We start from the raw sequence: 72,089 nt of genomic DNA on the forward strand, positions 1-72,089 counted from the left end.
ATTGAAGAAATCTAAAAATAATTTAATAAATAGAAGAAAAAAATGAAATATACTAATTTTTTTGTCTATAGTGAATTAAAAAAAAATGAAATTTTTTTTACTTTTTAAGTGTTTCTATTAAAATATAAAAAAATCACTAAAAATAAAAAAAAAATATTAATTGAAAAGTCAAAAAATATTTTCTTAAACTAAACAGAGTAAACGAGTCTTGAAAAACAGAGTAAATGAGGTTTGAAAAGTCGTTATGGTATCCAAAATATTGATTGCCTTTATGCATGAAAATGCAAAGCATTAATTTTTAAAATATCATATACAAATTCAAAGGCTAAAAGAGTTTTAATAATAAATGTGTCTAACTTAATAAATATGTTAAAATAATAAATTTATTAAAATTGAGACAAAATGATACAAATTTAAATACATTTTAACACACTTGTTAACACCGGTCGTTTATCAATGAAAGTGTCAAAGTACTCGTACCATTCTATTTAAAATAAAAATAATAATAAAAAAAGTACTCAGTAGCATTTGTAGGACGAGATTTTTTATTTAAAATCAAGATAAATTATAAATTTATTTCTAAAAGTTTTTTATGTATTGGTTGTTATGATTTTAGAAATTACAAATACTTTTTTATCATAATTTTTTATTTACTAAAATTTATAAAGAAATTCCTAACTACTCATTTATACAATAATAAAATTACTTGAATTGTTAATTAAAATATGTTTTTGATATTATTAAAAATTAGTAATTGACTTGATAATTTATTAATAAAATGAATAATTTGTTATGCAATTATAAATTTAAAGGAGTAAGATGTAATTTTCAAAAATATAAGAGATAATTTCTATTTTAAATAAATCTTGAGAAAATATATTTGTAATTTACGCTTAAAATGATTATTGTAAGTATCTAATACATTTCTAGTCACCCGATTCTACTCAGACTTTAACACATTTCTAGTCACCCGATTCTACTCAGACTTTTTTTTTTGGGGGGGGGGGGGGGGGGGGGGGGGGGTTGTGATTTCCAGCATTATAACCAACTTAAATTTTATAGTTGAATCAAGCTAGTGTTTCATGTTTAATATTATCAGTTACTTCAACAGATCAAACTAAGGATTTTTGTCTCCTTCTATGAAGTATGGGTATTTCGAAAAACATGTCGTATCCATACCGGGTACTTACCGGCATATGGTAATTCTGCATACGTACCAGATACACAAAACACGTACCCAAATTTTTTCTTCTTAATTTTTGGCGTATCCAGATATACCTACTATATACCCTAGTCGAACCGTACCTCAGTTGAAACAATATTTTCTTCTACTATAGAGATAAAACTCCTTTAACTAGACTTCTTTTTTATTTTTGGTTTTATACATAGCATGTTTTTAAAAATTAAACTATGGTTTGTTAAATATATTGACATTTAATTTTGATTTATACTTTTACTTTTGACATTAAATGTTAATTACAGCTTAAATCTTAACAAATTAAACCATTTAATTAATTTACATTATTATAAATTAAAAATAATTTTTTTTACAAGCGTACCAAGCCGCATCCGTACTTTACTTTTTTTAAATTTTACCGTATCAACGTACCGGTATCATATCAGTACCAGCATTCATATCCGTACCCATACTCTCCTTCAACCTGAGATCGAAAATACAAGGAAAGCAGATGCATCATGTGAAATGAAAATAACACCCTACAAACAGTCAAAGATAACGAATTGATGTAACACACTCTAATATAATCTCAACTAAATACTATTTCAACTTGCCACAATCTTTGAGTTGATGTTTAATTCACATTGGTAGTTTATTTGAAAAAAGTAAACACACTACTATTTTTTAGGAAATATATTTTAATTGCTCTTTGAATTTTTAAAAATTATACCACAAAAATGAAATTGATATTTTTGTATTTGAAAATTTTAAAAATAAAATAAAATAAAGAAAACAATACAATTGATTATTTGTGTTATGCTAACTTTGTGAACGGATCCATGTAAATCTTAATCGAACATAATTATTGTAAAAAATTAAATTACGATTGCTACTAACCAAAAAAAAAAAAAAAAAAAAAGGTGATTAATATCATTATTAACTATATATTTTTTTGTCAACATAGTTGAATATAAAAATATGATAGAACATATATATATATATATATATATTCTATGTTAACTTAACAAAAATAATATGAAAAAAAATATGAAAATGTTGTGATCGTCAATTTTCATAATATATATAAAAAAATGTATGATAGACTTGACATTAAAACCTCACCTAATATCTTTATCAATAATTACGATGAAGTAATTTGTTACAAAATCTTCTTTTATTCTTACTGTAGTGTCCTGGGTCTTAAACCCGACTAGTTTATGTTAAGTGATAACCGTTATCTTGTACTTACAATTTTTTTTTTTTTTTTTTTTTTTTGGGACTTCTGAAAAGTTGTGGGTTGCATTTGATCATTTAGTTATTATACTTGGGACTTTCTCTTCATTGTTTAGAGCCTTGATTGATGAGTTAACATGTTGGTTGGGCAAGATTAGGCTCAAAAAAAATCTCAAATTTGAATATTTGTTTTGAGTAGTGTTTACTCTTTTGCCTTTTTCTTTCTCCACATTTTGAATCTTGATGTGAGGTTAGAACCGTTGGAAAGCTTATTTCTGAGGCTTTCATTTAAATACAAAATTGACCATATTTCGTTTCCAAACAAGGGACATATGCTTGTTTGAAGTCACTCAACAAAGGTTGTCTAGGTCAAATCCTCACGAGCGGAATCTCAATTCCGTACGAGCGGATTTCGTGAGAAAGCCATTCTCCACTGAGTTGATCCGCACGAGTGTTTTTAAAATCCGCATGAGCAGATTTTGCTTGTCCAAACATCGATTTCTATACTCTTTTCACTCAAATCAAATCCATCTATCTCTTTTTGACCATTTCTCATCTCTCTCTCTTTCTTTCTAGCTTCTATTTCCTCTCCCTTCGCTCTAAACTCTCACCAAATTTGACATTCTTTTCGATCTACAAAGATCAAGCGATATTTTAATACTAGTTCCTTATACAAAAATGATGAGTGTCTCGAGGGTTACGTTTTGACCCGTGGAGATCAAATTCTAGTGAAGTTGAATTTTAGAGTTTTCTCCACTTCTCTTTTTGGGGTATGAATTTCTATACTCTTTTCAACACCTCGTTATAAATAGACATGTGGTAGTTTTTATTGCATTAAAAACTTGATTTGTTGGGTATTTTTCAAAAATATGTGATGAGGGTTAGGATTTTATGATCTAGAGTTAAATCTTGTGTTTTGTTGTGAATATATGAGATTGTAATGTTTGAGGAACATGTTTAAAAGGATTAGAGTAAAAAGGCCTAATTAATTGTTTGAGTTATGAGAAAGAGGGAAAAATTGGTGAATGTTATGAGAAAGTCACCATGAATTTAATTTGTATTAATTGTTATTTATGGTTTTATAATTGTTAAGTTGTAACAATTGTCGAAAAATCAGAATTTCAAAGAAATAAAAAAGGTGTTGGTAAATGTTATGTGTATTGAAGGAATTTTGGATTGGTTAATCTCGTTTATGAGGGTTATGATGAAAAGTCTCAAATCCTTTGGTTATTTATTTGTTTCAGAGATAGGATTAATTTTTGTTACATATGTGTTGCATTATGAAAATAAATTTACTAGTTGAGTTTTGATAATTAATGAGAAAGATGTGACAATTTGTTGTGGGTATTGGGAGTTTGGACATAAGGAAAAATAAATTTTGGAAATCAATAAAACATTTATATACTTTTGTTAAATGAGAAGTAAGAGGAGTTGACTTTTTTTTATAAAAAAAAAAAAAAAAAAAAAAAGCGAATAATTTTATTCGTGACGAATTGCCACTTGTTAAACCAAATTTGAATATTTTGAATTAAATCGTAAAGATAGGATAATAGTAATGGAATGGACATTAATTATGAGTTTTGAAAATAGTGTAACTTGGAAGTAGAATTAATTGGAGTTGAAAGATGAAAGTTATGTAATGTATAAATGTTGATAAAATATAAATCAAGATGATGAAATTGAATTCAAGGACTTGGTACTTGTTGTTTATGAGGCTGTGCCATTGGCCATCGGTAAAGGATGATATTGACGTTGAATAATTTGTGAAATTTGGAATAATATGCCAATTGTTGAGTTGAATGAAAGTGTGCATTGATACATATGGGTTCCTCTCCCATTCGAATTTGCGCCCAGTAAAGTTTGGCACTTTGACATGGGTTCATCTTCCCTCCGGTACGCGCCTAGTAAAGTGTGAACGGGTTCCTCTCCTCTTCGGCTCGAGGACAAGTAAAGTTTGGAGCTTTGAAATGGGTTCATCTCCCCTCCGTCTCGTGCCCGGTAAAGTGGGTTGTGGTGGTTATGGCTTAATGAAACCGAGGTCTGTTATGTGTTAATTACTCGTAGTTTATCTTCATACTTGTGTTGTGATGAGAAGTGATGCATTATTGGCTTTCCGTACTTGTGACCGATAAAATATGATAATGCATGTTAACGTGTCTATTGTTGCATATATATACATGTATTTGTGAACGTTCATTTTATTCTTGTTCTTAAGGTCATACTATATAGTAATTGTCCTTATAGCCGTAATGAGTTGGAATGTAGGACGCGTATATCATTTAGATCGATCTTAGGAGATTGTGATAATGTGATGAATGGTTGAAATTTCTTTAAATGCAAATGAAAAGTTTTGAAAGGTAAGTACTGGTCTTTGTTTGTTATTACATCAAAGATCTTTTGGAAAATTGTACTTATAAAGGTATATTTTCAAGTATGAAATGTCACATTACCTATATGTATATATGTGGAGCATTCATGATCATAACTATCTATATGTTGCTATTATTTAGGATTATTGATATTCTTACTGGATCTTTGTGTTTATCTCACGTTACTAATCATTTGTCAGGTATGAAGTGAAGAGTTGCTCGAGACTTGAAGTCTATTAACTATTGGCCATGAGGCCTTAATGTAGGCGGAATGCCAATGTGTTGTAAAAAGGATTAATCCCTTTTATATGTTTCGTTACTTTGTAATTGATGACGTAACGCCTACGGGCATGTATTGTATTTCATTACATATACATGAGAGAGGATATTGTAATTTATTCCTTCCTAAATGCCTTTGATGTTTATTATTATTGAAATGGACTGATTTAAAGGAAAAATGTAACTGTATCCGAGTAATAAAAGTCAGGGCATTACACTTACGCAATTTAATTTTGACAAATTTAAGTTTAAATAAAATAAGAAATTAGAAAGCATGATTACTCAACAAATTATTAAAAAAAAGAAAAAGAAAAGAAAAGAAAAAAAAAAAAGACATCTTGATTGATCACACTTTCAAGTAATTTAGGAAGCAAATTCAAAAAATGCTATTTTTAAAATAAATTTTTAATGAAATGGTATCAAGGCCAATTATTTCTTAGGACACTATAGCCCCTCTTTTTTATTTTTATTTTTAGTTTTATTTGTCTTTAGTAATTTTTATTTTTTTTTTCATTTTTTATCCATTTTTCCCTTTTTATTTAAAGGGCTTCTAGACTACAATCCTATTAAAAATTATATTGGGAAAATTAAGAAAAAATTGGCATGATAGATAAGGTCCCTAGAATTTGAAATTTTCAAAGGATAAGGACAACTTTCACATACATTGTCCGAAATAACTTTTTTAACTTTTAATGCTCGAGGATATGTTAGAGGACAGTTGAGGATTTCGACGATTCCTTTGAAAATTCCATAGCGATTGCTGGTTTGCAGTTGGATTTCTGGCAATCTCACCCTGACAATGGTGATCTTGATTAGCGCAGCAAAGTTAACTCGAACTTCAATGGATGAACCAAAGAGCAGAGACACAAGGTATGCGATTCACTCCGAATTTGAAGATACGAATGCGTACCCCAATTTGGAAAGCAGCAACATTGAGAGAATCGTGAGTGACTCGTCCATCAACTCACACGAATCAGAATCTGTATTGGAGAAGATGATAGATAAGAGGACTTTGCACGCGTTTTGCGCAGAGATCACGGACTAGTTCTTCCCAAGTCACGGGCGAGCCATCTGAGACTTTGAAGCGCAGATAGTCGCAAAGGCTTCGAAATCGACACCGATGAAGCTTGACTAAGAAGAGTCCGAAACATGGCTAGATCGGTGGGTTGTTTTGGAGTCAAAATGCATTCAAAATCTCTTTGGGTGAAATTTAAAGAAATTCCATCGTGACATAATAACGAAAATTTCATGAACTTTTTTCTTTAAAATGTTATATTACTCATGATTTTACTGAAAATATCTTGTAAATAGAATTTTAAAAATATAAATTTTTATAAAAAATGAATGTAACACTCCAAAATAATAAAACTCAATGCTTCTAAATTGATTCACATTTATTGATCAATTCCCATTATTGTCACAATTAATATGCAGAAGTGATAAGTAATCGTAGTGCCTCAATACCTAACTATGATACCCAAATTCTATATTTCATTCACGAAACACATATGAGGTTTACAAAATATGAATCACATGCAATTACACATTCATATTCCCCAAGAATTGAATCCATAGCATGTGATTTATAGAATTGAAAGTTAAATAGATACAAGTTCTGTAGGAATAATCTCTTATGTGTATAGTGTGAAACACGTAATCATTGCATCAAATCTATTACCAACTTATATAATAAAAAAAATACAAGTTGAACATAACATAAATTATTTGGGTAAAATCAAACCAAACCATATGTAGAGAATCAAAAATACTTACAGAGATGTAGAAAATTTACAAACATATTATAAAATTTGGAAACAAAACCAAATGTGACCGATGCTTATGTTAGACACAATTTCCTTAAGACAAATCCGTCCCTTGCTACGGTGCTCACGAGTTTTTATTGGACGTTCGTCTCCCAGGATACAATGATCGAACCTTGCAGAAGCAGCACTACCACGGCAAGTCTGGCGAACCTTATTGTGCAGAATTCTCTTACAGAAATGACAGAGTGAAGAAAAAAAGAAACACAAGATGAATTCTATGCAAAATGAATGCAATGGGGTTCTATTTATATAGGTGAATTGGTGGCTTTTCGAAATGTCATTGTGACTTTTCAATGAAAAGACATCTTTTTTCTATGAAAAGACACAACTCTTCCATAGAATAGGTACAAAGAACATATATGACTGTTCTTTCAAACATATTCAAATTTTGAATCGAATCTGATTCAATTTTGACACAAATGAATAGCAAATAAATTTAATTTGAAATTAAATAAATTTCATCTTAAAACCATACTCAAATGGTGCACTTTGGAGTCAATTTCTCATTCACCTATTAATGGTTTCCAAACCGTTTCTCCAACAATCCCCACATGAATGAAATGACGGAAAAGTATGCAAGACTTAATGCAGAGTCAAAGAGAATTCAATTGGAAATATCCTAAATGGGGATAGGTAGCTTTTGGCTTTGAACCTTTCTTAGTGAAAGGCTATCAGACTTACTAGCTAATCAGTGGACGTGATACCTGGAACTGTTCAACCGTTTGTGTAAATCAAGACAATAAAATTCACACAGAATATCTCCAAACACAGCTTAGTTCTCATGATTATGCCTGTTTTGGCCTTGGGCATGTCCTGGTGTTTCATGAGTGCTTTACAGATTTTAACCTCATTAATTCTCATAGAAGCGGCCCATTCACACTCATATAGGTAATCCTTATTTCTAGTCTCTTAAATACTCCTCTTGAAAGATAACCTTCTAGGTTTTTCAAGATATAAGTGATCATTAAAAGTATAGCTTACCCTAAGTCCCCTACATGTAACACATGTTGTAGATATCATTCATCATAAGAATGGATAGGGGATAGACTCCGTTAGTGATTTCTGGTGAGTCATCCATAATTCGGTTGTTCCTTTGAACCTATATCTTGGGATCTTCAGTCCACTAGGTTGGGTTGCCATTATGGCGATTCGAAATTAATATGCTCTAATCATATTCCCCTCGATGAACTTTCCCTCATTTGCTCTCTGGTCAAACCTTTTGTTTAGCGGCCGCTATTTTTCGTTTAACCTTCTCAGTTATATATCATTGAGTAGTTAGTGGATCCACTATATTATCCTTACACAATATTCACAACTGAAAGCAAATGTCATATGGTATTAAGTTTTTTATTATATCGAGACTTACCGTTACTCTATGTCACTTTCATTTTCAAATCAAATGATAAACATAGAGGTGTTCATTAGGAGTTAATAAAACCATTTTTGTTTTTACTCCAACTTTGTCCTATAGAAAAATTTGAGATTCTTTGTGGACCTATTATTACAACTGTTATTTTGGTAAAATCCTCCAAACACCCCCACATTTTAAGTGCTCTTAGAAAAATTAATTTTCTTATTAAGATATTACCACATGAAAATGTTAATACACCCCCACAATTCTGATATAAATTAGTATATAACATTCATCATTTATTGACTATGATGTGCTTGAATCCTAAAATTCCAAATCAAATTTATGAAATAGAAAATTTAGAATAATTATGACTACACAAGTCACAATCATATCATTCCATATCACAAAATAAGAATAAAAATGATGATATTATTAAAAACCAATAACTCAAGTACAAAACTATATGTAGTGCTTTACTATTCATTGTTACAAAATCAAAAAATAGACTACAATTATTTTTGCTTAACAACATAGAGTTAATTCGGAGACTTCATCAGAAGAGTCTCCATCTAAGTTACATAGGCCTGAAAAAACCTTTTACTAGAGTTGTCATTGCCCTTACGCGGTTGGCCACAATCCTTAGCATGGTGCCCTTGTATACCATAATTGTAGCATTTTCCATTGAACCTCTTATTGTCACCACCATTAGGTCCATTTTCAGTAAACCTTCTTTTCTTGGTTTTGTGTGATTGCTCCACTACATTAGCCCTAGCATCCATAGGATAATCTCCTACTTTCTACTCAAAAGCCTGATTGTCTTCTTCTATCCTTAAACTTACAATCAAGTCTTCAAGCGACATTTCTTTGCGTTTATGCTTTAGATGATTTTTGAAATCCTTCCATAACGGTGGTAGCTTCTCAATGATAGCAGCCACTTGGAAAGACTCACTTAGAATTATTTTTTCGGCATGAATGTCATGTAATATCACTTGAAGTTCTTGTACTTGACTGATGACGGTTTTAGAATCTACCATTAGATATTCAAGAAATTTACTATCATGATCCAAACCCGCCCCTATGGGTTTAGCATCGTAATCGGCCATTATTCATGGGATTCCCGAAGGCCTCTGAAACAAATTAACAAAATTAAAAGGGCTAGCGGAAGCAAATATCAAAATACAATGTCCATAGAGCTGTGTAGATATACATGGGATAGAAAATTTCAAACTTATATTTACATATATGACGTCAACTTATATATAGATAAACCAAAATGGGTCTTATCCCAATACGTAGACAGTACAGAAACTTATTTAGACAAAACAAAAGAAAATAAAAATCTTGAACATGGCTCACCAAACTTGACCACTTCTTGATTTAGGAACCTCCTCAGGACGCACGGTGGTTGGCTGACCAAAATAAAACTCCAGGGAGCAGCTTAGGCCTAGTCATGCGCCTAATCACCTACATACATAAATAATACAGTGAGCTGGAGTTTAGTGAATAACAACAAAGTAAAGGGTTTATGAATAATGCCCATCACAGATTCAGAAATTAGAGATCATATCAGAAACATATTCAAATTCATATACTTATACAGAATTCATAAGCAGTTATATATGGTACATCCATTAGCTAACAGATCAGATTGGTTATAAGACCCACATGCATAGTCGGTACCGGTGACCATAAGGTCAACATCTTTGTGCACATATAGGTATGGTATTATATTCCCTAAGCAAGGGCCATGTGAACATACGCCTCGATATTGTTATCCCGAGCAAGGGCCACATGAACATAGGCCACTATTGTTTCCCTCGGGCGAGGGCCACATTAACATAAGCCACGATATTGTTTCCCCAGAGCAAGGGCTATATGGACTAAGAATGTCACAAATACATTTTAGAAATAGGACAATTATTCAGCTATACAGAAAATACCATTTTAGAAAATAGAGCTTATCATATCATTTCATTTAGAAAATACATATAATCAAACATAGCTTTACAGAGTTGTTACTCACAGATAACTCCAGTAGTAGTAAGACAGATCAATTGAACAGAGCAAACTGATCAGGCAGCGATAACACGTGACTTACACAAACACGTGGCAGATATACACTGGACACAGGTCTCAAAGGTGTTTAACTTATCATTCTTTTTCCTTAGCGTGTGTTTCTAACTCTTATCCTCATTATTGTAGCTTAAACATGGCCTATGAATGCCTTAGATGTAATGAGGATGAAAAAATGCACTTTGAAACACTTAGCCAAATTTCTAAAAACAAGGCGATTCGCTCGAGCAAAGCTTTAGTCGCTCGAGCTATTTACAAAAGTATTGGGAGCTTTCATTTTACGCTCGAGCTAACTTTTGGTCATTTGAACCAAGGTTCAAAACAAACGGTGGTCGCTCGAGCGCAACTTTGGTCGCTCAAGCCAACCCCCAAACTCTACAAAACTTCTGAAATCTCGAATTTTAGGCTCGAGCGAAGCTTTGGTCGCTTGAGCGGTGCGACCAAATTCTGGAATTTCCAGATTTCATCTTCAAGTTCAAAACACAATCTTAAGGCATCAAAATTTATCCTTTTGGGCCAAAAGTGTTGAAAACATGTAGAAACTTAAGGGAACACATGGAATAAAGCTCGATTCACAAAATCAAGCCCCAAAAGCATGCCAATTCTTCAAAATTAAGTTGCAACTTTATATATTATATATATATATATATATATATCATGTGTATATTGATTCAAGCTCTCAACTTCTAAAACATGATCTCTTGAAGTAAAATAGTATGAAACTTGATAAATTTCCAAAACCAAGCTAGAATGACTATATGCATGTGAGAACTCTTGAAAATTAAGCTCAAAATGTAAGGAAATATGCATGCATGCATGGTATGACTTAAATTCCTTTATTTCTAGCTCAATTCTTATACTTGATCACAAAGTCTCCTTAAATTCTCTTCATTAATGACTTAGATACAAAGATTAAGAGTCAATTACTTACCTAAGGTCTTAAATTAAGTTTTAATCAACAAATTATTGAGCTCTTACAGGCCAAACCTTCAATTTCCAAGCTAGAATAACAAATTCCAAACCTTTCTCACTTACTCTCTCCCTTCACACATTTTTAAGACCAAGGATGATAAGAAAAAAATGTTTGTCTCAACTTAAGGAGTCTATTTACAGGTCCAATTAAGTTAGCTTAATTAAGTTGGATTAATTCTAATAAATCTTACTTATAGCTAATTAAACTAATCATTTTATTCTAATTATTTGATTCTGAATCGAACTCTAATTAACCTCACCGTAAAATTCTAAAAATTCTAAATAACACATAGGCCTTCAATTCACATATTGAATCAGAAATTCAGACAGATATTCCTACGTCAGACAGATATAAAATCAAATAACACAATACACATGCAATTAACTCATAATTTCCTCTTAATTACCTATTAGGCATTCTTAATCATGGTTTATTGACTAATCACAATTTGGGGTTGTTATAGTCTTCCCCTCTTAAAGAGTTTGGTCCAAACTCGAATTACCTTTTTTTCAGAAGAATGCCGGGTCTAGAGGAAACAAATTCGGATATCTTTTCATTATATCTTCTTATATTTCCTACATTGCATACGTCCCTCCATGATTTTTCCAATCAACTTTCACCAATGGAATCTCTTTGATCCTCAATCTTTTGATTCTTCGGTTGACAATTTGGATTGGCCATTCTTTGTAAGTATAATCATCTTTCAGAAGCACACGAGTTGATTCTATCACATGTAACAGATCTCTTAGATAATCTCGGAGCATTGACACATAAAAGAAATTGTGCATATTCTCCATAACTGAAGGTAAAGCCACTTGATATGTCACTAGATTGATTTTCTCTATGATCTTATATGACCCTACATATCGTGGTGCCAACTTGCCTTTAACTCCAAATAGTGTCTAACCTTTCATCAGAGTCACTTTAATGAACACATGGTCACCGACTTCATATTTTCTGTCTCTTCTACAGACATCGACCTAACTCTTTTGATGACTCTGCGCAGTTTTCAGTCGTTGCTGTATTAGTTTCATTTTCTCAGTCATCTCTTGAACCAATTCTAGTCCCAATAACGATCTATCGCCTACTTCGGCCCAACAAATTGGAGATCAGCATTTTTTTCCATACAAAGGTTCATAAGGAGTCATTCCAATACTCGAGTGGTAACTATTGTTGTACACAAATTTGGCCAATGGAAAGTAAGTTTCCTAATTTCCATGGAAATCTAACACACACATTCTTAGCATATCTTTTAAGGTTTGAATGGTCCATTCAGATTGGCCATCTGTCTAAGAGTGATAAGCACTACTCAATTCAATTCAGATCCAAAGCTTGTTGTAAACTCTGCCAAAATCTTGAGGTGAACTTAGAGTCTCTGTCAGATATAATAGACACTGGCACCCCGTGTAGTCTCACAATCTCATCAATGTAAATGTTTGCCAATTTATTCACATTATAAAAAGTTTTGACAGGTAAGAAATGTGCGGATTTAGTCAAACAACCAACAATTACCCAAATAGAATCCATACCTTGAGAAGAGCGAGGTAGACCGACAATGAAATCTATTGTGATATGCTCTCATTTCCATTATGGTATTGGAAGCGCTGAAGTAGTCTGGTGGGTCTTTGATGTTCAATTTTGACTTGTTGGCATTGCAAACATTTGGCTACATAGTCGGCATGATCCAGTATACAAAGCCTACCTTGAAATTTCAATACATTATCTTCCAACACATATCCGAGTCTTGGTTTCGATTTAATTTCATCAACAATCTTTTTCAAGGATTCATCTTCTAGCTGTTTTTCTTTAACTTCTTCAATTATGGCTGGTTGTGGAGAGCTAGAACCCCACCTTGCTCACACAACACAATCTCGATTTCATTTCTTTCCAAGTCACACAATTATTCCTTCTAACTGGTAAGCAAACATGTTAAATTCCCAATTACCTTTCTACTCAAAACTTCTGTAACTGTAATTTGCCTTTCCTGGATGGTATAAAATCTTCAAATTATAGTCTTTAATCAATTCTAGCCATCTTCTTTGTCTCATATTCAGTTCTTTCTGAGTGAAGAAATATTTTAGACTCTTGTGGTCCGTGTACACTTCACAAGTTGTTCCATATAAATAATGGTGCCAAATCTTCAAAGCAAAAACCACGGACGCATGTTCAAGATTATTGGTTGGATAATTCTTTTCATATGGGGCGGAGTTGTCAAGACGCATATGCAATTACTTTACCATTTTGCATTAGTACACAACCCAAGCCTTTGTACGAAGCATCACTGTAGATTTGGAACTTGTCGGTACCATTAGTAAAGTTAGAATTGGTGCAGTCACTAATCTGGTCTTCAATTCTTGATAGGCTGACTCTCTTTGAACATTCCAATCAAACGATACAGTTTTCTATGTTAATTGAGTAAGTGGCATGGCAAGCTTTGAGAAATCTTTTACAAATCTGCGGTAATAGCCAGCGAGCCCCAGAAAACTTCTAACTTCTGTTTTATTTGTTGATTTTGGCCAGTTTACAATGGCTTCAATTTTCTGTGAATCAACTAATATGCCATCTCCATTGATTACATGTGTAACGACTTGGACATGCATCTAATTAATTAGTCATCTAATTGCATTGTATGTGCTAATTGATTTCGTGTTTGATGAGAAATTGACTTTATATCTGTTGATTGTAGAAAAACCTGTTGAAATTACAACTTAAAATTGAAAGTTGAAGGTCTTAGAGGCACCAGAAACCAAAACCAATTAAATATTTGTGATTAGTGCGATTTTTAGAGCATAATATGAAGTTTTGTAAAAATCTAATTCAGAATGAATTAATTGGATTTAATTTATATATATATATATAAGAACCTTAGTTGAGCTTTAGACTCTACAAATAAAATTCGAGGAAGAGAGAGAGACTTCTAGAGACTAAGAGAAGAAAGAAGAAAAGAAGAGAAAGAAGAAGAACAAAGAGGGAATTAAGCCAAATCGTCACCAAATCAACCATCTAAGGTGATAATTTTCTTCTAATTTCTTGAATCTAAGTTGTATCCTCCATGAAATCATAGAAGCTAAGCGGAATTTAGGAATTGGGTGATGTTAAGAACCGTAAAGAGAAGAATTGTAGGAAATAGCTTAAGATTTGATCATACATGGCATTTTTCATGTTCAATCATTTGTTTTTTGCATAGTTCCTCAATTTGAGGAGAAATTTCATGGAGTTTAACTATAGAACTTGATATATGCATGGATTCTTGATTTTGCCCTTAAAATTCAAAGTTTTGATCTTTAAAGGGAAACTTGAGTTTTGTTTTAAAGTTATGATATTGTTTGAAGTTAGAACTATGAAATTGAAAGTGTTTCAAAGGGTTTTGAGCCTTGATTTGCATAAAATTGGAGTTGGTTTGTAAAAAAGGGGGAAAGTTCCATTTTTCAGAAATTTTTGGAATGCATTCAACCCAGATTGCTCAAACGGCCAACCTTCATTTGCTCAAAGTTGCATTCTATTTTGGCGCCACTAGTGCAGTCAAGGCCACTACACATGCGGCCTGCACAGTAGTTTTTTCCAATTTTGTTTTCTTTCCTTTTTTTGGACTTCCGGGCCTCTATTAGCATGGTTTTCACATGTTTTTCACATGCATTCGCATATCATGAGCATGAAATAAATGAGAAAATGAATTAAACTAAATGAACGAACAAGTAGCGATGAACCAAACCGAATAGGGGTAAGAATTGACGAAATGAATTGACTATATATTGAAATGTTGTGCTATGAATGTTTGTGTTTGTAGATCAAGACTCGAAGACCGAGCAACCGGTTCTGAAAGCCCACTGTGAGTAACATTACTATAAAGATATGTTTATATGAAATATATTTGATAAGCTATGTTTTTTTAAAATGGTATTTTATGAATGTGAACAAATATCTGGTTTTGAATCTACTGTGGCATCCAAGGAATAGTCCCATGTCATGGGGGACAACATGTTAATGCGGGTCCATGACAAATAGATGATTACGAGATCTCGTTAGCCACGTGATAACATGGTGATGTGTTTAATCAGTATCCAGAACCAATTACTCTAGTCGGAAGACAATATGTTCTGTTCTATTGGATGTACCACTATTATGTTCTGATATAAGAATGATTTTGATATGATTTGTGTTATGTGTTAAGAAATGTATGGAATTCGTTCACTAACCTCTTTACTTTGTGTTATTCACTGGGCTATAGCTCACTGTTTGTATATATATGCATAGGTGAGCATACTGGAGATCAAGCCTAGAAGGGTTCCTTTAGTTGAGCCACCCATTGCAGCCCTACTAAGTTTTTGGTATCTCCAAGTTGGGGCTAGGTCGAGAAGACCATTGCATAGTTTGTGATCATATTGTCGGGCTTTTGTTATACGTATATATGTACATGAATGATATTTTTGTATCTTATATTATGTATGTATTGTATAGTGGGTAAATTAATGTTTATATACATTTGAATTTGTGCATATAGTTACACAGCTAAATGGACTATTTGTTGTCTTATGCTATAAGCTTCTGTTAGCCCCGATTATTTTGATTTGTACAGGAAGGCCTTTGGTAATCTCAGATTACTGGCTGATTACGATGCTAAACCTATAGGGTTAGGTTTGGGTCGTGACAACATATCCTAAAAAGGTCACATTGTCAAGCCAGAACTCACATTTGGATAGTTTAGCATACAGTTTCCTTTATCTCAGAGTTTGTAGCACAATTTTCAAATGATTTTCATGATCTTCCCTGCTTTTAGAATAAATTAGAATATAATAAATCAATACAACAACAAATTCATCCAGATATGGTTTGAAGACTCTATTCATTAGATCTATAAAGGCGGAAAGTGCATTAGTTACCCCAAATGGCATTACCAGAAATTCACAGTGCCCATATCTAGTTCGGAATGCAATTTTCTCTATATCTTCTACCTTAACTTTTAATTGATGATACCCGAATCTAAGATCAATTTTAGAAAATACTTGAGCTCCCTGAAGTCGATTAAACAAATCATCTATTCAGGGTAAGGGGTATTTGTTCTTTACAGTTACTTTGTTTAATTCTCGATAATCTATACATAGCCTCAAAGTCCTATATTTCTTCTTGACAAACAATACTGGAGCACCCCAAGATGAATTGCTTGGTCGAATAAACTTCTTGTCTAATAGTTCTTGAAGTTGGACTTTCAGTTCTTTTAATTCAGTTGTAGACATTTTGTATGGGGTCTTAGAAATTGGCTGGGTTCTAAGTACTACTTCAATAGTGAATTCAATCTCTCTATCAATTAAGTCCCCAGGTAATTCATTAGGAAAAACATCAAGGAATTCATTGACTATCGAAATATTTTTCACATCAGTACTATCTGGAGTCACAATCAAAACACAACATAGGAAAGCCTTATATCCCTTTCTAAGAAATTTGATGTCTTTCATAGCAGAAATCAAATACAGAGGAGGTACCACACCATTTCCACAAAACACAAATTCAGGCAAACCGGGTGGTTGAAATACAATAGATTTGGCAACGCAATCAATAGTAGCATAATATTTTGTCAACTAATCCATCCTCAGTATGCAATCAAAATGTTCAATAGCCATAGGCATCAAGTCAACATATAATAACACATCACCAATCATAATGTCACACACATGATACACATAAGCACATATCATAGAATCCCCCAGATAGTGTAGATATAGATAACAAGTAAGTCATAGCCTCTAGAGGTCTAGTCAATTTCCGAGAAAAAGCATGTGACACAAATGAGTGAGTAGATCCATAATCTATTAAGCTATAGGCATTCTGAGCACAGATAGGGATTATACCTGACACCACTGATTCAGTATTTTGAACATCCCTAGGCACAAGTGCAAAAACTTTGCCTTGCCTCAAGGTTTCCTTTCCAGTATTAGTTTTCATGTTTGTTCTTGGTACAGGAGCAAATCCAGCGAACTTGCTTTAGGATGGTTGGAATTTTAGGATATCAGTAGACAATCTTTAATCATGTGGCCAATCTTGCCACACCGGAGGAAAGAACTTGTTGATCGGTAGCAGGTGCCCTTGCGTTTTTTTCTACATTATGAGCAAGTTGGTGTTGTACCACTACTTTGACTTGAACTACTGAAGGATCTCGTATTTTGCTTTTTTGAGAATGATTGGTCATTTTTGAAATTAAATCCAGATCTTTTACCTCTCTATTCATTTGTTGGAGCTTCAGTTTCTTTCATTGCTTCTAAGTTGGCTTCTGTCATTAAGGCTCAATCAAGCACATCCACATACTTAGGCAATTTTAACACGCCGACTCGATCAAATACATCAAGATTGAGGCCTCCTTCAAATTTTTGGGCTTTCTTATAATCTGTGTCTACCATGTGAGGAGAAAATCGAGCTAATTCATTGAACGTAGCTTTATACTCAGCTATGGACATGTTGCTTTGCTTTAACTGTTCAAACTCTAACACTTTTCTGTCTTGGAAGGACTGAGGGAAATATTTCTTATAGAAGATATCTTTGAACTGATTCCATGTCATGGCTCCATTACTATCTTGGATCAACATCCACCAACGCCGGGGCTTCCTCTTTCAAAGTGTAAGTGGCCAGTAAAACTTTCTGAATTTCAGAATAGGGAAAAACTTCAAATAATTTCTCGGTTTCTAGCGTACATGTCTCGGCTTTCAATGGTTCAATTCCACCCAGAAAAGTTCGTGGCTTCATCTAGTTAAATTTCTGAGTCAACCCAATAATGTCATTATTAACCGATTCCACTTGCACCAAGGAAGGCAAAAGAGGTAGTGATTGTTGCCTTTGCTGTTATCTCATAGACTCCGTTAAAGGTTCTAACATCCGTTCCATTTGGTCCATCCGTGCATCAAATGATTCAGATACATCATCACTTCTTGCTCTTTCCATTGCTACATGTAAACAAAATAATAATAATCATAGGCAAATAACTCTTTTCACAATGTTCATAGCGTTCAAGTTCATTCATTTTCACGTTACACATGTTCATATATTCATTTCATTCAGATATGTTCACATGATTAATGCACACACTCACACATGCTGATGTCATGTCCCTAATTCTTTTCTAGGACATCCCATAGCTCATATGGACTCATGTGTGTGGTATAGCTCATGCTTTGATACCACTCTGTCATGACCCAAACCCGCCCCTATGGCATCGTAATCGACCAGTATTCTTGGGATTACCGAAGGCCTCCAAAACAAATCAATAAAATTAAAGGGGCTAGCAGAAGCAAATATCAAAATACAATGTCCATAGAGTTGTGTTGACGTAGATGTAACAAAAAATTTCAAACTTATATTTACATATATGACGTCAACTTATATGCAGATAAACCAAAATGGGTCTTAGCCCAATACGCAAATAGTACAGAAACTTGTTCAGACAAAAAAAAATAAAATAAAATAAAAGTCTTGAACATGGTTCACCAAACCTAACAACTTCTTGATTCAGGAACCTTTGGAAGGCACGGTGGTTGGCTAGCCAAAATAGAAGTCCAGGCAGTAACTTAGGCCTGGTCATGTGCCTGATCACCTACATATATAAATAATACGAGCTGGAGCCTAGTGAATAACAACAGAGGAAAGGGTTTATGAATGATGCCCATCACATATTCAGAAATTAAAGATCATATTAAAAATAGATTCAGATTCATATACTTATACAGAATTCATAAACAATTATATGTGGTACACCCATTAGCTAACAGATCAGATTGGTCATAAGACCCACATGCATAGTCGGTACCGACAACCATAAGGTCAACATCTTTGTGCACATATAGGCATGGTATTGCATCCCCCAAGCAAGGGCCACATGAACATAGGCCTATATATTATTACTCTCGGGCAAGGGTCATATGAACATAGGCCACAATACTGTTTTCCCTGGGCGAGGGCCACATGAACATAAGCCGCGGTATTGTTTCTCCCAGGCGAGGGCTACATGAACTAAGGATGCCACAAATACATTTCATAAATAAGACAATCATTCGTTTATACAAAAAATATCATTTTAGAAAACAGAGCTTATCATATCATTTTATTCAGAAAATATGTATAATCAAGCATTGCTTTACAGAGTTGTTACTCACAGATAGCTCTAGTAGTAGTAAGACAGATCACTTGAACAAAACAAACTGATCAGGAAGCAATAACATGTGACCTACACAAACACGTGGCAGATACACACTGGACACAGGTCTCAAAGGTGTTTAACTTATCATTCTTTTTCCTTAGCATGTGTTTCTAACTCTTATCCTCATTATTGTAGCTTAAACATGGCCTATGAATGCTTTAGATGCAATGAGGATGCAAAAATGCACTTTGAAACACTTAACCAAATTTCTGAAAACAGGACAGTACGCTGGTCGCTTGAGCGGTCTACAATGTAACGCCCTCAAAATAACAACATTAAACCCATCAATAAAGATATGCATTGATATGTAAAAGTTCCACATTCTTCCATTTATCAGAGTTCCATTACAAAAGTATTACATGTTAACAACAAAAGCAAATGCCTTATGGGCTTACAGCTTTCCAAGTTAACACTTGGTTACAACAAAAGAGTACTAACTCATTTACACATTAAGCCCTTGGCTTGAATTTACATGTAATACATCAAAAAGTAAAACGACAAAAGTATGTCCGCCTCTAGCCTCCCAAGCTATGTCCTTGGAGGTGGCATGCTACCTGTACCTGAAAATGATATTCCCATATAGGGTGAGCCACATCCCAGTAGAAATACACTAAACCAACCATGATCAATGACTAAAAGATTAGCAATTGATAGATGGCCAACACTGATACATTCACATAAATCACATATTTATGTCATACGACTTATGAGTCCAAGTTACTTTTCATTTTCCCTTTTTCAACAGATAGGCATATAAGCTCTATCCACATTCTCAACAGATATGTATAAAAACTATATCCCACATTCACAGACAAGCATATAAGCTGTATCCACATTTCACAAAGATAAGCATATGAGCTCTATCTTCACTTCTCTAGACAAGCATATGAGCTGTATCTACGGAGTTCATCCCCTATCTTCTCCCAACACTATCCGGTTTAGAGGTACATCCCCTATCTTCCCCTAAACCGCGGAGTACATCCCCCATCTCCTCCTCTACACATAACGTATACAAACACATTGGTTCTATATACAATCACTCAATACATACAGTTAATGTATTCTATCAACAGTCAAATTCCATGACACATTCCATTGATTAGTTTCCGTTTGCCTAATCATCATGCATTGTTTACAACAATCACGACTATCCTCCACCGATAGCCCAAAGTAGTTATTTCTAAACAGAAAATAAATGCACAAATGGATATTCAATCAACATTTCATTCCGGTGAGTGATAAATAATTCAACTACACCCTTTAGCCCTTTGCATTCCCAATCTCAACAATCTCATTTCATTTCCTCATTTCTCTCAATTAATTATCCCAATTAATCAAACAATGTAATTAGGTCATTTTCCATAATTAACATTTCAACCCTTAGGTTCCATTTTCATCAATGATTCAACATTTATTTCATTTCTCTATGCCGAACATGCATCTAGGTTTATTATAAATAAAACCCCAACTTTTGTAAAATTACACAAAAGCCCCGAACTTTCACAAAATTACCAAACCAACCCCAACATCTCAAAATACTAATATTTAAAGACAAAACCCATAGAGAGGAGTAGGATATCCCTACCTCGAAGTTTGAGCCAAAAAGGAGATGAAGACTCGAAGATCAACGTGCTCCAAATCTAAACTTTTTCAGATTAAGTAGAAGCTCTCAACGCCCTCTATCTTTTTAACAAAGGCCCTAGGCTAGATTCACACTCTAGGGAGATCAAATCTTAGAGAGAGTGTAGGTTTAGAGAGAGAGAGTCTCGGATCTAGGGTTTGTGTAACGCCCTCAAAATAATAACATTAAACCCATCAGATAAGACAAGCATTTACATATAAACTAACCACATTCCTTTATTTCATTGAGTTTCATTACATAAGTATTACATGTTAACATCAAAAGTAAAACAACTACACTATGTCCGCCTCTAGCCTTCCAAGCTATGTCCTTGGAGGTGGCATGCTTCCTGTACCTGAAAATGATATTCCCATATAGGGTGAGCCACAGCCCAGTAGAAATACACTAAACCAACCATGGACAATGACTAAAACATTAGCAATTGATAGTTGGTCAACACTGATACAATCACATAAATTACATATTTATGTCAACGACTTACAAGTCCCAATTACTTTTCATTTTCCCTTTTTCAACAGATAAGCATGCTAGCTCTATCATCATTTCCACAGATATGTATAAAAACTATATCTCACATTCAGATAAGCATAAAAGCTATATCCACATTCTCAACAGATATGTATATCAACAATATCCACAGATAAGCATACAAGCTGTATCCACACTTCACAAAGATAAGCATATGAGCTCTATCTTCACTTCTCTAGACAAGCATATGAGCTCTGTCTACGGAGTTCATCCCCTATCTCCTCCCAATACCTATCCGGTTTAGAGGTACATCCCCTATCTTCCCCTAAACCGCGGAGTACATCCCCTATCTCCTCCTCTACACATAACGTATATAAACACATTGGTTCTATATACAATCACACAATACACACAATTAATGTATTCTATCAACCGTCAAGTTCCATGACACATTCCATTGATTAGTTTCCGTTTACCTAATCATCATGCATTGTCTACAACAATCTCGACTATCCTCCACCGATAGCCCAAAGCAGTTATTTCTAAAACAGAAAATAAATGCACAAATGGATATTCAATCAACATTTCATTTCCTCATTTCTCACCAATTAATTATCCCAATTAATTAAACAATGTAATTAGGCCATTTTCCATAATTACCATTTCAACCCTTAGGTCCCATTTTCATCAATGATTCAACAATCATTCTATTTTTCTATGCTAAACATGCATCTAGGTTTATTATGAATAAAACCCCAACTTTTGTAAAATTACACAAGACCCCCAAACTTTCACAAATTTACCAAACCAAGCCCAACATCTTAAAATACCAAAATTTAAAGACAAAACCCATAGAGAGGAGTAGGTTATCCCTACCTCAAATTCGGAGTCCCAAAGGAGAAGACGACAAAACCCAACGTGCTCCAAAACCCGAGATTTTCAGATTAAAATGAAGCCCTCGACGATCAACAACTTTTTTGTAAAGGCCAAAGGTGAGTAAATCACTCCTACTAGATCAAAACCTAGAGAGAAGGTAGAGTCTAGAGTGAGAGGCTCAACAATGGTGATTTTGGAAAAGTAAGAGAGAGAAGAGAAAGTGAAAAAGTGATTTGAAAAGTCACAATTTCGGGATTTAAACCCAGTCTTCCGCTCGAGCGTAAAACACCCCGCTCGAGCGGTCACTCACAGACTTCCGCTCGAGCGGCCAACCTCCCGCTCGAGCGCAGAATTCACTCGCCCAGCACTTTTGCAGAACCAGGCCTCCGCTCGAGCTCCCAATCCCTACGCTCGAGCGGCCACTCACACAGATTCGCTCGAGCGGCCAACTCCACGCTCGAGCGTACAACACTGCACAACAAATACTGGATGGGTGTATTATCCGCTCGAGCGCCAACACCTCCGCTCGAGCGTACAGGCCAAAAAATCTGGGCAACTAGTTTTGGTTTCTAAACTCAACCAACCTGTAACCAACCCGCCCAACACATCCTATAACTCAAATACAAAGTAAGAAAGGATGTAAACAAGATAATAAACAACTACCAACATCCACGGACACATGTCCGGATCACTATACAACAAGGGTAAACCCGGGATCGCTATAACCTCCCCCCCTTAAAGAATTTCGTCCCCGAAATTAAACACAAGTTTTCAAAAACAAGTTTTCCTCCATTTTAAACAATGTTACATTTTAACATTCAACAATTCGACCCATTACCGGTCATCCCGTCCCTTTAACAAGAGACATATCACAATATGTAAACAACATATGTATTTTCAACATGCATCAACATTATGCATTATTCTTCCAATTTCAACAATATATTCAACATATATAGTGTTACATCCAACTACCATATGAGGCAAGTTCCAAAACATGCTTCCAATAATCAAAACATTCTCAATGTTTTACAACTTAAGACATATATAAAAGCTCTTAAGTTCAACATAATGAAAAATTTAAATACAAGATCACACATCAACAAACAAGTCCGGATATTTCTCACGGACTTCTAACTCACGTTCCCAAGTGGCTTCCTCCACTCCGTGATGTTTCCACAAGACTTTCACCAAAGGAATGGTCTTGCCACGCAGGACCTGATCCCGCCTATCCAAGACCCGAACCGGTCTCTCCTCATACGAGGCATCCTCATCTACCTCTAAATCAGTCCAATCCAACACATGTGATGGATCTGGCTCATACTTCCGAAGCATACTCACATGAAACACGTCATGCACTCCGGACAACTGCGGCGGTAAGGCTAACCGATAAGCAACCTCGCCTATCTTCTCAAGGATCTCAAAAGGACCAATAAACCGAGGGGATAATTTCCCACTCTTCCCAAACCTCATCAGGCCTCGCCTAGGTGATATCTTCAGAAAGACATGATCACCTACCTCAAACGCCAAAGGCCTCCTCCTACGGTCGGCATAACTCTTTTGTCGACTCTGGGCTGTAACAAGCCTCCTACGGATAAGCTCAACTTTCTCCGTCGTCTCCCTAACCAACTCCGGACCCAACAAAGGTGCATCACCCACCTCGGCCCAACAAACTGGAGACCTACACGGTCGGCCATACAAGGCCTCAAACGGTGCCATACCGATGCTAGACTGAAAACTGTTGTTGTAGGCAAACTCTACCAATGGCAAGTGCCTCTCCCACGTCCCACTGAAGTCCAGGACACAACCCCGAAGCATATCCTCGAGGATCTGAATAGTACGCTCGGACTGCCCGTCAGTCTGAGGATGATAAGCCGTACTAAAGGTCAACTTAGTGCCCAAGGCACTCTGCAAACTCTGCCACAACCTAGCAGTAAAACGAGGATCTCTATCTGAGACGATCGTCACTGGGACCCCGTGCAATCTCACTATGTCCCGAATATACAAATCGGCAAGATGATCTATCGAATCTCTCACGCGCATAGGAATAAAGTGCGCCGACTTAGTCAACCGGTCTACAACCACCCAAATAGCATCACTACCCCGCTGAGTCTTCGGAAGACCTACAACGAAGTCCATAGTGACATGCTCCCACTTCCACTCGGCAATAGGCAAGGGTTGCAACAAACCCGCTGGCCTCTGATGCTCGGCCTTCACTTGCTGGCAAGTAAGGCACTTCGATACGAAAACAGCCACATCTCTTTTCACACCCCGCCACCAAAACTGGCGACCCAAATCCTGATACATCTTAGTACCTCCCGGATGCACCGCAAGGCGCGAATGGTGAAACTCTCGGAGTACCTCCTCTCGGCAAGCCTCCGGTACAAACAAACGGTCTCGGTATCTCACACTCAGGTCGGGATACACCGTCAAACCTTTCTCAACCTTCCCACTGGAGATCTTCTCTCGGAGGGATTCTACCTCAAGGTCACCTCTCTGTGCCTCTAACACTCTAGTCACCAGTGTAGGCTGCGCAACAACAGAAAACAAGGCCGCAGCCTCAACAGATTCGCCCAGTAGCAAATCAAACTCGCCAAGTGCTCCCAACATCTCCCATTCCCGGATGGCTATACAAGCTACATCACTAATGGTTTTCCTACTAAGGGCATCGGCCACAACATTGGCCTTTCCCGGATGATAATGCAACTCAAAATCATAATCCTCGATGAACTCCATCCATCTCCTCTGCCTCAGATTCAAGTCTCTCTGTGTAAACAGATACTTCAAACTCTTGTGATCCGAGAATACCTCGAACCTCTCACCATAAAGGTAGTGCCTCCAGATTTTCAAGGCAAAGATCACAGCTGCTAACTCTAGGTCGTGTGTGGGGTAATTCTTCTCGTGTATTTTCAACTGACGTGAGCCATAAGCTACCACTTTCCCCTCTTGCATCAACACACAACCCAAACCCTCTCGTGAAGCATCACAATAAACCGCATAACCCAACCCTCTCTCCGGAATAATCAACACCGGAGCGGTGGTCAATCTAATTTTCAACTCTTGGAACGACTTTTCACAAGTCTCACTCCACACACACTTGACTCCCTTCCGAGTCAGTCTAGTCAACGGTGACGCTAACCTGGAGAAATCTTTCACAAACCGACGGTAATACCCAGCTAATCCCAGAAAACTGCGAATCTCAAACACACTCTTAGGCTGTGCCCAATCTTGCACTGCCTCAACCTTGGATGTATCAACAGACACCCCTTCCCCGGATACCACGTGGCCTAAGAATTTGACTTCCCTCAGCCAGAACTCACACTTCCCAAACTTGGCATACAGCCTATGGGCTCTAAGTAACTCAAGCACCACTCTCAAGTGTGCCTCGTGCTCCTCCTCAGAAGACGAATAGATAAGGATATCGTCCACGAAAACAACCACAAATCGGTCTAAGAACTCCCGAAAAATCCGGTTCATCAAGTCCATAAAGACTGCCGGTGCATTGGTAAGTCCGAATGGCATCACCAAAAACTCATAATGGCCATACCGCGTACGGAATGGCGTCTTAGGAATATCTTCCTCTCTGACCCTCAACTGATGGTAACCCGATCTCAAGTCTATCTTAGAGAAACAACGGGAACCCTTCAACTGGTCAAACAAATCATCTATACGGGGCATAGGGTACTTATTTTTAACCGTAGCCCGATTCAACTTCCGGTAGTCAATACACAATCTCAAGGCACCATCTTTCTTTTTAACAAAGAGTGCCGGTGCTCCCCACGGTGAAACACTAGGGCGAACAAAGCCCTTATCTAGCAATTCCTGGAGCTGAACTTTCAACTCAACCAACTCTGCTGGAGCAAAACGGTAAGGTGCCATAGAAATCGGCGCCGTACCAGGCACTAAATCAATAGAGAACTCTATCTCTCGGTGAGGTGGCAAACTAACAAGATCTTCGGGAAAGACATCCGAATACTCACAAACCACCCTCGGTAATACATGCTGGGTCTCACCACGCTCACCACTCTCAAAGCTAGCAAGTAGACTACTAAGCTCACTTCGCCCTCGCGAATCATACCCCGGTAGCAAAACACTACCAACCCGGTCTCCCAAGAAATGGAACCACTCCCCGCTCAAGGTACACAATGTAACCCTCTGGCGGTAGCAATCAATAACAGCCCGGTATGACGATAACCAGTCCATACCCAAAATAACATCAAAACCCTTCATGGGCATGACAACAAACGGAAAAGGAAGCCTATAGTCGGCGACCTCTATATCACATCCTCTAACACCCTGTTTCAGAATCAACTCACCACCCAAAGGCGATACCACACAAATAGGAGATACTAACTGTGCTAACTCCAATTCCAAAACAGATGCAAATGCAGCAGATACAAAAGAATGAGATGCACCCGTGTCTATCAACACATTAGCAACTGAGTTGCAAAACAGAAAAGTACCTCTCACTACTGATGGAGCCGGTACTAAGTCCTGCGCGGTAACAGCATACACGCGCCCCGTAGGCCCCTGGTCTACCTGCTCACCTCTCGGAGCAAAAGACTGCTGCACAGACTGGGATGACGAAGCTCCCGGATTGGCCCTCGAGGCCTGCACAGACTGAGCTGGCTGAAAACCCTGCGTCTGCCTAGAACCAGACGCTCCCGAAGTGGCACTCAACTGTGGGCAAAACCTCTTCATGTGCCCAGGTTGTCCACACTGATAACAAGTCAAGAGCTGCCCCCTGCCCAAACTCTGACTCTGCGGTCTAGCTGAAGAAGAAGCAGCTTTCTGACCCCCACCCTTCTGCGGGCACACAGATACCTTGTGACCCAGCTGGCCACACTTGTAACAGGTGAAATCCCCCTGACCACCTCTCCCGGAGCCTGCACTCGGCACTGGGAAGGTCGATCTAGCAACACCACCCTGCGACTGCTGAGGGTTATAACCCTTCTGTCTCCTGCCATCACTCTGACTATCCTGGCTCCTCTTGGAGCCTCTCTGACCCTCATCCTCCTCCTGCATCATAAGCTCCATATGAGCTGCAGCGTCCACTAGGTGTCTATACTCTCGAATATAAGACCCACCAATTCTCAACTTGAGGCCCCGCCTCAACTTCCGCTCAAACTCATAGCAACGGCGTTCCTCAGACGCCACCAGTTCAGGTGCAAACCTAGACAGACTGGTAAAAGTAGCCTCAAACTCGGCCACTGACAAGCCCTGCTGATTAAGCCGGCTAAACTGATCCCTCAGCTTCTCCCTAGCTGCTGCTGATAAAAACCTCTCCTGAAAAGCATTCACAAACGCCTCCCAAGTACCACCAACACGAGCTTTCTCGTACTTCCACCATTGACCCGCATCTCCCTTCAGTTGAAAGGATGCCAAGGTCACTTTCAGTGCTCCGTCCTCGATGCCAAGCATCTCAAACGTCTTCGTTGTCTGTTCGAGCCATTCATCTGCCTTAAGCGGCTCTTTAGGATCCCCGATAAACTCGTCCGGATTACACCGGAAGAACTCCCTCTTCAAGAAGGAAGGTCCTGTCTCAGCTGCCTGATTCCCAGCTCTAAGAATACCCAAAGCTCCTGCTATCTCTCTGGCCAAGGCACCCATAGCCTGCTGACCTACTGGCTCGGCCACATTGGCCTGCCCAACTCCCTCCTGCACTGCCGGAATCTCACCCTGTAACGGTACTTCCTGCCTCGCAGGTCTACCACGCCTAGCACCTCTTCCTCGTCCTGACATCCTAATAAAGGCAACACAGAACGTTAGCACATTCATAAATGTGCCGAAACTAAACACTCACGTCCTAATGCCTGGACAACTGTAATTCACTCCACATAAGCACATAAACACATAAGCACTTACGAATTTCATTTCCGGATAATAATAGTCCCGAGGCGTTACTAGAGTTCCGGTTAGAAACAGCATTGATCAAGTGCTTTTCCAACAAGACTCCCAGAAACTCAAGGATCCAATCAATATCCCAGAAATTAAATCCCATACCCACATAGTCACATAAGCATGTTATCAAATAAACACATAGCATATGGTACTACATCTACGTCTGTATCAAGCGAGACAAACCCATTGTGATCCTAATCACTTCCCACGTACCCAAAGTATTTGAACCCGGTACGCTCTGATACCAAGTTGTAACGCCCTCAAAATAATAACATTAAACCCATCAGATAAGACAAGCATTTACATATAAACTAACCACATTCCTTTATTTCATTGAGTTTCATTACATAAGTATTACATGTTAACATCAAAAGTAAAACAACTACACTATGTCCGCCTCTAGCCTTCCAAGCTATGTCCTTGGAGGTGGCATGCTTCCTGTACCTGAAAATGATATTCCCATATAGGGTGAGCCACAGCCCAGTAGAAATACACTAAACCAACCATGGACAATGACTAAAACATTAGCAATTGATAGTTGGTCAACACTGATACAATCACATAAATTACATATTTATGTCAACGACTTACAAGTCCCAATTACTTTTCATTTTCCCTTTTTCAACAGATAAGCATGCTAGCTCTATCATCATTTCCACAGATATGTATAAAAACTATATCTCACATTCAGATAAGCATAAAAGCTATATCCACATTCTCAACAGATATGTATATCAACAATATCCACAGATAAGCATACAAGCTGTATCCACACTTCACAAAGATAAGCATATGAGCTCTATCTTCACTTCTCTAGACAAGCATATGAGCTCTGTCTACGGAGTTCATCCCCTATCTCCTCCCAATACCTATCCGGTTTAGAGGTACATCCCCTATCTTCCCCTAAACCGCGGAGTACATCCCCTATCTCCTCCTCTACACATAACGTATATAAACACATTGGTTCTATATACAATCACACAATACACACAATTAATGTATTCTATCAACCGTCAAGTTCCATGACACATTCCATTGATTAGTTTCCGTTTACCTAATCATCATGCATTGTCTACAACAATCTCGACTATCCTCCACCGATAGCCTAAAGCAGTTATTTCTAAAACAGAAAATAAATGCACAAATGGATATTCAATCAACATTTCATTTCCTCATTTCTCACCAATTAATTATCCCAATTAATTAAACAATGTAATTAGGCCATTTTCCATAATTACCATTTCAACCCTTAGGTCCCATTTTCATCAATGATTCAACAATCATTCTATTTTCTATGCTAAACATGCATCTAGGTTTATTATGAATAAAACCCCAACTTTTGTAAAATTACACAAGAGCCCCAAACTTTCACAAATTTACCAAACCAAGCCCAACATCTCAAAATACCAAAATTTAAAGACAAAATCCATAGAGAGGAGTAGGTTATCCCTACCTCAAATTCGGAGTCCCAAAGGAGAAGACGACAAAACCCAACGTGCTCCAAAACCCGAGATTTTCAGATTAAAATGAAGCCCTCGACGATCAACAACTTTTTTGTAAAGGCCAAAGGTGAGTAAATCACTCCTACTAGATCAAAACCTAGAGAGAAGGTAGAGTCTAGAGCGAGAGGCTCAACAATGGTGATTTTGGAAAAGTAAGAGAGAGAAGAGAAAGTGAAAAAGTGATTTGAAAAGTCACAATTTCGGGATTTAAACCCAGTCTTCCGCTCGAGCGTAAAACACCCCGCTCGAGCGGTCACTCACAGACTTCCGCTCGAGCGGCCAACCTCCCGCTCGAGCGCAGAATGCACTCGCCCAGCACTTTTGCAGAACCAGGCCTCCGCTCGAGCTCCCAATCCCTACGCTCGAGCGGCCACTCACACAGATTCGCTCGAGCGGCCAACTCCACGCTCGAGCGTACAACACTGCACAACAAATACTGGATGGGTGTATTATCCGCTCGAGCGCCAACACCTCCGCTCGAGCGTACAGGCCAAAAAATCTGGGCAACTAGTTTTTGTTTCTAAACTCAACCAACCTGTAACCAACCCGCCCAACACATCCTATAACTCAAATACAAAGTAAGAAAGGATGTAAACAAGATAATAAACAACTACCAACATCCACGGACACATGTCCGGATCACTATACAACAAGGGTAAACCCGGGATCGCTATAGTTTGAAAGAAAAAGAAAGTGAAAAACTGATGTTCAAAAACGCTACTGTCCGCTGATATAAAACACGCTCGCTCGAGCGAAGCCTTTGTCGCTCGAGCGACCAGACACAGAAAACTCTCGCTCGAGCCAAGAAGTTCTCGCTCGAGCCAAAAACTCAGAAGTGCGCTCGAGCGAAAGAATACACGCTCGAGCTAACAACTCAAACCCTCAGGTCTGCAACCAGAAGCACGCTCGAGCGACAGACTTCTCGCTCGAGCGAAGAACAAACCAGACCGCTCGAGCGAAGAAAGCTCGTTCGAGCCAAGAAATGCAGTTCTCAGGTCCAGAACCAGATGCAATCGCTCGCTCGAGCGAAGCCACTCTGGCTCGATCCACCAGGCACGAACTCAACTCTCGCTCGAGCGACCAACTCCTCGCTCGAGCGAAGGTCCAAAAATCTGGGCAGCAGCACTAGGCTCCCAAACACAACCAACCTATAACAAACCTGCCCAACACATCCTATAACTCAAATATGAAGTAAAAAGGTTGCAAACAAGATAATAAACAACTACCAACATCCACGGACACATGTCCGGATCACTGTACAACAAGGGTAAACCCGGGATCGCTATATACAAAGTCTGCAAAAATACTGGGAGCTTGCATTTTACGCTCGAGTTAACTCTTGGTCGCTCAAGTGCAATGTTAGTCACTCGAGCCAACCCTCAAACTCTACAAAACTTTTGAGAGCTTGAATTTTACGCTCGAGCGGTGCGACCAAATTCTGGAATTTTCAGATTTCATCTTCAAGTTCAAAACACAATCTTAAGGCATCAAAACTCATCCTTTTGGGCCAAAAGTGTAGGAAACATGCAGAAACTTATGGAAAAACATGGAATAAAGCTCAATTCACAAAATCAAGCCCCAAAAGCATGCCAATTCTTCAAAATTAAGTGGCAACTTTATATATATATATATATATATCATGTGTATATTGATTCAAGCTCTCAACTTCCAAAACATGATCTCTTGAAATAAAATAGTATGAAACTTGATAAATTTCCAAAACCAAGCTAGAATGACTACATGTATGTGAGAACACTTGAAAATTAAGCTCAAAATGTAAAGAAATATGCATGCATGCATGGGATGACTTAAATTCCTTCATTTCTAGCTCAATTCTTATACTTGATCACAAAGTCTCCTTAAATTCTCTTCATTAATGACTAGATACAAAGATTAGGAGTCAATTACTCACCTAAGGCCTTCAATTGAGTTTTAATCAACAAATTCTTGAGCTCCTACAAGCCAAACCTTCAATTTCCAAGCTAGAATGCCAAATTCCAAACCTTTCTCACTTACTCTCTCCCATCACACATTTTTTTGACCAAGGATGATGAGAAGAAAATTCTTGTCTCAACTTAAGGGGTCTATTTATAGGTCTAATCAAGTTAGCTTAATTAAGTTGGATTAATTCTAATAAATCTTACTTATAGCTTGGCATGATTGAAAAAAGATAAAAAGTCAAAAAGTCACTATCCTATTTAAGTCACATCATCTTATTTAAGTCACATCACCTCTCTAACACATCACTTCAAACCCAACCCAAACCCAACTTATATTTCATAAAAAGTCAAAAAGTACACTTATTTAGTTTTCCCAAACTAGGCATCTAATCATTTTATTCTAATTATTTGATTCCGAATCGAATTCTAATTAAACTCATCATAAAATTCTAAAAATTCTAAATAAGGCATAGACTTAGTCTATTTCGTGTTTGGATGCCGATAAGGCCTTCAATTTGAATATTGAATTAGAAATTCAGACATATATTCCTACGTCAGACGGATATAAACACAAATAACACAATATACATGCAATTAACTCAGAATTTCCTCTTAATTACTTATTAGGCATTCTCAATCATGGTTTATTGACTAATCACAGTTCGGGGTTGTTACATTTACCGATAATAAATTTCTTTATGGCAACATCGTCTGTCTTATAGTTTTTGTCCAACGATTCCCATAATTCTTTTGTTGTCTTCAATGGACTATACACGTTATACACAGTGTTCTCAAGCCCGTTACGGATATAGTTCCTACACAGGAAATCGGCATGTTTTCATGCTTCAACTACAGCAACCATTTGTTGATCAGCCTCATTTTTATTTCAAACGGGAGCATTTTCATGGATGAACCTTGCCAAATTCAAAGTTGTGATATATAATAACATTTTCTATTGTCATTTTTATTTCAAACGGGAGCATCTTCATGGATGAACCTTGCCAAATTCAAAGTTGTGATATATAATAACATTTTCTATTACCATCTTTTAAACTCTGTTCCATTAAACCTTTCCAGTTTTTGTCGCCATGGCTAACCGGAACTGTTACACGAACATGAGTCAAAGCAGGAACAATAACAGTAGTACTAGAACTAGTATTTCTAGTTTCAAAAGCCATTATTTCTTACATATAACTAATAAAAATAAAAATAAAAATTATTTAAAAGTTCACAACCTTTTAAATAAACTTTATTTAAAATCCAAATCCAGCGTTGGAATTAAATTACTCTAAAAGTGACACATACCATACAATATTCTATTAAAATTTATGAAGTCATACAAATTCATTCCAAATTAATTAGAAATGCTAAAATTAATATGTAAATGACATCAATAAGGTGATAAACAATTATTTACAGAGCCAATGTATCTGTATATCATGGACATTAAGAATAAGGAAAATCTCTTATACAATGAAAAAGATATTGTAGCCCAAAATTTATTAACCAAAAACAAACAAACAGATAACCTTGGTAACTAATACATTAATCAATTTACTTTGCACATTATTATGATTAATACAAAATCTTAAACCATTTTAAATTTTTTTGTCTAAAAGTAACAAAAGGGATGAACCCTGTAGAAAGAGAATTTGAAACAAAATCAGATTACTTCTTAACTATTTTCTGATACAGATTTAAAACATAAATTCTATATCTATAAACAGATTTTGCAAATTTATAAATATATGAACTCATCAAAACTAATACAGTAAATAATCAAACTAGATTTTGGATAACAATCTATAAATAACAAGAAATAGAATCTGACTCAAATACATATTCGGGTACAAACTCCAAATTAAAAGTACACAACGATTTAACCATAATACAAAAGAAACATTCTATAACTAACCAAAACAAAATACAAATTATGTCAAAAAGACATACTCGAAAAATATAAAATAAAATTCTGTATTAAAATCAGAAAACATAAAAATAACATAAAATTATTGACATGGAAAATTTAATGTGACTTAATGGACACAATCACCAAAGTCTCAAGTTCCAACCAGAGAAAAAAAAAAAAGCCACAAATGAATGCCTTGTTCTCATGGTAAAACTACACATAGATAAACAAGTGTACAGAACTGACACGACTTGTGATAGGAAGCACAAAAACAATTTTGTAAAGGAATTTTGTTCTTTCTAAACGTAATTTACAAACATATTTTGCATTTTATACACAGAGGTAAATAGGATAGGAATTGTTTAACCAAGATTACAAAATATTTTTATTTTAGTAGAATTGAAAACTACAGAATACAATTCTTTGTTAAAACTAGAACCAGAAAGGAGCAGTTCTGTATAAACAGAACTCTACGATTTTGTCTTAAGACTATAGGAATAATCTCTTATGTGTATGGTGTGAAACACGTAATCATTGCATCAAAAATATTACCAAATTATATAATAAAAAAAATATAAGTTGAACATAACGTAAATTATTTGGGTAAAATCAAACCAAACCATATACAGAGAACCAGAAATACTTATAGAGGTGTAGAAAACTTACAAACAGATTATAAGATTTGGAAACAAAACCAAATGTGATTGAGACTTGTGTTGGACACAATTTTCTTAAGACAAATTCATCCCCTGCTACGGGTGCTCATGAGTTCTTATTGGGCATTCGTCTCCCAGGATACAACGATCAAACCTTGCAGAAGCAGCACTACCACGACAAGTCTGGTGAACCTTACTGTGCATAATTCTCTTACAGAAATGACAAAGTGCAGAAGAAAAGAAACACAAGACGAATTCTATGCAAAATAGATGCAATGGGGTTCTATTTATATAGGTGAATTGGTGGCTTTTCAAAAGGTTATGGTGATTTTTCAATGAAAAGACACACTTTTTTTTTCTATGAAAAGACACAACTTTTCCATGGAATAGGTACAAAGAACATATATGACTGTTCTTTCAAACATATTCGAATTTTGAATCGAATCTGATTCAATTTTAACCAAAATGAATAACAAATAACTTTAATTTTAAATTAACACTACAACAAAAACATACTTTAGTGGCACTACACTAGTGGCACATTTTTAGAAAATGCCACAAAAAATGATATTTAGTGGCACGTTTTTGAAAAATGCCACAAAACGACAAACATAAAAGGCTCTAGTGACATTTCAATGAACAAGTGTCACAAAACTACAACAAAAACATACTTTAGTGGCACTACACTAGTGGCATATTTTTAGAAAATGCCACAAAAATGATATTTAGTGGCACGTTTTTGAAAAATGCCACAAAACGACAAACATAAAAGGCTCTAGTGACATTTCAATAAATAAGTGTCACAAAACTAAAACTAAAACACATTTTAGTGACACTACATTAGTGGCATGTTTTTAGAAAATGCCATGAAAAAAATATTTGGTGACACATTTAGAAAATGCCACCGAACCACAAACATATAAGGCTCTAGTGGCATTTCGATAAAGAAATGTCATATCGATTTTATGGCGTTTTATAAAAGAATGACACAAGAAATTAATTTAGTGACATTTATCAACAAATGCCACTAAACTTTAGTAGCAATGACATTTTTTAAAAAATGTCACTAAACTAAGTTGGTGCAAGTTACTTTTCATGGCATTTTGAGAACTGCCACTTAGTCAAAAACTTTCCAAGTTATCTAATGGCATTTTTTAAAAAAAAAAATTGCCAATATACTTCCAAAATTTTTAAAATGCACAAAATAACTATAAACAAATAAATTGAACTCAATATAATACAGTATGTTTTTCAACTGTACTTAGCCACATTTACAAAATTGAACTCAAATAAATTCAGCTCAATATAATAAAATTTGAAATTGGCCTCCCATAAAATGATAAAGTTACTAATTCGAGTCAAAATAAAAAAATTAGTGTCAAAATCAATTTAATTGAAATTATAGGAATTAAAATTAAACAATAGCCAAAAATAGAGGACTAACACTGTAATTTGCCCTAATTGTTAGCATTTTTTTAATGAAAGAAATGCATATGTTATTCTTTTAGAGGCAAAATTATAGATTTGCTCAAATCAATAAATTAATCTCAACCAATTTAGTAATCATTTTTCGTCAAAAATACTAACGGTATTATCAATTAGACCAAATTAATACAAACTTAAGATTAATCTAATTAAGAGTGTAAGTACCCAAGTTGCTATTTATTTATTTTGATACTAAAATGTGAACAAAATCATTTCAAAATAAATAAATTAATTGACTTTTGGTATACCAGTAATAAATTAATTGACTTTTGGTATACCAGTTTAACACTTCATTACCAATTCTCTATATAATAAATAAATTAATTGACTTTTGGTATACCAATTTAAGACTTCATTACCAATTCTATATATATATATATATATATATAGAGTATAGATTATAGATTTGATAAAAACAGAGGAACTGAGACTTACGGGAAAGCAAAGGAAAAAAATCACTAAACTACACCAAGTGAATTAGAGTAGCTGTGGGATAAAATTGATTTTGGTGAATCAATCCAAATACACGAATCCAACAAATCTGAGATACCCCAATCCACAAGTCGAACAAATCTAAAATTGGTGAAGCAAAATCAGTTTTGGCGGGATAACGTGGCGGGAGTGAAATAATGAAGCCAGGGTTTTTCATTCTTCATCTTTTACGCCACTCTTATCTAACGTCTACACCACAAATTTGCAGTTTTTTCATCTTCAACAATCTACTGAGTTTGTTAGGTATTCTTTCTCCCTTTCTCACTCTCACACACAGAAGACCTCTATTTTTCTCTCTTATTTATGATCTTCGTATAAAACTTGATACAATATGAAAATCTAATCTTTTAACCTATGAATGTATTAATTTTCATCTTTCGACATCAAGGGTTAATTGTGATTTACTATTATTGTATTTATGTTGTGATTTTATATAATGACATGCTAGTGTTTGTTTAAATGTCTGAATGAGATCTTGCATAAGTTTGCTCTTATTTTTTTATTTTTTTTTCTCCTGTTGTAAGGATGAATAAGAAAAAGAAAAGTTTAAAAAATAATCATTATTATTAGATTTTGTTTTTATTTTATATTAGATATTTGTTCAATGTTTATGTGGCTGTTGATGAATTTTTTTTAAACGTTTTTTTTGGGTTTCTATGGATAATAATTTGCTGATATGGGTAGATGAATTCTATTTTTCCAAGTTAGTTATGTGATCCAATGTTTGGGGTACCATGCTATGCCTAAAATTTACTATCATATGCTGTCATATGATGATTTAACTGAAACATACCAGTGGCACATGCAAAAATTAAAACTACATGGGGCCATACTTGATAATGAAGTTATAATTATTTCTTTCGTAGCAACTGTATCGTACGCAACTATATTAAAAGATACATTTTTAGCATAAACAATGAAAAATATCATTAAATCCACAAATAAAATTGTCAATCACGAAAGAGTATTTTTGGCTCACATCACTCAACACACTCCATAAAAGAGGCCAGCAAGACCTGCAAACAGTTAGCTAACAACATAGCTTGAAACAAATAGTTAGAACCAATCCTAAGAGAGATTAGCAGCAAATTAGAACAAATCAACAAAACCCAAGTTTGGTTTGTGCTAAAACATCATTTAATGCCTTCAATTTTATTTTTTATTCCCCACTAAAATTGCATATGAAAACCAAAATACATCTTCAAAATATACTGCAAAACATAATTGGGTGTTGAGGCCAAAAAAGATCATGATAAAGTCTGAGAGGGCACCTATTGGATGGCATCATAAGAAGTCAAACAAAATAGTTTTCTGGTGAGAGTAACAACACTGGACCATTTTCCATTGGCATTAAAAATAGAAAAAACATAGCTGTTACCTTCCATGAGGTGTCATGGAGCATCTAATGGGAATGGGCAACTTTTTTATGAAACTCAAGCTGCTCATATCTCTCACTAGCTTTATGGAAATTTCAAATTAACCTTTTCAGTTACCCTACAGCAGTTTTAAATGGTGGACATACACACAGAGGAAACTGATATAAAATTTCTCTTCATTTACACCATATCATACAACAAAAACATAACAACCCATGGACAAACCAAGTGTTTTTCAACATGACATTCAGTTCACTAATACTTTGTTATAAGGCTGAAATGAGTCTAAAATAATAAGCACCCCTGTTGACAACAAAATCTGGGCACAACAATATTGTGGCTGTGGCAGTGGCAACACCTAGGTAGGACAACCAGTGTGGTTTCTTCACCTGGGCAGTAAGAACACAATGTTGCAGCAACCCAACCATGTATAAGAAAAAGTATAAGAAAGGGATAGAAGACGTTTCTTATCTCAATAGAACAAAAACAATCCTTCTAAATTAGTACTTCATTTATTTAAAAGGAAATCAAGAGCGTTGTCAAAACATAACATGAAGCATTCCTCCTAATCAATTAGTACCCAGTTTTTTAAGTTTTGTTCCCACTTGTTCCAATTCTTAGCATACACATAGTAATCATAAGCAGATTGAAAGATTATGAATAGAGTAAAATCAAAATCAATTTTTCTCAAAACCAACACAATGATAATATAATGTACTGCCTGTTGCTCTACTTTGGTCTGTGGGTGCCACTGAACAGTCCTATTTCGTGTTGCTAGGGACTGCTTCTAATGTCAGTTCTGTTTTGGTAAAATCATTTTGGTCTGTGAACGCCTCTACAGTGTTGCTGTTAGTGGTTTTGCTGTTGCTGCTGCTTCAGGTTTGATCTGTTGTGCAATTTGATTGTTGTGTAGTCTGATCTGCAGTTTGATTGTCGTGTATACCTGATTGTTGTGTAGACTGCTCTGCTCTCTTTTCTGCAATCTTGGGTGTTGCTTGGCAGTGTTGTAGTCATTGGTTCTGCTCCTTACGGTTTAGTTGCTGTCCAGATTTATCAGTAGAGCAGATTGATAGCAGCAGTGGTTTTGTTCCTTACGCCTCATTTCTTGTTCAGCTTTTGTTAGTAGTGTGGATTGGTGATGCTATAGTCTGTAGTGCTACCCTGCTGTGTAGCTTGGGTGAAGTTTTGTTAGTCTGTTATGCTTCTTTTCTGTTTCTTTTTTGTTTTGTTGTTGGTTTCTTACCAACTGGCGCTTGGAGCTTCTGTTAGCTCCAAGCTCCTCCTTATTGATGTCCTATATCTTTTTTGCATACATTCATCAATAAAGATTTTCTTTGCCGATAAAAAAAAAAAAAAAAAGAATGACCCTAATGAAAGTCACAATTTTAAAATAAATAAATAATTGACCTCATTACATAAAAATCAATTATATATCATCTAACTAAGAGTTGATCTCATAACATAAATAATTGATCCCATCACATTAAAAATAAGTAAATAAATAAATTTTAAAAAAAAATTACTAACAGTTGCACCATCCCTTTTGCATTCTTAAAAATGTATTTGATTGGGTTAACTCTTTCAATTTTTTAGAAAAAGTTTGTGCTGCCTTTGAATCTCCAATCTAAGTGAACATACAAAGATCCCAAAGGAAAACTGAAAGGAATTATATTCTGAGAAAAATTCAAAAAGAATTTAGATTTTAAATATTTGAAGTTTAAAGTGGAGAAATAAATTGACATGTTGGATTCCAATATTTGGTTTAACTATTGCCTACAAAGCCCCAAGTAAATTCTTAAGATTTGTTTGGATTTCAAGTCAGCACATAGAGTGGTGACAAGGAAGATTATTAAGCATACGACCAAGAACTATGTCCATTTATCTCAAAAGGCTTCCCAGCAAAATGGTTAACGATTATTATTTCTCTATAGATATTTGATTTCAAAGCAAGGCTAACTGCTTACTGCTTGAAGCAACTTCGCTAAAACTAATCTTGACAATTTTTCAAGTCAACACTAATATTTTTGCGCACTAATTTTGACATTTTTTTCTTTATTCTTATCAATATGACTTTAATTCATTACCTTGCATACTTGTATGAATTAGTAATATGCTTTTCTGATGTTGTGTTTATTGGTGGGAATTTTAAGTGTTCTAAAATAGCATAAATGGTTGTACATTCTTTTTCTTCTGAAAAATTTGGCTATCTTTCATATTGGTTCAATGGATATCTGTATGTGTGTTTATTTGTTAGGTTTTGGTGGAAACAAACTGTTGTACTTAGTTGGCTTGGACATTCTACTCAGCTCAACCTACAAAGTAATCTTAATGAACTCACCATAGAAAAATTAGAAAATATTAAGATAGTTGTTGAGCCACTGGTTAAACTGCTCAAGGTCTGGTTTGGATTTTGCTTTCCTGGTTCTAGTTAGGTTGACCATTTTTTAGCTGGACTTGGCCTTTTGTTTCTTCTTGATTTTTCTGCCAAGGTTTCTGGAGGAGTTAGGCTGGTGCTGCTTTGGTCTTCATCTGTTTCTAGCAGTGGTTGTTGAGATGATTGGGCCATTGGGCCTGATAGGCTTTTTGATAAACAAATAGATCCATACCAAGATACTTTAAAATTCATACAACTTGTTAAGTTTAAATATGCAGGTTTAGAACTTAGACAGACCAAAGTATTTAAAATATTATAATAATTTTAAAACACATGCTTATAGCATAGGATGCCATTGTGGAACACTATACTCTCATTGTCTACATAGTGCAGAAACATGAAGTAATTCCCAGATAAATATTGTAAGTAGTCAGTGTAATATTATAGTTGATTTAATACTAAATTTAGCAATCAACTGTTTAAAGATATCAACAGGAGAAGATAATTCTAACAAAGAATCTCAACATTTTAATTTAGGACAACAAATTAATGAATTAATATCAAAAGTTGATACCCATATATGTTCTTCATTAGAGTTCTATACTTAGGAGGAATAGGAGATGCGAAGTGGGCCTATATTTAGATATAATTTCCTAGACATTATTAACTGTTAGTTGCTTGCTTACATGTTCTAAGCCCTGTAGATGTCTTCATCTATATCTAATCTTAGAAATCAACCCGTTGCGCTTAAGAACAACAACCAGAACTAACTGCACAAATTGAGAACAATTTATTTCTTGCATTGACTTTGTAATACTTAAATTCTTTTACATGTTTTCTCTTGACATGAGTTGGCTTATAGTCATGCACCAATATATTATTAGAGTTATGTTCTACATTGTTGTTAGTATCTTATAGTTCTTGCAAAATAAAGTTTAGTTGTTCTTGTCAATCATAACTTACAAATACTTGTTATTGATATATACATTTTTTAATGTTCTAGAAACACTTTGGACACTTGTTTAATCGAGATTGTTTACTTATGGATAAGACATGGATGTATCGATCAAGATTAAGTGATGCATACCAGAAAGGAGTTGACATGTTTCTCGATTTTGCATTTACTAATGCAAGTTATGAGGATAAGATCATATGTCCATGCATCAAGTGTGGACTTACACTTCCTGTCACTCGGTCAGTTGCATATGATCACTTAGTATGTGATGGCTTCACAAAGGGTTACACTAAATGGGTTTTACATGGTGAAGCATCATCTGTTGCTACAACAGGTCTTGATACGCACATGCAGAATAGGCCACAATTAAATATTGATACACATGGATTAGTACACGAGGCATTTGGAATCTCAAATGACGATGATAGAGTCGATGAAGACAACCCTAAAGATTTGGGAGATAAACCAAATCCACAAGCAGAGAAGTTCTACAAGTTGATACATGATGGACAAAAGGAGCTTTATCCACAATGTAGGAATTTTACAAAGCTCTCATTCATCCTTCAGTTATTTCATATCAAGAATTTAGGCGGATGGAGTAATAAATCGTTCACCATGTTATTAGAGTTATTGAAGGAGGCATTCCCAGAGGGTGTAACACTGCCTAACACTGTTTATGAAGTTGAGCAGATAGTCATGGAGTTAGGACTTACTTATGAGAAGATTCATGCATGTCCCAATGATTGCATGTTGTATAGGAATGAGCACAAAACTGATTCTGAATGTTATGTTTGCCATACATCTAGGTATGTAACAGAGCAAAATGATTCAGGCAACGAGGCATCCTCTAAAAAAGGCAGCTATAAAACACCTTCTAAGGTTCTACATTACTTTCCTTTGATACCAAGGCTACAAAGGTTATTCATGTCATCCAAAACAGCATCATCTATGAAGTGGCATAAAGAAGGTCGCACCAATGATGGTTGTATGAGACATCCTGCCGATTCTCCAGCTTGGATGACTTTTGACCACCTACATCCTGATTTCGCAGTAGATTGTAGAAATGTTAGACTTGGGTTGGCGTGTGATGGTGTGAACCCTTTCAGAACATTGAGCAGCACGTATAGCACCTGGCCTGTAATTCTTATACCGTATAATTTGCCTCCATGGATGTGTATGAAGCAGACCAATTTTCTATTATCATTGATTATCCCTGGTCGTAGTGCACCTGGAAATAATATTGATGTGTATTTGGAACCTTTAATTGATGAATTAAAGGAATTATGGGTGAATGGAGTAGAGACATATGATGCATCAATTAAACAAAATTTCCAATTGTGCGCAGCATTAATGTGGACTATCAGCGACTTCCCTGCTTATGCTTATTTGTCAGGGTGGAGTACTAAAGGGAAGTATGCATGCCCTTCATGCCACAAAGACACATGCTTCCAGTGGTTGAAGCATGGCCGAAAACATTGTTACATGGGTCATCGTCGATTCTTGGACAAACATCATGCATTTCGAGATGATGAGCGATCTTTTGATGGTACTAAAGAAAAAAGAACTGGACCCAATCCTTTAACTGGTTCTATGGTGTTGGATATGTTACATGGCTTCAATATCACTTATGGAAAGATGAGTACTAATCCAGAATTACCATATAATTGGAAGAAAAGAAGCATATTCTTTGAATTACCATATTGGAAGGATAATCTAGTGCGGCACAATCTTGATGTGATGCACATTGAGAAAAATGTATGTGAGAGCTTGCTTGGAACACTACTGAATTTAGAGGGGAAGACAAAGGATAATCTAAATGCACGTCTTGACTTGAAACTTCAAGGTATAAGGCCTGAACTCCATCCAAAAGAAAATGCAGCAAATAAAACCATCTTGCCTCCTTCTTGTTTCTCATTAAAGAAACAAGAAAAAGATGTTTTTTGTAAATTTTTGAAGACTGTTAAAGTTCCTGATGGTTATGCAGCGAATATTTCACGGTGCATCGACTTAAAGCAGCGTAGAATCTTTGGACTTAAAAGTCATGATTGCCATATTTTGATGCAACAATTACTTCCTTTAGCAATTCGAGGAATGTTGAGTTCACATGTAACTTCACCTTTGATTGAGTTGAGTAATTTCTTTCGAGAGTTATGTTCTAAAGTTGGTTTGGCACAAGACTTTATGCGTCTTGAAAGGCAAATTCCGATAACACTTTGTAAGTTTGAAAAAATATTTCCCCCTAACTTTTTTGACATTATGGTGCATTTGGTGGTTCACTTAGCATCTGAGGCTAGATTAGCAGGACCTGTGCATTATCGTTGGATGTATTCTGTTGAGAGGTAAAGTTTATATTAAATCACATATTTCTTTACCATCATTATTATATTTTACTTTTGTTATTATCCAACATCATTCAAAATTTTGTTTTTTTAACTTACCAAAACATAGGTACTTGAGTAGATTAAAGTCATATGTGCGAAATAGAAGTCGACCGGAGGGTAGTATGGCAAAAGGATACCTTGCAAATGAATGCTTGACATTTTGCTCGAGGTATATGGAAGGTGTTGAGACACGATTCAACCGGATGTCTCGAAATTATGATGAGGGGGGTAATGGTACCGAAGGATTATCTATTTTCTCAATGCCTGGCCGACCATTAGGTAAAGGCGTGATAGACACAATGGATGATGGCACAAAAGAAAAGGCACATCGATATGTGCTATTTAATTGTGAGACGGTCAACAAATTTATTGAGTAAGACACTCGACATCTGTAATCAATTTCATTATTATTATTATTGTTATTATTATTTTACATTCTTTTTCCACACTCTCACAAATCTTTTATATGGCATACAGACAACACCGTAGACTTGTTTCCATACAAAATCCACGTCTTCGTGAAATGGCCATTGATCGCATTCATAGTGAAACATTTCCAACATGGTTTGATAAACATGTAAGCAGTGTTTTGAAGTTCCTTAAAATTTGATTTGATATTAACCTCAATTTCATTCCACACTTACAAAAGTTATGTCATCAATTGTCTGAAAACAGGTTGAGGAATTGCATAATGCAGGTGATAGTCAAATAACTGAAGAGCTTAGATGTTTGGCTCATGGTCCAAATAAAATTTTCACAAAATATAAGCGATACTTGATAAATGGTTTTAGGTTCCATACTAAGGAGATTGAGCGAAAGAGGAAAACTCAAAATAGTGGGATTATTGTCACGGCAAAAACACGAAGCTTTGCAAGTGGTAGAGATGGAAATCCGGTCTCTGGAGATGTTACATTTTATGGCGTGTTAACATATATAATTGAGTTAGATTATTTGTTTGGGAAGAGGGTCGTGTTATTTAAAGGCGATTGGGTGTCACAATCAGGGAAAATACAAGATAAAGATTGCACATTAGTCAACTTTACACGATTAATGAAAGATGCTGAGCCTTTTGTGTTGGCTTCTCAAGCAGAACAGGTAATGTATGTAGAAGACTTGAAACACAAAGATTGGCAAGTTGCTATCAAGATAAATCCGAGAGATTTTTATGATATGAATGCGGGGTCTTCTGTGGACAATGTGGAGGCATACTTGCAGAGTGTTGTATGCCATACACAAAGTGGTGATGGGGACAATAACTTTGATTTGGTTCGGACAGACATGCCTGCTGCAATTGTAGATGCACCACTTTCTCAGGTGTTAAGAGACAACGATGTTCATGATGATGGAGATGAGGAAGAATTAGATCTTATGTGACTGTTAAACTTATTGAACATTGGTAGTTATTTATATTTGAAAACAATTCTATAGTTTCATTTTGTTCTCTTTCTTTATCATTGTTTTTGTTAATTTAATTGATTGTTTGAAGAATGAATAATGCGTTTTTAATTTAACTATGTGATTTTCATATGTGGCTACAAAATATTTATGAGACTATATGTTACATTTAGTCACTACCAAGATAGCAACGCAATAAAGGTGAATTCACAATTTTTTTTTTTGTTAATTTTCTTCAAGTATTTTGTTCATTTGCAAATAATTTATTTGGATCATTCTAAGTTTACAATTTGATTTGTCTATTTTACTTGAATCATACTAGGATTCATCTATAAAGCAAAAAGCCTATGGACCCATATCTTCAGTTTCGCTCAGGCAATGTTGGTGAGTTTAGTGAGTCAACTTCATCTGAGATACAGCCAAATTCTAGTCAATCCAATGATAATGCAGGTATGCAAGTTCAAACCTTATAACAATGTTATTATTTCTTCGTATATAATTTAATATTAGTATTATTATTTATTTTTATTTTTTTTATAACTAGATGGTGCTAGTGGACAAAAGAAAACAAGAGGTCCCACACAAATGCGTAATATTTGGGGTACTCGTGATGATGAGCGCCTAACAGTCAATTGGAACAAACTTGGCCAACCTGATGACAAATTGGCAACAAAGTTATCATCATTCATTGGAACTATTGTGCGTGATGGGAAAAATGCACCACTCACTTACAAGAATTGGCATAAAGTCCCAGAACATTACAAAGATCACATATGGGCACTTGTACAGGTAAATGACACAATATTGTGCGAAAGATGATCACATGTGAAAAATAGAAAACATGGGTAATGTGATTAAAACAACACTCTTTATAATTTTGTTTAATTTTAATTTTTTATGTGGGAAGATTAATTTTTTATTATTGTATTCTTCTCTCTCTCTCTCTCTCTTTTTTCAGTCAAAGTTTGATCTTCCAAGTCATGCTAGGAAGTGGGTTATGAAGTGCTCTGGTAAGAAGTTAAAAGACTGGAAGGCAAACATGAAGAAAAATTATTATAAGAACCACTTGAGTTTTGACGAACAAAAGCATTATAAAGATAATAGAGTATATGCTGATCAGTGGGAACACCTTATTAAGTATTGGGCCATCGAAGAAGTAAAGGTATACTCGATTTGATCATTATATGTTATTTTACTTGCTGTAGTTTGGACGCCATTAATTTATGCATTTGTAATTTTAGGCACAAAGTGATAAAAACAAAGCAAGTCGTGCAGAGCGAAAGTATAATCATACTACTGGAACAAAAAGTTTTCCACGTGTTCGAAAGGAGCAGGTTAATTCCTCTTTTCATGTTGTATATTTAATATGATAAGGTATACATAATGTGACATAATGATATAATTTATATTTTGGAAAATATTATTTTGTAGAAAAGTAAGTTGGGACACTCTCCAACTTGTGCTCACATGTTTAAAGTATGTTATACAAAGGAGACAGGAACTCCTGAGGCAACGAAAGCAATGATAGTATGTACCAAATAATTATGTCCATTTGAACTTGTAGATTAGTTAAAATTTCCACATTATAGTGTTGAGTTATTAAAATGTATATATTAAGTCATGTTTTTTGCAACCTTATAGGATGAAATGAATGAGAGGACAACATTAAATGCAAATTTATCAAATAAGGGCCCAAATGATGCATTTGGACAAGTGATGGGTAAAGAAAAACATGGACGAGTTCGCATGTATGGATTAGGTGTCTCCCCGTCTAATTTATGGAGAGATACATCTAGTCATAAAGCAAACCACGACACAACAATGGATGTTATGGACGCTGAAAATTCGGAGCCAAGGTCCAAAGTTTCCCATGTTCAACATGCTCCGAATAACTTGACAAACACATCTAATCAGGTAATTTTTTTAATAGAATTTATAATTAATTAATGTTTTCCTACACTTATATATGCATACATATATCTATGTGTGTGTGTTTGTAACATTAAATAGTTCAAATTTGGTTAGGCCACAACAACTTCTACTCCTCTCGACATGGCAGCTCGACATCAAGCATGGTCTTTGTCATCGATACAAGATACTTCTCTTACTCAGGTACCTACTAAGAGCTAATCATATAGATCACATTACTTCCAACTTTATTTTAGAATAGCATGCAACATTTATTTTACAATTAACCAAGGAATGAATATTTCGGACATAAATTTCATTATTTAAATGTAGACAAAATGTGCTACATAGTCTAAATCATGACATGACGAAGTTTGTGTTATTTTAAAAAAAAAATTAATTTAATTTTCTTCTAAAGCTTTAACAAGACATCTTTCCATCATTTATTACCGCATGAGCTATTTCTGACTCTCTCAAAATATTGCTTGAAAGTAATTAGTTGATTGTCATTTTGCACAATTACAATTGACTTATATCGTTGAGGTTAGGTGATCCTGATATTGATAATGGACATGGTTGTCATTGTCGTTGATTGGTGTTTTTGGTTGTTATTGATTTTTTAAGCTATTGTTTGATATGGTCTAAAGCTTTACGGTTGTTACTTTTATATAATTTGTTGTAGTGTAGTGAACCAATTAAGTGATTAAAGCATTTGGCTTGCTTATCTACTAGAGAAATCCATATCACTTTCAGTTGTGATCATCTTCACTCTAGCACTTTGTACTAGTTTTTTTTTTTAATATTAGCAATTTAATTTTAAATATACAATTACTTAAGTAGTTAAATCTTGATTTACAGGTGGGAGATATAGTTGTTCTAAAAAGTATCATTAGGCCAACAGAAACAGTTGCAATCGGAGTACTTAAAAGCACAGACGCATCTAAAGAAGTAGAAGGGGAAGAACTGGGACCTGACTATTGGGAGGTACATGTTCAAGTGCCAATCAAACCTAATGAGAGCTTGATCCGATCACATGGACTTGTCAAAACAATTGGACAAGCTATTGGAGCTCATGTTGCTTGGCCTGCTCCATTTGTGGTATATTTCTTTCGTAAATACTAATTTTTTTAACAAATTTATATTAACTTAATATAATTTCAATTACCTTCACATGTTTATTTTTTGGATGCAGATTTCACAAGTTATGGATGCTAGCCGAGAATATTTATACAAGTGAGGTTGAGAATTTGGGAACTGATTTTATTTTTGATAATTTTTCTCTCCGGAATATGCATATCACTATGGCTTTTCAGAACTTATGGTTGGAATAATTATTTTTTAGCACGTTTTTGCTTTAACTTTGTTAGTGTGGTAGAATATTTAATAATTTTGGCAAGGGATTTTTTTTTTGCAATATAAATAAATTTATATTTCAATAATAAATAATTGATTGTGGTTTTTATTTATTTTTTGATGTGATGATCTTATGGTGGTAATATTTTTTATTATTATGAAAATATTACAGGATGAATGGATGCCAAATTAAAATATGATGTGGCAATTAATATTTAATTGTTTATAAAATTGATTCTATTTTTATAGGTATTTACGCATGCATAATTGTAGCTTTTAAAAGTGTCAATGAAAAAAATATATAAGTGGCATTTTGTAGTAGTGATAGTAGCATTGCAAAGTGTCATTAAAATAAGTTCCAATGGCACTTATATCTATTTAATGGCACAAATGAATTGGATTTAGTGGCATTTATGAAGGTGTTATAAATATCAATTGTGGCATAATAAGCGTCATTAAAAATCCATATCGTGGCATTTTTTAGATTGCAAGTCTTCTTTAATGGCACTTGTTAGCGTCACGAATAGTGCCTACCATGACATTAAAGTGTCACTGAAAGGTTTTAGTCTTGATGGTGCAATGACACTTATAAGTGTCACTAACTCTTTTTTTAATGGCGCTTGATAGTGCCACAAATAATATCTACCATGACATTAAAATGTCATTAAAAGTTTTCAGTCATGATGGTGCAGTGGCACTTGCAAGTATCTACCGTGGCACTCGTATCTACCGTGGCACCGATAGAAGTGGCACTTGTTCAAAATGTCACAAGACCAAAAAATGTCATTAGAAGAATAGTTTTGTGGCACTTTCAAATGTCACTAAACTAAGAAATGACAAAGTGCAGAAGAAAAGAAACACAAGACAAATTCTATGCAAAATAGATGCAATGGGGTTCTATTTATATAGGTGAATTGGTGGCTTTTCAAAAGGTTATGGTGATTTTTCAATGAAAAGACACATTTTTTTTTTCTATGAAAAGACACAACTTTTCCATGGAATAGGTACAAAGAACATATATGACTGTTCTTTCAAACATATTCGAATTTTGAATCGAATCTGATTCAATTTTAACCAAAATGAATAACAAATAACTTTAATTTTAAATTAAATAAATTTTGTCTGAAAACCATACTCAAATGGTGCGCTTTGGAGTCAATTTCTCATTCACCTATTAATGGTTTCCAAACCATTTTTCCAACAAGTTTATACCTTATTGGCTACAAATTCCAAGGCATAGCTAGGTTACAACAAAAGTGGGTTTTCAACCCAATACACATATAGCTTGTGGCTTGCAATACTAAACAAGTAAGATCGAGCCACATGCTCCAAAAGGATCCTTCATGCCTTCATCTCAATGGAGGCATACCGTTAGTTAAATATGATTTTGGGATTTGATAATATTATACGTACCACAACGAAAGTCCCATGCCGTAGGGAATTTAAATAACCATTGGCCCTCTGATTAGTCATTTTAGTAACCCTCTGTTCGTCATGGATTTATTAACCCTCTGTTCTGTTCTATACTGTGGTTTTAACTATTTTGCTTATGTGATTTCTTCATTATGTTTCTCTTATTTAAAATGATTTATTTATTTGAACAAAACAATTCACTATTTAGCCTAAATAATTATTCATGGTGACTTTTATACCCTTATGCTTTAAGTACAATATGTCTCACTATGTCTTGTGCTTATAGTTGTTAAACACTTTTGGGTGATAAGGCCTAGGGAGGGTGTAGGAACCCACACTTCATGTCCTCATCATGTTCATGAGCATCGGTATGATTATGACTTGTTTAGCTTGCATGTGTATGTTGTGATTTGTTTCGCTTGAGCTAATGCGATCCATGTCTTGATTTGAAGCCTTGTGATTTGTCTAAGTGTAGTATGCTTGTCTTGTTCCTTCCTTGATGTGAAACTTAGGTTACGCCTTGCCTGAGTTATGCTAGCCGACGTTATTCCAATGCCGAGGTCACCCTTAGTCTAGTAGTAGTATCTTGGAACCCCTTGTTGATCTCCGTCCTTGCCTCGACCACGTTAGCCGAGATGTCACCTTGCACCTCAGTGATCTCGTCCTGGAAGTGGTATGACCTAGGCCGAGGTGTGGCGCATCTAGGCCAAGATGTGGCACAACTTAGTCAAGTGTTGTCCCTCCTAGCCGAGGTCATTGTCACCTTAGTTGCCGAAGTCCTTTGTTAGCCGATGTCACCCCTTGCCGGAGTGTCATTCTGTGTAGCTTGTTAGATACGCCTTGTTGTTAGCCGATGTCTTTGCCCTGGCAGAGAGCCCATACCGCCTTGCTTGTTGAACACCCTTCCACCATGCTTTGTCTGGCCTGTCAGCCACCTTTTCAGGATGAACCCAACCAGTCGCCGCCACGTGTCTCAGCAGAGGGTTAACCCCAGAACCGGGTATAGAAAACTATCATTTGGTATCATAAACTTGCCTTGTAGAGAGAGAGAAGCTCTAGAAGAGGGAGAAGAGTTCTTGAGAGAGAAGTAGATCTTCAAGCTTGATTCCTAGAGATCGAACCGTTAGATCCGCGTTCTAAGGTTAGATTCTTGATCTGCTCATGATGTTCTTTATGTTTATGTTATTGCATTGCATGATTGAAAATGATTTGTAAGCCATGCATCGTTTTGAAGCTCGATTTTAGAAAGAGAAAATGACATTCATGTGTTCTTCAAGAAAAGTCTTGTTTGATCCGAAAGCTTGCATAAAGAATCATGATTTTGTGTTTATTTCCGCAAGGATTTCAAGTACGGGTACCCAGGTCCATGTTTTCAAACTCATAGCACGAAAATCCCAGATTTGTGATGGCAGATTATGATCAAACATTCGTATTTTTCATGTTTTCACACTCATGTTCTTCATGTTCATCAACAGAGGGAAACCCAGAGTTTCCCGACCTCTTTTCCTTGCATGTGGCCCTCGGGAACACACCTCGGCAAGGAGGTGTGGAACCTCGGCCTAGACCTGATTGGTGCCCAGCATGTTTTTCGAAAACATTTGTGTACATGAGAGACTTGTTTGAAAGCGCATTCAAAAGGCTTTGCCATGTGTTGTAGGACTTGGGCTTGTCTCGACCCCGACGTGTGAAGAAACGATGTGAGTGGTATTTCTAATAAAGCTATGTTACACTTGTTTTGATAAATCTTGTTTTGCCTTGTCTTGAAAAGTATTTGATTTAGCATGAATGACTATCCCTACTTGTATATTAAACACTATCTTGTTTTGATGACATGTCTTGAAAGTCCTTAGCTGCAGGGGACTATAATGCAACTGCACTCTTGTCTTGACAGTCCTTAGTGCTAGAGGACTATAAACTTTCGCAGCACAGCTTGTCTTGACAGTCCTTAGTGCTAGAGGACTATAAACTTTCGCAGCACAGCTTGTCTTGACAGTCCTTAGTGCTAGAGGACTATAAACTTTCGCAGCACAGCTTGTCTTGAAAGTCCTTAGTTGCAGGGGACTATAATGCAACTGCACTCTTGTCTTGGGAATGTCATCACCCTCTTGTATTAAGTAGATGTAATAACATCCAAAGAACTTGAAAGGCCGGCAATGAACTTGATTTCCCTCTTGATTATAAAGTATGCTATGTATTGTTTTGAAAGAAATCTTGGATATCAATCATGCAAACCTTTATTTCTAATATCATTCACTGAGTATCCAAGCTCACCCTCTCTATATATATATGTAGGTGATGAACAAGAAGGCATTGAGGCCTAGACGTGATTGCCGATGTGTTTTGGGCGCGTAGCCGACATGTTTTGGATTTGTGTTTTGCATCGTCTTGAAGATTATGCTTCTCGGCTTATGTTTTCTTTGTTTGTTTTGGCATATGTCGGCTTGAGAAGCCTTTTGGTCAGGATGTGTTTTGTATCTCATTCTTGTTGTATCTAAATTGTAAGACTTGTAAAGATGTTCGATGTATGACATTCCATTGGACTTATGCACGGCTCTCATGGACTATTTAGATTTTGTATATGTATATATATTGCTTCCGCACTTGTAAGCCCCATATATTATACTCTAATTGTGTGTGATTTTTGTAAGACGGCCTTCGGTAACCTCGGGTTACTGGCCATCACGGCACCAAACTACTAGGGGCGGTTTGGGGGCGTGACAGAATGGTATCAGAGCGCAAGATCCTTGTAGTACGTTAATCACACACCTTGAGTCCTAGAGAGCCTAGGATTTCCCTTAGAAGAATGTTAAGATTGCATCATATTGCTTGCTACTTGACTATGTGTGCATCGTTTTGGCCTAGACGCTCGTTACTTGCATATGTGTTATCTGTTTAGTTGTTTTAAAGTCTCATCTTGCATCCCCCCCTAGCATCATGAGGAGAGGTAGACCCCCAGTTGGCCGAGATCGATCGGAAGACAGGTTGGAGAGATTGGAAAGGTTAGTCGAAGGCTTGGTTCGTGAGCAGAGACAACCTAGGCCGCAGGATACTGGTACCACTTCTATGCATGCCGAACAGACGAATGGCCGATATGCAGCTCCACCCCCTCCAGTGCCACAAGTGCCTCCGCAGCAAGCTTTGTATGGGAACGACACGATAACTCTAATCAGAGAGTTCAAGAAGATGAAACCGCCGAGATTTCAGGGAGGCATAGAACCAATGAAAGCCGAAGCATGGGTTTTAGAGATGGAGAAGTTGTTTGAAGTTTTTCCCAGTACAGACGCCCAGAAGGTATCTCTGGCAGCATTCACATTAGACGACGATGCTCGTAGGTGGTGGATGATGGTCCGAGAAAGCAATCCGGGTTTGACTTGGGCAAAATTTTTGGAGTTGTTCTACAACAAGCATTTCCCCCTCAGCGTCCGAGACCGAAAGACCACGGAGTTTCAGAATCTGATCCAAGGGAACAAGACGGTCGCAGAATACGATCGTGCCTTTACTGAACTAGCGAGATATGCGCCTCATATGGTTGACGACGAGTACCGAAAGGCGAGGAAGTTCGAAAGTGGGTTGCGTGGACCGATACAAGATCGGGTCAATATGCTCAATATGCCGACGTACGCCGGAGTACTGGACAAGGCCATCCTGGCTGAAGCTAACTTGAACCGATACCAGAGTTCAGGTGAGGGTCAGAGGAAGAGACAGAGTTATGATAATCGCCGAGTTCCGTTCAATGCCAAGAAGAAGATGAGTACGGACAATTCAAGCAACTCCAATCAAGAGGGTAACGTTAAGCCGATGTGCGCGAGTTGTGGAAAGCTACATTTCGGGGTTTGTCGTTGGGCAACAGGAGCTTGTTATGAGTGCGGCGAGATAGGCCATCGCGTGAAAGACTGCCCGAAAGCAAGGACCGATGATGGGAGGAGGAATGGAAGCACCTCAGGCTCTGCACAGAAGAATAACGTCGGGGGAATACAGGCGAGGCAAGGCAGAGTTTTTGCATTAGTACCAGGAGATGCCCAGAATGCCGAGGCGGTAGTGTCAGGTACCCTCTCAATTTGTTCTCGAGATGCATACGTATTGATTGATTCGGGTTCTACGCATTCATTTGTGTCCACTATATTCGCCGAGAAGTTGGATAGAGAATTAGAACCCCTTGATTATGTATTATCTGTGTCTACTCCATCTGGGAGAAATATGATTGTTACATCCATTTATAGGGCGTGTATTGCTATGATTGAGAGTGTAGAATTGTTAGTTGATTTGATGCCATTAAACATGACTCACTTCGATGTTATATTGGGAATGGATTGGTTAGTGGCGAATCATGCATCCATTAATTGTGTTACTAAGAATGTCACATTGAAGACCCCAAGTCAAGCCGAGGTCATTTTCTAGGGTAAAGGAGTAGTACCCCCACCTTACTTAATCTCATCCATGAAGGCCTACAAGTTGATCCAAAAAGGATGTAAGGGTTATTTATGCAGTATACTAAGTGATCTGAATGGAAATGTTGAGTTAGCCGACATACCCGTTGTTGAGGAATTCCCCGACGTCTTTCCGAATGAGTTGCCTGGCCACCTTGTCGATAGAGAAATAGAGTTTACTGTGGACGTCTTGCCAGGAACACAACCTATCTCCAAAACACCCTACAGAATGGCTCCAGCCGAACTTAGAGAACTGAAATCGCAATTACAAGAATTGTTGGACAAAGGATTTGTTAGGCCGAGCACTTCACCGTGGGGAGCACCCGTTCTATTTGTTAAGAAAAAGGATGGCACACTTCGTCTTTGCATTGACTACAGAGAACTTAATAAGGTGACCATCAAGAACAAGTACCCATTGCCTAGAATCGACGATTTACTTGATCAACTACGAGGAGCACGAGTCTTTTCCAAGATTGACCTTAGGTCGGGCTACCATCAGTTGAAGGTTAAAGCCGAGGACATTGAGAAAACTGCTTTTCGGACAAGATATGGCCACTACGAATTCTTGGTAATGCCCTTCGGAGTAACCAATGCCCCAGCAGCATTCATGGACTTGATGAACAGAGTCTTTAAGCCGTACCTGGATGAGTTTGTCATTATTTTTATCGACGACATATTGATCTATTCTGGGAGTGCGAGCGAGCACGAGAATCATCTGAGACTTGCCCTGCAGACCTTGAGAGATAAGAAGTTGTACGCCAAGTTAAGTAAATGCGAGTTTTGGCTTTCCAGCATTTCATTTCTAGGACATGTGATTAATGAAGACGGTATATCAGTTGACCCCAGTAAGATTGAAGCCATTGTGAACTGGCCAACGCCGACCAACGTGTCCGAGGTTCGTAGTTTTCTGGGCTTGGCAGGTTATTACAGAAAGTTTGTGAAGGATTTCTCGAGGATTGCAGTGCCATTGACACAACTAACCAAGAAGGGAGCAGCTTATGAATGGACCAATGAAAGGGAATCAGCTTTCCAGGAGCTGAAGACGAGGTTAGTCACAGCACCAGTTCTAGTACTACCATCAGCTAATGAAGAATTTCAGATTTACAGTGATGCTTCACATAAAGGTTTGGGTTGCATGTTAATGCAAGAAGGTAAAGTCATAGCGTACGCGTCTCGTCAGTTGAAGCCCAATGAAAAGAATTATCCTACCCATGATTTGGAGCTAGCTGCCGTGGTTTTTGCCTTGAAGATATGGCGTCATTACCTGTACGGAACATCTTGCCAAGTTTTCACCGACCACAAGAGTCTGAAATACTTGTTCACCCAGAAAGAGTTAAATATGAGGCAGAGAAGATGGCTCGAGCTGTTGAAGGACTACGACATGCAGATTCAGTATCACCCAGGTAAGGCAAACTCCGTAGCCGACACATTAAGCAGGAAACTAGTCGGAAGTTTGGCGTGTCTGGCAATGGTCTCAGCGGAACCGACCATCGTTGAGGAAGTGAAGACCAGGCAGATGGAAGATAAGTTCCTAAAAAGGGTAATTGATGAATTCGTCTCCAAGCCGAGGCCAAGTTACATAGTGGAAAATCAGGTGCTTAGGTTCGAAGGAAGATTGTGTGTAGCCGACGTACCAGAGTTAAAAAGGAAGATTTTGCAAGAGGCTCATAGTTCCAAGTTTGCCATTCATCCAGGGAGCACCAAGATGTATCGGGACGTAAAGCGGACCTTTTGGTGGCCAAACATGAAAAGAGAGATAGCCGAGTTTGTATCTCAGTGTCTGTGTTGTCAGCGAGTGAAGGCAGAACATCAGAGACCAGCAGGACTTCTTCAACCCTTGTCAATTCCTGAGTGGAAATGGGAGCACGTCTCCATGGATTTTGTAGTGGGTTTGCCAAGGACGCAAAGAGGTATAGATTCCATTTGGGTTATAGTCGACAGGTTTACTAAGTCAGCTCACTTTTTGCCGGTCAAGACTACATTCAATGCCAACCGACTTGCCGAATTGTACATGAATGAGATCGTTAGGCTTCATGGTGTGCCGATGTCCATTGTGTCAGACCGAGACCCGAAGTTCGTTTCTAGATTTTGGCAGAGTCTACAAGGAGCCTTGGGAACAGAGTTGAGATTTAGCACAGCCTTTCACCCCCAGACCGACGGGCAGACAGAAAGAATGATTCAGACACTCGAAGACATGCTCAGACTGTGCGTGTTGGATTTCCAGGGTAGTTGGGAGTCACATTTGCCATTAGTAGAGTTCGCGTACAACAACAGTTATCAAGCCAGCATAGGCATGGCGCCGTATGAAGCTCTGTATGGAAGAGAGTGCAGATCGCCGATATGTTGGACTGAAGTAGGAGACAAAGCTCTAATTGGCCCCGAGTTGGTTCAGATGACAACTGAAAAGATCAAACTCATTCAGCAGAGGATTAAAACCGCACAGAGTCGACAGAAGAGTTATGCCGACCAAAGAAGGAGGGAGTTAGAATTTGAAATTGGGGATCATGTGTTTTTGAAAGTTTCGCCGATGACAGGAGTTTCGAGATTTGGGAAGAAGGGTAAACTTGCACCCCGATATATTGGGCCATTTGAAATTCTTGAGAGGATCAACACCGTTGCTTACAGACTTGCTTTGCCACCAGATTTGAGTCGAGTCCACAGCGTGTTCCATGTTTCGATGCTGAGAAAATATATCCGAGACCCACTGCATGTAATAGATTACTCCGGGGTTGTAGTTAATGAAGACTTGGGCTACGAAGAGAAGCCGACGAGAATTATCGACAGACAAGTGAGGCAGTTGAGAAACAAGGCGATATCAATGGTGAAAATCGAATGGGAGGAGCATTATGGCGAGGAGGCCACATGGGAAAAAGAAGAGGAGATGAAAATTCGTTACCCGGAGTTATTCGTAGGACAAGGTAACTTAAGTTTGGGGACCAAACTTCTTTAAGGAGGGTAGACTGTAGGAACCCACACTTCATGTCCTCATCATGTTCATGAGCATCGGTATGATTATGACTTGTTTAGCTTGCATGTGTATGTTGTGATTTGTTTCTCTTGAGCTAATGCGATCCATGTCTTGATTTGAAGCCTTGTGATTTGTCTAAGTGTAGTATGCTTGTCTTGTTCCTTCCTTGATGTGAAACTTAGGTTACGCCTTGCCTGAGTTATGCTAGCCGACGTTATTCCAATGCCGAGGTCACCCTTAGTCTAGTAGTAGTATCTTGGAACCCCTTGTTGATCTCCGTCCTTGCCTCGACCACGTTAGCCGAGATGTCACCTTGCACCTCAGTGATCTCGTCCTGGAAGTGGTATGACCTAGGCCGAGGTGTGGCGCATCTAGGCCAAGATGTGGCACAGCTTAGTCAAGTGTTGTCCCTCCTAGCCGAGGTCATTGTCACCTTAGTTGCCGAAGTCCTTTGTTAGCCGATGTCACCCCTTGCCGGAGTGTCATTCTGTGTAGCTTGTTAGATACGCCTTGTTGTTAGCCGATGTCTTTGCCCTGGCAGAGAGCCCATACCGCCTTGCTTGTTGAACACCCTTCCACCATGCTTTGTCTGGCCTGTCAGCCACCTTTTCAGGATGAACCCAACCAGTCGCCGCCACGTGTCTCAGCAGAGGGTTAACCCCAGAACCGGGTATAGAAAACTATCATTTGGTATCATAAACTTGCCTTGTAGAGAGAGAGAAGCTCTAGAAGAGGGAGAAGAGTTCTTGAGAGAGAAGTAGATCTTCAAGCTTGATTCCTAGAGATCGAACCGTTAGATCCGCGTTCTAAGGTTAGATTCTTGATCTGCTCATGATGTTCTTTATGTTTATGTTATTGCATTGCATGATTGAAAATGATTTGTAAGCCATGCATCGTTTTGAAGCTCGATTTTAGAAAGAGAAAATGACATTCATGTGTTCTTCAAGAAAAGTCTTGTTTGATCCGAAAGCTTGCATAAAGAATCATGATTTTGTGTTTATTTCCGCAAGGATTTCAAGTACGGGTACCCAGGTCCATGTTTTCAAACTCATAGCACGAAAATCCCAGATTTGTGATGGCAGATTATGATCAAACATTCGTATTTTTCATGTTTTCACACTCATGTTCTTCATGTTCATCAACAGAGGGAAACCCAGAGTTTCCCGACCTCTTTTCCTTGCATGTGGCCCTCGGGAACACACCTCGGCAAGGAGGTGTGGAACCTCGGCCTAGACCTGATTGTTGCCCAGCATGTTTTTCGAAAACATTTGTGTACATGAGAGACTTGTTTGAAAGCGCATTCAAAAGGCTTTGCCATGTGTTGTAGGACTTGGGCTTGTCTCGACCCCGACGTGTGAAGAAACGATGTGAGTGGTATTTCTAATAAAGCTATGTTACACTTGTTTTGATAAATCTTGTTTTGTCTTGTCTTGAAAAGTATTTGATTTAGCATGAATGACTATCCCTACTTGTATATTAAACACTATCTTGTTTTGATGACATGTCTTGAAAGTCCTTAGCTGCAGGGGACTATAATGCAACTGCACTCTTGTCTTGACAGTCCTTAGTGCTAGAGGACTATAAACTTTCGCAGCACAGCTTGTCTTGACAGTCCTTAGTGCTAGAGGACTATAAACTTTCGCAGCACAGCTTGTCTTGACAGTCCTTAGTGCTAGAGGACTATAAACTTTCGCAGCACAGCTTGTCTTGACAGTCCTTAGTGCTAGAGGACTATAAACTTTCGCAGCACAGCTTGTCTTGAAAGTCCTTAGTTGCAGGGGACTATAATGCAACTGCACTCTTGTCTTGGGAATGTCATCACCCTCTTGTATTAAGTAGATGTAATAACATCCAAAGAACTTGAAAGGCCGGCAATGAACTTGATTTCCCTCTTGATTATAAAGTATGCTATGTATTGTTTTGAAAGAAATCTTGGATATCAATCATGCAAACCTTTATTTCTAATATCATTCACTGAGTATCCAAGCTCACCCTCTCTATATATATATGTAGGTGATGAACAAGAAGGCATTGAGGCCTAGACGTGATTGCCGATGTGTTTTGGGCGCGTAGCCGACATGTTTTGGATTTGTGTTTTGCATCGTCTTGAAGATTATGCTTCTCGGCTTATGTTTTCTTTGTTTGTTTTGGCATATGTCGGCTTGAGAAGCCTTTTGGTTAGGATGTGTTTTGTATCTCATTCTTGTTGTATCTAAATTGTAAGACTTGTAAAGATGTTCGATGTATGACATTCCATTGGACTTATGCACGGCTCTCATGGACTATTTAGATTTTGTATATGTATATATATTGCTTCCGCACTTGTAAGCCCCATATATTATACTCTAATTGTGTGTGATTTTTGTAAGACGGCCTTCGGTAACCTCGGGTTACTGGCCATCACGGCACCAAACTACTAGGGGCGGTTTGGGGGCGTGACAGAGGGGTTTTAACCCCTTATTCATAAGTTGGAAGTAGCAGGACCAAGGCATGGAGTAGGCACAAGGCACTTTGTAAACTTAATCTAGCTCTAGCAATATAAATAAATAAAAGCTCCAATGTATGTTTTAAATCAAATAAATATTTGGGTACCCTTTGTTTTACTCCACTGCATCATTAATTTTGTTAAATTTTGCATTGGCCTTTGATGACCTCGGCTATTGTCTAGTTGTGACATCTAACATTTGGGTACTGGGGTTGGGTCGTAACAAAAGGCCCCAAATTTTGATGTTGATGAAAATGTGATTCGATCAGTGAGAATGTAGCCTTCATCGTACTCTTCGATTTGCCACACGTACGGCATGCGGAGCCCCCTTCCACACGTGTAGGACTCCTCTACTGCACATGAGGTTCACTCTAGCAAAAACCAACTCCAGACCTTCACCACCGCACTTGCGGAACCCCTTAACACATGTGCTGGGCCTCTACCCAAAAACTTCTATTTTCATTACCTCAAACCACACATGCGGGCCCTCTTAGCCGTATGTGCGAAACTCCCTAGATTCCCAAATTGGTCCCAAGGTGTTTCCACACTCATTGGTTCCGCCTTTATGCCTGAAACTCAAAAATTCTAACTTGGAAAGTTTAAGAATGTTAGGAACGAAAGAATTTTCAACACTGACACATCACACAACACTCGAAATTCCAAAAAGAAAACATATATTTCAAGAATTTACGATTCAAGTAGGGTACAAGACCCAGAATGTCACAATGGAAATGTAAATTAAAAGCTTGGGATTTGGTGAGAAATGGTTTAAATGGATTTCGTAATGTCTCATTGATGTCTCTGTTTCAATTTGGGTAAATGGGTCCCAAATAACTAAGGAGTTTGTTGTGAACAAGGGAGCTATTCCAGTAATTCTAGTTTAGATCCAATCAAAGTCAGTGAAATTTCATTGACTTTGTCACCTAAATTTTACTAACCAATCGTAGGTCAGTAAAAGTTTTTCATTATTATTATTATTATTATTATTATTATTATTATAGAATTTTGTATTCATCATGAATTTTATTTTATAAATCTTGATGAAACCAATCCAAAAATATAAATTTTATGAAAAATAGAGATTTAAATCGAAAGTAACATAGTTTTCAAATGACTTAAAAAGGTAATAGGTGTCATGGGAAGTGTGGTGACGCCATTTTTGTCACCGTGTATGTTGGAAGACCTATAATAATGTACAAAATTGTGCCATCCTTATCCTTCTAAAAAAATATTATTTGGAATATGAAAATAAAACCCACAAATTATAAAACGTTTGAAAAGAAATAATTCACTAATGTGACAATTCGTTTCAGGTGACTGCTCGAGCAGTGGAAAGACTACTTAAGCAAAGATGACGTGCTCCTAGTAATTTGGGTGCAGGTCAAGAGACTGCTAGAGAGAACAAGTGGTCGCCCGAGCGAAAATGAGGGTGTTTTTAGTATCCCGTTTTGTAGGCAGAGATACTGAGAAGTTTCATTCACCGCTCGAGCGGTGAAAAGATCACTCAAGCGGTCTGTGAGATATTAGCCACATAAAAAGTGACTTTTATATCATTTTCTTTACTTTTTCTTTTCTCTCTTCTTTTCTTTCTCTCTAGCTTCAAAAACCTTAGCTATTTCTCTCTAGAAATCTCTCATTACGCTAAGATTGAAGCTAAAACCTCTTGCAAAAAGTGAAGTTCACTTGGGGATCTTAGATTCTACCGATTGGATTTGGATTAAGAGTTTTTCAATAACCTAGCTTCTTTGTCTTGATTCTTAAGGTAGGACTACTTTTAACCTTATATCTCTTTGATGTGAAGATGATTATGTGGTGTTGATATGACATTGATGAGTTAATGAATGTTTAAGTTTATAAATTAAAGTTTTCTCACAAAAATTGTATTTTGTCTACAATTTTCTTAAGAGTACAAGTTTTAACCATGGATTATGGAAGTTTTTGATGAAAATTTATATTATATATGTTGGAGGGACAAAACCCCCAAATCTTGTCATGCCCCAGATTCACAGAGTCCGACCCATGTGAAAATACCCAAAGCCGATAAGTAAAAAGATGACAATCAGATAGAAATAAATAATATCTCTCATGCAAATGGGTACAATTGTGTCACACAATACATGTGTTATTCCGATTTCATGCACCCTACATTCACTTCTACGTGGAAGGGATGCTCTTTCACTAAAATATAAAGCAGATGATATATATATATATATATATATATATATATCAAATTGAAATGCCCAAAGGCTTACATCTTTTACAAATGGTGTAACCTTTACGAGAATGGCTCACGGACAAATAAGGAACAACTGGCCCAAGGCCTACAACTAATGGAACCACCCTACTTGGCTCTGAACACAACTTCAAGTCTATATCCACACATGTCATACACCTGAAAAACATTTCAGTCATATAGGGTGAGCATAAAGCCAGTAGAGAATATTTCAAAAACTAAACATGCTCCACTAGCATAATTGATCATGATGCAGTACATTTATATAATATGCTCAATGTATTGTCAAAATTCGTCTGATTTCTCAACAAAATCCTTTTATTCCAATAATCAAAACCCTTCGTTTATTCAAAATATTTTCCAAGTTCAAAACATCTGTTTGAATAAAATCCATTTCCAAAAATAAATACGGTATATCACAACACTAACCAGCAAATACATTGCTAAACCAAATGGGAATACATCGCTAAACAACAGCAAATACATTGCTAAAACTGTTTTCAAAACATCCTTTTCAAAACCAAAGCGATAATAAGTAAAATGGGTAAATCTCCAGTGCTAGTGCTCATAATAGTGTGCTATACAAGACACTATGCCATTTTACCGGGATTATCCGGATGGAATCAGCACCTACCATGCAGGTTTCCGATCTTACACCAAGGACACACAAGCCAACTTAATTATGCTGTAACACCCCTTTACAACTTTACCCATATATTCACCTTTTCCAATTATATAGCCAATTACTCATGCAAGCACGTTGAGACTCTATTCAAATCACACATCATCTACCATATAACATGTAACACATAATCAAGCTAAGACTACAAAGATAGTTATTCGTTCCAACGCTTGCTTAGATTGCCCATTAGAAACAATGTCGATCAAATGCGTTTCCAATAAGACCTCTAAATTAGTCAACTAGACACTGAATAATATCTATGAGTCTCAACACCATACCCACATAAGATGCAACATATAAACATGTTATTACTTAGCACACAACATGCAAATGTCTTCACCAAGCATGATAAACCCGCCATGGCTAACCACTTCCCACGAGTTCAAGATTTTCAAACCTAGTTAGCTCTGATACCAAGTTATCACTGATCATGGGTACACCATGTCACCCAACAATGGTATCTATCAAACCAGCCGGCCACCGATGCCAATGGTATACCATCACTCCATGGGCAAAGAGTCTTGCTTCAGTGACATAGTCACAAGCGAGAGTTCCCATGTGTGATACGCTCGTACTCATGTGATAGGTTAACTAGCTCTGATACCAAGTTGTTATGCTCTGAATTTATAGAGTCCGGCCCACGTGAAAATGCCCAAAGTCGATAAGTAAAAAGACGACAATCAGATAGAAATAAATAATAGCTCTCATGCAAGTGGGTACAATAGTGTCACACAATAAATGTGTTATTTTGATTTCATACACCCTATATTCGCATCTACATGGAATGGATGCTCTTTGACTAAAGCATACAACAAATGATATATATCCATATATATATATCAAATTGAAATACCCAAAGGCTTATATCATTTACAAAGGGTGTAACCCTTACCAGAATGGCTCACGACCAAATAGAAATGGCCCAAGGCCTACAAATAATGGAACCACCCTACCCGGCTCCGAACAAAACTTCAAGTCCATATCCATACATGTCATACACCCAAAAAACATTTTTAGCCATGTAGGATGAGCATAAAGCCCAGTAGAGAATATTTCAAAAACTAAACATGCTCCACTAACATAAGTGATCATGATGCAGTACATATATACAATATGCTCAATGCATTGTCAAAATCCGCCTGATTTCTTAACAAAATCCTTTCATTCCAATAATCAAAACCCTTCGTTTATTCAAAACGTTTTTCAAGTTCAAAACATTTGTTTGAATAAAATCCATTTTCATAACAAATATGATATATTACAATACCAACTAGTAAATAAATTATTAAATCAAAATGTGAACACATCGCCAAACAACAGCAAATACATTACTAAAACCATTTTCAAAACATCCTTTCTCAAAACCAAAGCGATAATTAATAAAATGGGTAAATCTCCAGTTCTCGTGTTGATAATAGTGCGCTATACAAGCCACTATGCTATTTTACAGGGATTATCCAGATGGAATTGACACCTATAGTGTGGGTTTTTGGTCTTACACTGAGGACACACAAGCCAACTTAATTTTGCTCCAACACCCTCTTACAGCTTTACCCATTTCTTTACCATTTCCAAGTACACAATAAATGTGTTCCAAAAATAACATTTTTCAAATGATACATAATGTTTTCAAAACAAGTTTGACAATTCTAAAAAATAACCTTTACAAAACTTACAGTTTTGAGCTCCAAATCCACGACATGCAACATGATATGTATGCTTTCCAAAAATATTCCAATTTCCTAATCCACATGCAATTGCTAACACACGACAAAGCTATCCTCCAAAAATAGCCAAAACAATTATCTCTAATGCAATAGTTAAAAGATAGCAATATAGATATACAATCCAATATCCCAAAACTCATATATACGTATTTTCCAATAAACCCATATTTTCCAAAAGAGTAACAATACTCGTAGTTTCCAAAATCTCACAACATTTTCTTCCGAACCAAATCCTTTTTCCGAAAATCCGTTTAACTCCCAAAAACAATATCATTTTGGGTTTTTTTACAAATTGGGGCTTTTCCACTTTTAGGAGCCTGCATGCAGTTTTGTATACCAAAAATAGATTTGATAGAAAACTCATAACCAAACAATCCCCAATTTGGACAAGCCCTCAACCTACAAACATAATCTCAAAACCAACCCAAATAACCACAAAATCTATATTTTCAAAATACGTCACAAATACACTACCGAACTCATATCGAGTTAAGCAAATAGACCTACCTCTTGAAGTGAAGAGGAGACAAGCCGAAAAAGCTGCCGACAATGAAAAAACGATCTGCTCAAATTAAATGGAAGCCCTTACCAAGCTCTACATTTTGGTATATGGAACTAGGGGTAGAAAGTGGGTAAAAATAGATGAAACCCAAATTTAAAAGCTTAAAAGGGTCAAAAATGATGAGAGAGAGACAGAAGAGAGAGAGAGAGAGCCTAGAAAAATGATATTTTCAATGCAGAGACATGTTATATACAACCACTATCGCGGTCGCGGTCGCAGTCACCTCACCCCATTCGAAGGCGCTACTCCTTTCATCGCGGGCGCGATGCACCTATTCGGGGCCTAAACCGCGGTCCCTCGCGAGCTACACACTTTTTCCCCAACTAACTGACCTAAGGACCAGATTTGGTCGCGGTTTGACCACGACCAACCATGGGTGCGACCTTTACCTCACATAGTCGCGGGCACGACTAGGCAAACCCAGACTTTGTAGTAGCCACCTTGAGGCATTCCAATTGCCAAAACTTCCTAGAACAGTCCACGTCACCTAGGACAACCCCATGTCCCAACCAAAAATGAAAATGGATCGGGCTAAACTAAACTGGGCCACTACAAATCTTGTAAAAACCCTAATTCTTGAAATTTTAGAAATGATGTAATAAAAATGAAATTGACCCTTAATTCTTTAAATTGATGATTGGCTCATGATACTAAAGTGGTATTTGAATGGAGAATTGTGAATTTGGAATGTTCTTGAGATGATGGATATTGTCACATTATTTTTTCCATAATTGCTTGGATGGTGAAAGATTTCTTTTACTCTAATGAATGTATGAATACATGAAAACTTCGGAAAGATTATTAGGGGGAGGTAAATAGCATGTGAGTCTGGATAGAGAGTCGATTTTGGAAAAATGTTGTATATGGTTGGTACCCGTACAGGGTAGTCTAGATGCCCAATTGCCCTGTCTTGAGCTTATCGCCGGACGAATATGAGGAAATATTTTTGGGTGTCCACTAGTCCTGTCATATTGTAGTTGGTAAAACTAGAAAAATGGATGATTTTGAGTGCACATTTCCTGTCGTATTAATAGCCAGCAAATATGGGGATATTTTTTTGATGTAAACCTATGTATATATATATATATATTGGGACTCTCTTTAGGGACTTCATGACATATTTACCCCTAGTGTTGAATTTATCAAATTTGTAGAAAATGTAGATTCTTCCTTCCTCCTTTAAAGTAATATTATAAGTTGAATTAAATACTGTTTGGTTGTGATGATGCCATATGAGTCTTTGAACTAGATACTTCATTAAAAGTTTTTCTACTAGGCATCTCATTTCTATATAACATTTCAGGACTTAGTGATGTGCCACCACCCTAGTAAGAAGGAGGTGGGAGTTTTGTGCTGGTTGGAGCATGAAAGCTCATGGATGTATTTTTGTGAAAGTTTTGAGCATACTTGTTTTTAGACTGCGAGTCCATTTTGTTGTAACAAGGCATGGCCTTGATATTTGTAAGCCAATAGGGCCTTTTTGTGCCATCTCCTCTAACTTCTTGAACTATGTTAATGTTAATATAACTAAAAGTTAAAAATGAAACTTGTAATCTTGAAGTTGTAGTTCAATAAGAAAGAGCAGTCAGATTAATGTTGATGGTTGGTAAAGAATGGGTTAGTATTAATTATGATATGAGTAATGTTTTTATTATTAGTAAATTGGGGGCGTTACAACTAATATAAAAATTGGATCATATTGTTTTCAATCTTTCGACATAAAATTAAAAAGTCAAAAAAAAAAAAAGAAGTAAAAAGGCACCAAAAAAATAAATAATTAAAAAAATCAAGGCCAAACTAAATCATCCCTATAAAGAGTTTTGGATAAACTATCAATAAATCCTAATAGTTTGACTTAATTTCTATCAAGTTTGATTGAAAATAAGTTATAGTAAAATTATTGTTAAAAATAATTTTTTGAGACGATTTTTTGCATATGCCGTTAAAAATTGACAATTAGTGATTTTTTTGTCACGATTTTTATAAATTGTTGTTAAAACTTACAATTAATGACTTTTCTATGACATATTTTTTAAAATGTCACTAAAAGTTGAAAATATTTAGGGACACACAGGTCTTTGATAGCTTCCCTTAGGGTGCCAGCCAGAATTGGAGTTTGTGACGATTTTTTTAAACTGTCTCTAAAATTTATAATTAGTGACATTTGTTATGAAATTTTTTTAAAATTGTCGCTAAAAATTAACAATTAGTAACTTTTTTTTAATAGTGTTTAATAAAAAAGTATTATTAATTATCATAATATTTATTAAATTAAGACCTACACATACATCCTCCTAAAATTTAGATGGAGGGAAATTAAAAAATAGGTTATAATTTCGTGTGCACAAAAATGAGCTTGCCTCCATTTTAGGCACCTGATTTTTTCTTCCCTTATTTTTTAAACTTGAACTTGAACTTGAACTTGAAATCCACTCCATGGTAGCTCCCATATTATTATACCATTAAACCCAAAACATGAGATTAATGAGAAAACATGACTCAAATAGAGTGCTGTCATTCGATGTAGCATCTAAATTGCAAGAATGCTAGAAAATCTTGTCACATAGGTGCGAAATTTATATGGGTCTCATATGATGTAGATCCTGTACTCATATAAGTATTTGGTAATTCATTTTATGGAAAAAATAAAATAAAATAAAAATTAGGTATGCATTGCACACCATATGTAACTCTACACAAAATTACACAAGTTTTTATGAATTTATATAAGTGACCTTATAAAAATATATAAGTTCAATACAAATTTGCATAATCACTTGAACTTATGGAAATTTATGTTCAAGCTATGCATTTTTATATTATCACTTATATAAATTCGTAAAAATTTATATAAAATTATATACAGTATGCCATGCACACCGAAACATTTCCCTTCACTTATAGTCTCTTAACATTAATCGCAGTGCCCGTTTGACGTGTGACCTTTTTGTTTAGAAATTCAAAAAATCACCAAAGAATGGGTAAAAAGCCAAAATTTTAACCCATTAGCAAATCGTTATATTAGTGTTGGCTACGCATTTTGTACTAAGCCAGTGACAATCCGACACATGGCGAAGTGAGGGTAATATGGGGAGACCAGGTAGGTCTTCGATCCTGATCATACACGTGGCAATTAATATTGGTTGTTATAAGATCTGAGTAGTAGCAGATCAACAAAGAGACGTACAGTGACGTGGCTTCAACGGTTGCTCACATTTCAAATTCGAATATAAGGGGGAAGCCTAACTGCAAGTAAAGGCGTAGTGGAACTACTTATAAGGTAGCATGATCAGCGACTATGGAGGAGCAGTTCGACGGTTTGAAGTACAATTCGATGGTTATCTTCGGAGAGTATAAATAGCAGGAAGGACTTCAGAGGAAGGGACGGCAAAAGATCTAAAGAATTACTTACATAGTCCTGTGTTATTTCCTGTCCTTTATATTTCTGTACTTTAAGTTTTTGCGCCGCACTTCATTTATAGGAGTAGTTTTCGAGTATATTGCCACTGTAATTCTCTACGGAACTAAGATCATTGTAAGTTTTTCATACCAATGAAATATTTCAGTTTATTTAATTGTTCTTATGTTCAAGTTTTCTGAAGTCAAATTACCAGTAAGCCACCAGTAAAAGTCCTCTTTATTGAGGCCGAAAGAACCATAGCACAATCGTCTGAATAATTGTTTGGCAATTACAATTCTGTAAGGACTGATTGATCCTTGCTGGCACGCTCATAATTACGGAAATAACCTTCGAAAGCCAAAAAATCCAACATATATTTTTGGCACGCCCAGTGGGACCTTTTAAAACAAAAATGGCTAGACGTAGGAGACAAGGAGAAAATGAACGTTTGGAAGAAGGCATGGAAGGAGAAGTGGAGACATCCAACCCAGAGGATAATGTGATAACACATCCTATGGAGACTCCTATCCTATCGGAACCCATGGTCGAACAGACCAATACCTCTGAGCAAATACTATTTGTTCGTAATAGTGGACGAGACCAAGGAATTAGACCATCCAGTGTCCCATCTACTCAGCCAGCCAATCCGTGGGGCGGCTTGGTAGACGCCATGGGACAGCAATTAATAAACACAATGGAAAGGTGGGCAGTATCCTTTTTGGATCGAATGAATAACCACCAACCAACGAATGTAAGACACATAGAGGAGGTGAATGTCCCTCAACAAAGATTGGCTAGAGACAAACAGCCTATGCAAGCTAATGGACATTCTAATGGTCAAACCAGTAATCAGATTCATGAAAGATTACCACCTCAGTCTTGGTACGAACCCATTTCGAGGCCTGTAGCAGGCCAGAATGCCTCAATGTTCAACAGTGAAGCCATGCAGATTGGTGGATCTGGCCCGGTACAAGAAAATGGCATAAGAATGAGTCCAAATCCCACATTCAAAGCCATACCTGGCACCAGGGGGTACAATAATCCCATATTTGAATTTATACCCGGGGGGTTGGAAGGTTTTCCTACAAGTGGAAGGGACACAATACCTGTTCCAGAACCTTTCGTGGGTCCTTTCGCAGGACAGGCTCAAAGAGGTTACCTACACCCCCAACAGCACCCTCTACCACAGGGACAACCGGTCCCAAATGTACCACCTTATGGACCAAGAGGACCACAAGCACAAGGTTGTCCACCAAATCCTGTGTTTGTTCCCCCAATGGTGGTTCAGCAGGCGCAAAATATGGTCCCTAGGGACCAGATCACTGAGATAGTTAGGGAGTTGTGTGGACCAATGGCTCGGGGGGGTCCAAACCCCTGTGTATAGAAAACCATACCCATAATGGGTTGATAGGGTACATGAATATCCAAGAGGTTTTAGGATACCAGATTTTGTCCTCTTTCATGGGAACGGAAACCAATCCACAGTAGAACATATTGCTAGGTTTGCCGCTCAATGTGGTGAATTTACCAATCATGACTATATAAAGTTGAGACTATTCCCAAATTCTCTAACCGGAGGAGCATTCGTGTGGTATATTAACCTTCCACCGGGCTCCATCCAGACTTGGCAGCAAATGGAAGAGGCATTTCATGCCCAGTTTTTCTAATCAGAGCCAGAAGTTTCCATGGCAGACTTGGCCAGATTAAGTCAAAGGCCTGAAGAGAAGGCTACTCAATTTATTTCCAGATTTAAGAGGGCTCGAAATAAATGTAGAGTAATCTTGCCAGAAGCTGAATTTGTAAGATTGGCCCAAAATGGCCTAGAGTTCAGGCTTCGAAAGAAGTTTGATTCAACAGAGTTTAGAGATTTAGTGGAACTGACTTATAAAGTATCAAGATATGAAGCATTACTAGAAGAGGAACAGGATCGAAATAATGCGTCATATAAGACGTACTACAAAGATCCTAATTATGAGATCGATGCAGCAGAGATTGTGGGAAAAGAGCCTATGATCTGTGAAGCATTAATTCATAAAGATACAACAATTGACCAGCAGTTTAAAAAGAAAGATATCCACAAGAAATATTCTTTCGACTTAACTAAGGCAGATGACATTTTTGATCATTTGCTTGCGGCCAACTTCCTTAAGTTGCCAAAAGGTGTTAAAATTCCATCTCTTGATGAACTTAAAGGAAAAATATATTGTAAATGGCATAATTTTTTGTCTCACTTGACTAAAAACTGTGTTGTTTTTCGAGACAGGATCCAAGAACAAATTCGGAAGGGGAGTTTGAAGTTCCCAGCCAAAGCTGAAAAAGCCATGGGGATCGATAGCAATCCATTTCCAGAAATTGGAGAGGTGGCAGCCAATGTCATTATGACAGACTTTCAGAATCTGTCTCTGAAAGAATTGGAGGAAGTCAATGTACAGATGCATGTGGCTAACCAGACAGCAACTAAAAAAGACCTTAAAAGTCCACCAGCCATGGGACGAGATTTCCCACATCAGAGGGAAGACTCTGATGAAGAAGCATTGGATGATGACTCCCTGGAGGCAGCCGTAATGCAACGAATGTGTCCCAGGTGCAGACTGAGTTATAAGTGGTTGAAAGGCCTTCCAGTCGATGGGAAGCAGTATTACAGGGATGTGCAGAGGCGTCCCAAAGCAACCAATGCTTATATCCGGCTAATGTTAGGCGGCAGCCATTAGCGGTTGAACCTGCAGTTGATAGACTGCATGCTAAAGGCAAGAGGCCCTTATATGAGTCCAGATCACCCAACTATTACAGGTTAGAGAGTAGTCATTCTGAAAGAAGGCTGGAGAAGAGTTCAAGTTTTGGGATCAAAGCCAGGAATTGGCCCCTTGGGCCAGCTTCACGAAGGACGGAAAATGATTATCATCATCGAGAACTTGAATCAGGCTCAAAGCTTGGAGACAGGGCCAAGCAATTGTCTTCACAGCCAGCCTCGAAGGTGACCTCGAAAGAAGAAAGAGGCGGTTCAATATCTGGGTCAGTAAGTTCGTGGGTACCTGGAGTCCCAGATTGGTTTGTGATGCAAAACAAACCCAGGGAAATGCCTTCCCAAAGGAATTTTGGAAATCAAAGTAGGATGGTTAAGCCTCCTTTGGTGGCTCCCAACAACTGGGTATTGCTGAAACACCCAAGAACGAGGGAACCAGATATGGTCCCCGTTATTTCCAGATCACAAAGGAGAAAAATTCAGCGTAGGTACACCCAATACCAGAGAGACCTGAAAGAAAGTGGAGAGAGTTCTTCGATGATCCAGACTGGAGAAAAGAAGAATCGAAAGTCAGACCATAGTTCAAAGCCAGTTACACAAAACGAGGTGGATCGCAGCAGAGAATAGTTGGTTAAGGTTCATTCTGAACTAAAGGCCAGAGAGAAGGAAAGTCTAACAGGGTTGGAGAAAGCTTTGATGGAGAGTGGTAACGAAACGGAAGAAGATGTTGGCGTAAGCCAGAAAAAAGAAATGGTAGAAGAAGAAATGTTCGAAGCCTTCATGGCTGAGCAAACATTTCTGGTTGAAAAGCCAGCTGAGGAAAATCATTCGAAGGGACCTGTTAGCAATGAAATACCAGAATGCATCATGCAGGATGTTTCTGAGAAAGTTGACCAAAGTGACCAAGAGGGGAAACAGGTACAGCCAGCCATCCAGTTTGGCTCGTTTCCCCCGGTATCAGTGAACATGGTACACATATTACCACGGGAATTCCAAGCTGGAGATGAGAATCAAGAGGGGCAGGAAGCTCATCCAATTCCGATCTCTAGTGAAGATTCACAAGCAAGTATGGTGCAAGATAATTTCAAAATGGTTACCCCAATGGAAGCTGAATATGAGAGCGAAGAAGTGGTAAGCATTAACCTCTCGTATCCATTCGAATATCCCTCGAATTCCATGACGCAGCATGTTAAGCCTTTGTACATTAAGGCCTTCTTCGATGGGGTTCAGTTAAACCGAGTCTTGGTGGATAATGGAGCGGCGGTAAACTTATTACCGAAATCTTCCTTGAAGAAATTAGGAAAGAGGAATCCCAGGTTGATTCCAACCAGTACGACCATCGCTGGTTTTGTTGGAGACAAGCAGATGGCCCA

At 36.9% G+C, this 72,089-nt stretch overlaps 3 protein-coding genes across 3 annotated transcripts; all 3 read left to right on the forward strand.

Moving 5' to 3' along the window:
- Positions 1-41,003: 41,003 nt before the first annotated feature.
- Positions 41,004-44,794, forward strand: LOC145789112 (uncharacterized). Its single transcript, XM_082918345.1, has 4 exons — positions 41,004-43,378; positions 43,488-43,793; positions 43,898-43,997; positions 44,096-44,794. The coding sequence occupies exons 1-4, from the start codon at positions 41,127-41,129 to the stop codon at positions 44,792-44,794; spliced, it is 3,357 nt and encodes a 1,118-aa protein (XP_082774471.1). The 5' UTR covers positions 41,004-41,126.
- Positions 44,795-44,955: 161 nt separating this feature from the next.
- On the forward strand, positions 44,956-46,241 carry LOC145821105 (uncharacterized). Its single transcript, XM_082917687.1, has 4 exons — positions 44,956-45,265; positions 45,360-45,604; positions 45,774-45,977; positions 46,057-46,241. Exons 1-4 carry the CDS (start codon positions 45,163-45,165, stop codon positions 46,183-46,185), a joined length of 681 nt encoding a protein of 226 aa, XP_082773813.1. The 5' UTR covers positions 44,956-45,162; the 3' UTR covers positions 46,186-46,241.
- A 221-nt stretch (positions 46,242-46,462) lies between these two features.
- LOC145821107 (uncharacterized) lies at positions 46,463-48,179 on the forward strand. The gene is made up of 4 exons (XM_082917688.1): positions 46,463-46,729; positions 46,841-46,927; positions 47,582-47,821; positions 47,916-48,179. The coding sequence occupies exons 1-4, from the start codon at positions 46,463-46,465 to the stop codon at positions 47,958-47,960; spliced, it is 639 nt and encodes a 212-aa protein (XP_082773814.1). The 3' UTR covers positions 47,961-48,179.
- Positions 48,180-72,089: the final 23,910 nt, after the last annotated feature.

This window comes from Camellia sinensis, chromosome 3 (assembly GCF_055761805.1).
Source record: "Camellia sinensis isolate YWXY chromosome 3, ASM5576180v1, whole genome shotgun sequence".
Classification (NCBI taxonomy): domain Eukaryota; kingdom Viridiplantae; phylum Streptophyta; class Magnoliopsida; order Ericales; family Theaceae; genus Camellia; species Camellia sinensis.

Excerpts from the sequence above, each read along its gene's own strand:
- LOC145821107 (XM_082917688.1), top strand. The coding sequence starts at position 46,463 with ATGAATGAGAGGACAACATTAAATGCAAATTTATCAAATAAGGGCCCA. Across the intron at positions 46,730-46,840 it reads TGACAAACACATCTAATCAG|GCCACAACAACTTCTACTCC; the intron begins GTAATTTTTTTA and ends AAATTTGGTTAG. Across the intron at positions 47,822-47,915 it reads CTTGGCCTGCTCCATTTGTG|ATTTCACAAGTTATGGATGC; the intron begins GTATATTTCTTT and ends TTTTGGATGCAG.
- LOC145821105 (XM_082917687.1), top strand. The coding sequence starts at position 45,163 with ATGGACCCATATCTTCAGTTTCGCTCAGGCAATGTTGGTGAGTTTAGT. Across the intron at positions 45,266-45,359 it reads TCAATCCAATGATAATGCAG|ATGGTGCTAGTGGACAAAAG; the intron begins GTATGCAAGTTC and ends TTTTATAACTAG. Across the intron at positions 45,978-46,056 it reads GGGCCATCGAAGAAGTAAAG|GCACAAAGTGATAAAAACAA; the intron begins GTATACTCGATT and ends TTGTAATTTTAG.
- LOC145789112 (XM_082918345.1), top strand. The coding sequence starts at position 41,127 with ATGGATAAGACATGGATGTATCGATCAAGATTAAGTGATGCATACCAG. Across the intron at positions 43,379-43,487 it reads TGGATGTATTCTGTTGAGAG|GTACTTGAGTAGATTAAAGT; the intron begins GTAAAGTTTATA and ends ACCAAAACATAG. Across the intron at positions 43,998-44,095 it reads CAACATGGTTTGATAAACAT|GTTGAGGAATTGCATAATGC; the intron begins GTAAGCAGTGTT and ends GTCTGAAAACAG.